This window comes from Panthera leo, chromosome A3 (genome assembly GCF_018350215.1).
Source record: "Panthera leo isolate Ple1 chromosome A3, P.leo_Ple1_pat1.1, whole genome shotgun sequence".
NCBI lineage: Eukaryota > Metazoa > Chordata > Mammalia > Carnivora > Felidae > Panthera > Panthera leo.
The window spans coordinates 131,802,255-131,870,911 of record NC_056681.1 but is presented as its reverse complement, the minus strand read 5'-3'; the positions used below and the strand labels follow the sequence as shown (position 1 = coordinate 131,870,911).

General features: G+C 52.6%; 1 protein-coding gene across 1 annotated transcript; it reads left to right on the top strand.

The window, feature by feature from the left end:
* The first annotated feature begins 32,617 nt into the window (after positions 1 to 32,617).
* KCNF1 (potassium voltage-gated channel modifier subfamily F member 1) lies at positions 32,618 to 34,473 on the top strand. The gene has a single exon (XM_042930299.1). It carries the CDS (start codon positions 32,678 to 32,680, stop codon positions 34,160 to 34,162), a length of 1,485 nt encoding a protein of 494 aa, XP_042786233.1. The 5' UTR covers positions 32,618 to 32,677; the 3' UTR covers positions 34,163 to 34,473.
* Positions 34,474 to 68,657: the final 34,184 nt, after the last annotated feature.

Sequence of the window (68,657 nt, the reverse complement as noted above, 5' to 3'; positions counted from 1 at the left end):
AGAGGCGATTTTATTAAAGCACAGGGACAGGACCCGTGGGCAGAATGAGCTGCACTGGGGTTGTGAGGGGCAACTGATTATATACTTGTAGGTTGGTGAGGGGTGGGGCTAGAGATAAAGTTTTTTATTTTATTTTTTCTAATTTTTTTTTTTTGAGAGACAGACAGAGTCTGAGCAGGGTGGGGGGTGGTTGCTGAGAGAGAGGGAGACACAGAATGCAAAGCAGGCTCCAGGCTCCAAGCTGTCAGCACAGAGCCCGACGCGGGGCTCGAACCCACGAACCGAGAGATCATGACCTGAGCTGAAGTCAGACACTTAACCGACTGAGCCACCCAGACGCCCCTGGGTAAAGTCAGTTTTTAAGGAATCTCTGTATGCTGAAAGCAGGGGCTCACAGGACCCTGAAGATTTAGCAATTGTCAAGGTTGCTCTTAGTTTTTAAGGAAGCGTAAACACGAAGGCGTCAGGGCGGCCATAAACGTCTTAGGGAACGTTCCACGCTGCAGGTCTCTGACATCTCTCAATGGGCTGCAGGCTGTAAGGGAATTTAATTTAAACTACATTTTTCTTGCCTTTGTTTCCCTCATCAAAGGGGACCATTGGGAAGCACCGAGAACACCCGCTGGCGCCTTGCCGTCCTCGGTGACCGGCCACTCCTCCCCTTTCTGCCCTCTCGTGAGACACCAGCCTCGGCATCTTGCTCTTTGAATGATCAAGCGGTTGAGCTGTCTCTAGGGTCTGCTTCTGCCCCTCTGCTTTGGAAGTCTGTCGTCCTGAGAGGAGAGCACATCGTCCAGGAGGGGCTCTGTCTGTTCCCAGTGAGGATAATCACACTGAACTCTCAAGGTTATTGAAATGAACCAAGATACCATAGGGGGAGACACCTCATTCAGTTCCTGGCAGGTGGCAATGATAAACATTCTTGTACCGTGGCTCCAGGTGGGGCTGAGTTGGGACGATATCAGTCAACAGAGATGCACTGAGCACCTACTATGTGCCAGGCACTAGGGATAGCACAGTGGGAAAGACCGGCACGACCCCCCTCTCGGGGAACGTGGAGTCTCAGGGGAGAAGGCAAACATTAACCAGATTGCGAAAGCTCCCGTCTGTGGTCTTGGGTCCATGGTCACCCGATGGGCCTCCCACTCCTGCTGCTGCACAGAAGACGTCCTCGGGAGGGGCGCCCTTGGGTTCCGCGGAGTCATCCCTTCCAGGAGAGGTTCCCAGGCAAGAGAGCACTGCGGTTCCTGCCCTAAGTCCCTGGCACCTCATCAAATGCCAGCTCACCTTCCAGCTATGCACTCCCTCCCGGCCATCTCCTGTTTTGGTGTCCTCTGGGCTGCCCCTCCGGGTGTCCATGAGTCACAGAGCCGCTCCAGAAACTCCTGGTCCCTCTCCGGGCTGAGAAGAGAATTCCGTTCACAACAAACAAATTCCGGGGAAGCGGGAGCCCCAGCGGTTGACAACGCATACAAATGATTGCAGGTGCCCTGGGTTTCATCCTCTCCTGCTCCCCTCTTGCCCTCCCAGCTGGGCCAGGGACCTGCTGGGTGACGCGGGCAGGCTCCTGCCCTCTTGCTGGTGTTGAGGGCCTCACGGTCTGCAAAACTCTTAGGTGGTTCGAGGCGGCCTGACTGGGTTTAAACATCACCCAAGGGGCGCCTGGGCGGCTCAGTCAGTTAAGTGTCCGGCTTTGGCTCAGGTCATGATCTCACGGTCCGTGAGTTCGAGCCCCGCGTCGGGCTCTGTGCTGACAGCTCAGAGCCTGGAGCCTGCTTCGGAGTCTGTGTCTCCCTCTCTCTCTGACCCTCCCTCATTCATGCTCTGTCTCTCTCTGTCTCAAAAATAAATACATGTGTTTTTGTTTTTGTTTTTGTTTTTGTTTTTAAAGAAGGAATTCTTGAGATGCCTTTGGCACAAAAAAGGTGATTTGATTAAAGCACAGGGACAGGACCCGTGGTGATTTGATTAAAGCAGGAAGAGCTGCGCTGGGTTTGTGAAGAGTGATTAGTTACATACTAGGGTGTTGGGAGAGGTAAAGGCGCAAGGGAGGCTTCCAGAAGGACTGTGATGTGCTAACGAGGACTCCCAAGATACCAGAGGCCTTGCTATGAAGCTAAGGTTGTTTTCCCTCTTATAGGGCATTATTGCGACAGTAGGGGGTTCCCGGAGAAAGGTTCTACTCTGTATTTGCCTCAAGGATGTGTCAATGGGCTGCAGGTCATAAGGAAACGTAATTTCACCTGCCATTTCCTTCTTGCCTTTGTTCCCCACATCACCATGGAGGGGAGGGTGATGTTGGGGCTCCAGGAAACGGAGGCTACAGGTTTCTGTCGGTAAGATCGCCTTTTCCTTGATGGAGACTCCTGTCCTGCGGGACTGTGATCTCTGTCAGTTACCCATTTGTTTCCTTTCCTTTCCTTTGTCCTGGGGCAGCCGGGAGTGCTGGAGAATGTCGCACGGATCCCCCCCGGGGTGGGGGGGTGTTGTTAACTCGTGCTTGGCCCTCAGCTTGCCTTATGCTCCCTCATCAAAGGCGTAGGGATGGCCAAGCGACGAGAGGGAAGAAACTTGGATCCCTAAATGACCTCACTGAGCAGAGACACCTGCCAACATTGGCCTACTGCCCACATTCAGAGTGTTATGTGAAAGAAAAACACATTTCTATTTTAAGGCACTGTATTTGGGGGCCTCTGACATAGCAGCGTAGCCTAATATATATGCGAGCTAACATAAGGCGTGGCTAGGTGCCTAATTATCTGCAATGTGGTTTTATACCGGGTTCGGTTTAGATTTATGTTATTTATTGCTACCCTTACTCTAACAGAGATTGCTAAGGCTTCTCAAGACATTGTAGTAGACCTATTTCCCCTCTTTGGCTGATAATTTTGAATTCCTTTTAATTTTAAAACCAAGTATACGTGAGGGGACACATGAAAGATAGCACTCTTGACACGCCTGGGGACTTATTCGTATCAGGCAGTGGCAGTTATATCATCTGGTGGGTTCCCTTTACGTTTTGACTTCCAGGAAAGTTAGAGCCAGTTTAGTTAAACGCTCGCTATAAACCTTTATTGCTATACGTTTCTTTTTATCGTACTTCTTCCCCTATGTATCTTTCACGTCTGTTTGTTTTATTTTTTTTTTATAAGATTTTTTAGATGGTTATTTATTTGAGAGACAGCACGCGCAGAGGAGGGGCAGAGAGAGGAGACAGAGGATTCCAAGCGGGCTCCGCGGTGACAGCAGAAAGCCCCGTGTGGGGCTCGAACCCACAAACCGTGAGGACGTGACTTGGGCCGAAGCTGGGCGTGTAACCGACTGAGCAGCCCAGGGGCCCCACATTTGTTTGTTAGGAGGTTCACTGCTCCTACTGTCACGCCCCCGGGTGCCTTGTCCATGCCCTTCCTCTGTCATCTGTGTCCTGTCCCCTCTTTCCCTGAGCTCCTGCTTTCCCAATGACTCAATGAAGTGTTTTCTCTGTGCACCGGTGGCCTTCCATACAGAGCACTCCCCTCGGACTTCTGTTGGAACTTCTAGCACACTGAATTTGCTTTCGCAGTTTGACGTCCCTGCTGGAGTGTGACCATTGTGACCCTCACTGCTGGTCGTGCCTTTCGCACGTAAGGGTGAATTTGTCCCAGACCAATTCGCTGTAAGTTAGTCTCTTGCAAACCCCCCTGGAGACAAGGTAAAGCCAAGAGCTTAAAGCAATCCATTCTGGTAGAAGCTGTCACCGTAGGACTTCAGTTCCAGCCCCTGATAATGACATAGGAGGGGCTGGTGCCCTTCAAAGCACGGAGGCTGTGATGGCAGGGCTGACTTGGAACCAGACCCACGCCAGGCCTCATGTTGGATCCTAGCTTTTATCAGGCTGGGGGAGGAGCCTGTGTCCCACTAATCATGCAGCTAAAAAGCCATAGCCCGAGGACAGGTCCGTTCCTCTCCCAGATTCTGATGTCCCCTGCTACTGCTCCATGAGTCCCCTCTGTGAACAGACTCCAGCAGGCCACGGCTGTCTGGCCGTTCATCCTGCTTCCCTGACACCCTGGGCCCCCCTTCTTCCCTTAGTCATGGAACCTCATGAGTGTTTTGGCACACGTGGCCGCCGGAGAGGGATTTTTTTTCCCGGGTACTCTTGCAGCCCATATGACAATAGGACCAAGAGTTAGCCAACGGAGTGTAGACAGAAGTGATATGTGCATTTCCAGATCACATTTTTTTAAAAGTTTTTTAATCTTTATTTATTTTTGAAAGAGAGACAGAGAGAGAGAGAGAGAGAAAGCGGGGGAGCGACAAAGAGAGAGGGAGACACAGAATCCGCAGCAGGCTCCGGGCTCTGAGAGTCAGCACAGAGCCCGACGCGGGGCTCGAACCCACGAACCGTGAGATCATGACCTGAGCCAAAGTCGGACGCTCAACCGACTGAGCCACCCAGGCGCCCCTACGTTTTTTTTTTTTTTTTTAATTAGGAAATTGTGTGCCTCCACACCACCCAGCCCCATCTCTGTTTCCTGTGGGCTGGACTGTGGAGTGACAATATGAGGAAATTTTGACCATGGCCCAAAGATAACAGACTAGGGTAGGACAAAACGATGAGCTAGGCAGGCCTTGAGTGCTGGGAATGTTCTGTACCTCCATCTGGGGGGTAGTTTCACGGATGTGTACATACGTAAGAATTGATTGAGCTACCCTCTGAATATTTCCGAACTGTATTTTACAGAAGTTATGCCACAGCAAAAAAAAAAAAAAAAAAAAAAAGAGAGAGAGAGAGAGAGGGGGGTGGGGAACCTGGTTCCCTGAATGACCTTATGGAGTAGAATTTACCTGTCGCTGGTCCCACGGCAGCGGGGCCACCCTGGCTGGAGACCAGGCCACAGGACTCTATTAGGACCATTCACGAGGCCTTACAGAATGAGCGGTAAGCCGCCAAGGAGGCCAAGGGTGGGAGCGGGGATCATTCTAGACAGCAGGAGTGAAGGCCCAGAGGGGAGAAAGCACGGACGTTTTCGCGTGGTGTAACTAAAGCCCTGGGTGTGCATGGCGTGAGGGCCACGGGGGCAAGGGCCTGTCCTGTGGTGCCTCCCTTGACAGCGAAGCCCGAAGGTGGAGGGAGGTTCAGTCATCTGTCCTCTGACATCACTGCTGACATCATTCATTCATTTGTTCTTTCACTGAGCAGGGACGAGGTTCTCTGTGGGACCTGGCGGTGGGCCCGTGGGATAGAGCACCCTCCCTGGAGGGGCACCAAGGCTGTAGGGACCCCACTCGGCCCCCTTATTCCGGATCATCTCCCTGAGGTAGCACAGATAAGTCCCGAAGATCCCCTTTTCCCAAAGAGCATTTTCCCGGAACGCTAATGTTTTGTTTTGTTTTGTTTTGTTTTGAGGAAAACAGTTCTGTGGTAAAATAAACTGAGAAAGTGGGTTTGCTTCCTCCTGCTTGGAAATTCTTGCAGGTCAGCTTCTTAAAGTCTCTGGGAAGTAAAGAATATTTAAAATTTTGTGTATGAGCTTCCCAGGCCCGCCGTCACAAAGTCCCACAGTCCAGGGGGGTGGTGAAAACAACAGAAACTTATTCTCTTATTGTTCTGGAAGCTGGAAGTCCCGAAGGAAGGTGCGGCCGGGCCGAGCTGGTGGTGAGAGCGGTTCACCTGGGGACTGAGGTGACCACACGGGAGGCGTCCTGGGGCAGAAAGGGCAGTTCTGGGTTCCTCCTTGAGGCCTGGGGGTGGGGACAGGGAAGGCCCACAGGAGCCAGCTTTTCCAGGACTGTACCACAGGAGGCTTTCAGGCCTGCACGGGGGAGAGGGGGGCCCGACGAATGCGGGGTGCAGCGGAATTTGGGTCCAGGTTACCCTCTCTACCTCACCACCCGTCAGAGCCAAGAAGCTGCGGAAACACAGCATCTGTGGGTCCCGGCTCCTGTCACACCTGGGCCTGTGCCACCTCGCAGGCTCCAGGGGCTGATGTGGGTGGCGTTTTCACATCTCCTGAGCTAGTTTATGGAAAGCGCTCAAAATAAACCCCACGTCTATAAACAAGTTTCCTTCCTGCTTATCAATTTTCCCCTCAGCTGGGCTTTGCAATTACGTACGTAACGCCCACCTCACGCCCTTCCCCACACCCCCCCCCCCCATTTGTTGCCTCCTGGGAGAAGATTAAGGAAAATTTACCATTTTCTCCATGGTAAAAAAAAGACAGGGATTCGAGTTCAGGGCTTGCCACCGACCTGCTGTGTGACCTTCAGCATAGACTCTAACTCCCATCTTTGCCTTTATAAAATGGAAGCCATGACACCACCAGCCCTGCTGACCTTCCTCATCGCCATCCTGTGCCAGGGACTATTATAGAAGCAGTGACTCTCAAAGTTCCTCGTCAGGTGCAATGCACGAAATGTACCGTGTAAGTGCGTTACATATCTTTATTTATAGCTCTTTCTATGCAAAAATATGGTACTTAGTCATGTATTAATCAGAAGAAATTAGCATAAAAGTGTTTCCTTTCTCTCTTTTAAGGATAAACTTTTAGAAGGAAAAAGTAAAAGGAAACATTCTCTGAATACGGTAATAAGAAGAATGCATCTTTTTTTTTTTTAATGTTTATTTATTTTCCAGAGAGAGAGAGAGAGAGAGAGAGAGGGACAGAGCATGAGTGGGGGAGGGGCAGAAAGAGAGGGAGACAAGAGAATCCAAAGCAGGCTCCGGGCTCTGAGCTGTCAGCACAGAGCCCGACGCCGGGCTCGAACCCACGAACCGTGAGATCGTGACCTGAGCCCAAGTCGGACGCGTAACCCACCGAGCCACGCAGGTGCCCCAGAAGAACGCGTCTTTTAGGTCAGGTTTATTGGGAATGTAAAGGACCTATCCCAAAATTGGGGCGTGCGGTTTTGGGAGATTTGCCAATTACATCCAGTCGTGCAAACATCATCCCAATCGGGACAGAGTATTTGTGTCATCCCCAAAGTGGACCGGGTCCCCTCTGAAGCCGGTCACACCTCCCCTCCCCCAGTCCCTGGCAACCTCAGGTTGGATTTCTGCCCTTAGAGTTCTCCTTTCTCTAAACGGCATATCCGTGAAATCGTACAGGAGCTCTTCCTGTTTGGCTTCTTTCTCTCCACCTGACGCTTCTAAGACTCATCCGTGTTGTTGAACGTGTCAGGAGTTCATTCCTTTCGCCTGCTGAGGCCGCGGTACGGATGCAACCACTGTTGTTTATCTGCTCACGCACTGGCAGACGTTTGGGTTGTCTCCAGTTTGGACTTATGACAAATGCAGCTTCTGGGAGCATCCATGTACGACTCCTTCTATGGCCATGCTTTCCTTTCTTTTGGATAAATACCTCGATGGGGGAATGACTGGATCATCCGGTAGGAGTATGTGTAACTTTTTGAGACACTGTCCCACTGTCGTCCACCGTGACTGCCCACCGGCATGGAGGGTTCCATAGCTTCGCGTCTTTCTGAGTCCATAATATTGTCAAGATATATATATATATATATATATATATATATATATATATATATATATATATATATATTTAACTTTAGCTGTCCCCCCAGGTGTGTGGTGATGTCCCCTCGTGGCTTTAATTTGTATTTCCATAATGACTAATGATACTGAGCATCTTTTTTTTTTTTAATATTTATTTATTCTTGAGAGAGAGAGACAGACAGACAGACAGAGCATGAGCGGGGGAGGGGCAGAGAGAGAGAGGGAGACACAGAATCCGAAGCAGGCTCCAGGCTCGGAGCTGTTAGCACAGAGCCTGACGTGGGACTTGAACCCACGAACTGAGAGATCATGACCCGCCACCAGGCGCCCCGATGATACTGAACATCTTTTCATGTACTTATTTACCATCCGTATTTCTTCTTCCCTGAAGTGTCTGCTCAGATATTTTGCCTGATCTTAAAATTGGCTCGTGGTGTTGAATTCTGAGACTTTTGAAATACTTCGGGGACGGGTTGTCTTCCATAATATGTGTGTTTTGAAAATATTTTTTCAGTCTATGATTTGTTTTTTTTTCATTTCCGTTTTCTTGAGTGTCTTTCAAAGAGCAGTTTTCTTAATTTTGATGAAGTTCGAGTTTTTCCTATTTTGATTACTACTTTTTGTGTCTTATGTAGAAAAGAAATTTAAAAAAAACCTTTGCCCAATTCCCACATCAGAAAGATTTTCTTTTATGTTTTCTTAGGGTTTTATTGTTTTAGGTTTTACATTTATGTCTATGATATATTTTGATATGATATATAATTTTTGTATATGATGTGAGGTATGGGCTGGGGTTCTTTTATTTTTCTGTGTGTAGGGATATCCAATCGTTCTCACACCATTTGCTGAAAAAATGTATCTCTCTCCACCAATGACCTTTTCATCTCAGTGAAACATCAGTGGACCCTACGTGTAGGGTTCTGTTTCTGGATTCTCTATTTTGTTCCATTGATCTAAATGGTTTTTCTTTCACCAATATCACACTGTCCTGACTACTGTGGCTTTATATTAAATTTTAAAATCAAATTATGTGATTTCTCCAACTTTGTTCTTATTTTTCAAAATTGTTAGACTCTTTTAATTTTTTTCTTTGAAGCTCCAGACACATTTTTGGTCGATTTCTACAAAAGAGCCTGTTGAGATTTGAATTTGTATCACTTAGAATCTATAGATCAACTTTAGGAGAATTGACATATTAATAAGATTGAGTCTTCTTTTTTTTTAATGTTTATTTTTGAGAGAGAGAGAGAGAGAGAGACAGAATGTGAGCGGGGGAGGAGCAGAGGGAGAGGGAGACACGGAATCTGAAGCAGGCTCCAGGCTCTGAACTGTCAGCACGGCTGACACGAGACCATGACCTGAGCCAAAGTCAGACGCTTAACCGACTGAGCCACCCAGGTGCCCCTAAAATTGAGTCTTCTGATCCAGGAACACGACATACACATTTACTTAGGTCTTCTTTGATTTCACTTAGCTTTGTATAGTTTTCAGCAAACAGAAAACTACATATTTAAAAAACTTTCTTACCAAATATTTCATGCTTTTGGTTCTATTCTAAATAAATGTATTCATTTGTATTATATATGAATATTTCTATATTCCTATTTCCAATTGCTCTTTGCTAGTATATAGAAATATAGTGGACTTTCATACCCTGATCTTGTGTCCTGTGACCTGGCTAAGCGAGTAGCTTTCGGTGTGGATTCTTTATGGTTTTCTAGGTAGACGATCCCATCCTCTGTAAATGAAGGCAATTTACTTTCTTTCCAATGTGTATCCCTCCACCTCTTCCTCCTTCTCCTCTTCCACATGTTTCCTCCTCTTGCAGTGGCTTGGCCTCCTTGAATGTGAGCAGTGACAGCAGACATTCTCACCCTGTTCCAGATCCTTGGGAGAATACATCCCATCTTTCACCATTAAGGAGGATGTCCACTGTAGGCTTTTCATGGATGCCCTTTATCAGACTGAGACATCTCTTCGTTTCCTGGTTTGCTGATCTATTTATTTGTTTTCGCAGACTTTTTTTTTAATGACTTTTAAACATTGTTACTTATTTTTAATTTTTTTTGGAAGGTCTAATCGGCTTTATTAAGTGATTCATGAATCAAGCCGCATCCCAATCTAGCAAGTAGAGGGGAGCTTGTAAGACTCTTCCTTTTTTTTTTTTTTTAATATATATGTATTTTTTTTAATGTTTATTTATTTCTGAGAGAAAGGGAGACAGAGCACGAGCAGGGAAGGGGCAGAGAGAGAGGGAGACATAGAATCAGAATCAGGCTCCAGGCTCTGAGCTGTCAGCACTGAGCCTGACACGGGGCTCGAACCCATGACCCATGAGATCGTGACCTGAGCTGAAGTCAGACGCTTAACCGACTGAGCCACCCCAATGCCCCCTAGACTTTTCTTAAAGAGCAGTTTTAGGTTTATAACTAAACTGAGAAGAAGGAGGTCACCTGGGTGGCTCAGTCAGTTAAGTGTCTGACTCCTGATTTTGGCTTAGTCACGATCTCACGGTTCATGGGTTCAAGCCCCACATTGGGCTGCACACTGACAGCGTAGAACCTGCTTGAGATTCTCTCTCTCTCTCTCTCTCTCTCTCTCTCTCTCTCTTCCTCTCTCACTGTCCCTCCCTGAGTTTGTGCACGTGCTCTCTCTCTCAAAAATAAATAAACTTAAAAAAAATACATTGAGAAGATACGGAGATTTCCCATATAATCTCTGCCCCCACGTGTGTTCAGCCTCCTCCATGATCAACACCACTCAGCAGAATAGAATTCTTTTTTCACCAAGAACCTACACTGACCTATTATAATCACCTGAAGTGTCATAGTTTATCTTAGGATTTACTCTTGGCGTTGCACATTCTATGATTTTGGACAAATGTACGGGAACCTGTATCCATCCTTATATCGTATGGAATATTTTCATATTAAAAATCCTAAAAATCCTCTATTTCCTGCTGATCCGTCTCTCCTCCCTCACCCCCGGCAACCACTGATCTTTTCATTGTCCCCGTTGTTTGTTTTTTTTCCAGAATGTCATACAGTTGGAATGATACAGGATGTAGCCTTTTCAATTTGACTTCTTTCACTTAGCAAGATGCACTTAGGGTCCCTCCGTATCTGTTCATGGCTTCATAGCTCATTTTCTTTTCAACGCGGATGAACCGCAGTCTATTTTTCCACTCACCTACTGTAGAGCATCTTGATTGCTTCCAAGCTTCGGCAATTATGAACAAAGATGCTATAAACATCCACGTGCGGGTTTTATGTGGCCACGTGCTCTCAATTCCTTTGGGTAAATACCCAGGAGCACGAGTCCCGGATCTTAGGGGAAGGATATGTTTCGTTTGTGCTGCCGAACTGTCTCCCAAAGTGGCCCCGCCATGTTGCATTCCCAGCAGTAAGAATAAAAATTCCCGTTTCTCCACATCCGTACCAGCATTTGCTACTGTTAGTGTGTTGGATTTTGATCCTTCTAATGGGTGTGGTGATATCCCATTGCGGCTTTAATTGACGATTCTTTAATAACATACGATGTTAAGAATCTTCCCTTGTGCTTATCTGCCATTTGTATAACTTCTTTGGTGAGATGTCTGTCCAGGTCTTTCGCCCACAGGTTTTCATGCACCCCAGGATTGCTTGGGGGGCATCACTGAGTGTTCTTTCACGAACAGCACACCTGATGTGAGGGTCATAGACCAGAGGAGGCCCCGGGGGGGGGCGGGCGGGGAGCGGTGAGGCAGAGGTTGTGCTGTGCGTGGCCTGCCTACAGGAGGAGCCCACGGACGCCAGGCCATGGTGCCCGAAGACAGGTGTCTACCTTCTCCTTGTTGAGCACCCGATGTGACTTGAGCAGCCCTCACACACAGACGTCCTACTAGGGAGGATAAGGGGAAAGGGAAGAATCTGAATTTGGCTAACTATCCAGAAGAATCAAAGTTTAAAATCAGAAGTGAGGGGGTGAAGTTAAATTTGAGTTTCCCCCCACTGTCATCAACAGAAAAGACTGGCGAGAGGCCCAAGACGTTGGTAGGGCCATGCTCTCTATGAAAGTGCTGGGGATGGAGGTATCCCAGGCCTGCCTCTCAGCCTCGGGTGGTCCTTGCGTTACAGATGCACGATTCCAATCCTCTGTCTTCAAAGCGTCTTCTCCTCGTGTCTCTTCACGTCGCCCTTCCTCTGTGTGTGTCTGTCTCTGTCCAAATTTCCATCTTCTATAAGGACACCTCTCCTATTGGATTAGGGACCACCCCAGTGACCTTAAGATCTGCAAAGACCTATTTCTCTCTCTCTCTTTTAAATATTTGTTTACTTACTGGGAGAGGGCACGCAGGGGAGGGGCAGAGAGAGGGGGACAGAGGATCTGAAGCAGGCTCTGCACAGACAGGCTGACGGCGGTGAGCCCGACGCGGGGTTCCAGCTCACAAACCGCAAGACCGTGACCTGAGCCGAAGTCGGATGCTCAACCCACCGAGCCACCCGGGCGCCCCAGCAAAGACCTGTTTCTACATAAGGTTACTTTCTAAGACACTGGGAGGGAGGACTTCAACATACCTTGTTTGGGGGATACAGGTGGATCCATAGCATCCACGTCCCACGGAGTTAGGGCTCTCAGGACGCTCTTTGGCCGCCCTACACGTCAGAATCTCAGGAGTCCAACCGCGTTGTCAGCGCACAGCTCGTTACCGTCGAAAGGGACAGCTGTGAAAACTGTAAGGAGCACTGGCCTTGGGAGGCCCAAGTCCCGGTTTGCCATGTAGTAACTGGGTGGCCTTGGGCAAGTCCTGTCACCTGCTGCACTTACTTTCATTACCTGTGAAACCAGAGTCACTATCTGTCCTAGTCCGCTGAGATGGCCATAACAAAATACCATAGCCTCGGGGGCTTAAACAACAGAAGTTTGTTTTCTCACAGTTGTGGAGGCTGGAAGTCCAAGGTCAAGGTGCCGCTGATTTGGTTTCTGCCAAGCGTTCTCTCCCTGGCTTGCAGACTGCCACCTTCCTGCTGTGTCCTCACGTTTCAGTGGTGGGGGGGAGAGAGAGAGAGCGAGAGAGAGAGCAAATTCTTTGATGTCTGGTCTTATAAGAACACTAATTCTTAGGAGCAGGACCCTACCTTTATGATCTCATTGAATCGTAATGACTTCCTTAGAAGCCCCATCCCCAAAGACAGCCACCACCGGGAGTTAAGACTTCACATATGAATCCGTGGTAGAGGGGACACAAACGTTCAGCCACGGCCCACCTCTTCCAGTGTCATTAAGAGGGTTAAAGTCGATGCTGAAGGTTACCGTGAGCACAAGGCCTTGAAGAAACTAATAAAAAAGCACTACCTTCCCTGGATTGTCTTCATGATAGGAGATTATTTCTCCCTTATGTGGCCGGATCTTTATAGTGGGTGAGCCCCATACCCTAAAAAATACATGGGCTTGCTGAGAAAGGAACACAGAGCCCCAGAGGCTGCAGAAGCTACTGACTTGGGAAATACCAAAAGGACCTTACTTAACAAAACCCTCATCGACGCCCACCGTGCGTCTGGGGACACGTGGCGACGACACTGGAGAGCAGGGAAGCAGAGTGCCTTGGGCAAGAGAATGACATTCCTAGGTAAGGCATGGGAGGTCTTTCCCAATCCCGTCAGGAACGGTCATATCTCCGTCTCCACTTTCCATCCCGTGGGCCGGTATTAGGCTCATGCTAATCATCTCATGGGAAGGAGAATGGGAATGAGCATTTATTGAGTACCTGCTGTGTGCTCAGAGATTTCACCCACATGATGGTTTTCAGTTCATTTACTCAACTTGGAAGTTTGCTGGTGAGACATCCAAGGCTTCAGAAGACACAGCTGGTGAGTGGCAGGGCTGGGCTTGGAACCTGGGTCTGTCTGACTTCACAATGCTTTGAAGGCAGGGGTCCGGCCACAGTTTTAAGCAGATTGCTCTTTGAGGGTTACCTAAGCTATGTCCTTATGGGTGTATATGAGGTCCTTGACGGCGGGGATCTCATCAGATTCATTTACACCTTCTCAACAGCACCCAGCACAGTACAAGGAGGTGGTGGGGGGCGGGGGGCTTGGAAATGTTCAGTGGACCCATGGTGGATGGGTAGTGCCTGGATCAATATCAATATACATATTGATATGATATATCAATATCCTCCCCATGAGAGTCCTGCCAGCAATCTTTACCCCCCAAGGGTCCCCACATCACAGGCTGGACCATGGCTCTAAGGGCTCAATCCTCTCCTCTTTTGATGTGTGAAAGGTGAAGAGGAAAGAAAATGGCGGTGGGGTGGAGAAATGGCTTTCCTGGTATCCCTTGAGTCCCAGACCTGAAGCTGTCTTGTCCCAACTTCTCAGGCCTTGAGTCTGCTCTCGACGGAGGCCGACCGTCATTGGCTTTCTTGTGCATGGGGGGAGGGGGGGGGGGGGGGAAGGGTGAGGAAAGGGCTCAGCACCCACAGTCTGAGAATTGTCGATCGACCCCTTCAGAAACCAGCATGGCTGTGTCAGAGGGGCGCGCTTCTCAGCCTTGTCCTGCTTACGCAGATTTGGGTGCTTGGCTATGTTCATTTAAAAAGTCCAGGGGCACCTGAGTGGCTCAGCCGGTTAAGCATCCGACTTCGGCTCAGGTCACGATCTCGCAGTTTGTGGGTTCGAGCCCCGCGTCGGGCCCGGAGCCTGCTTCGGATTCTGTGTCTCCCTCTGTCTCTGCCCCACTTGCACTCTGTCTCTCTCTCACAAATAAATACACATGAAAAAAAAAAATAAAATAAAGTTCTGTTTAAAAAAATAAATAAATAAAAAGTCCACATACCCCAGGAGACGGGCAACAGAGTGCTCCAGAGCTCAAACGGCTGATTTTTGCAAAAGTCAGATGCTGGGTAAATCAACAGCGCTCCCATTTAAACACCGTCAAAATCAAGGTCCATTTGTTAAGCCGCTTATTTGGCACAGAGGGCTGCCACGACTACAAATGAAATGCTTGCTCCTGCTGATGGCTTCCGGAGGCCCATCATTCTGCTCGCTGCTAAGAACCCCCCGGTTTAACCCCTCGTCCTTCCTTCACTGCTCGGTTCCCTTTGCCTTTTTTTAGTCTCGAGCGCTTCTCAGAGCTGTTGTGGGACCCAATGAGCTAGTAGGGTGACAGCTTCATTAAAGATTAAGCTATCTGTCTGAGGGATTATCGCTTCCGTGATTTAACTCTTGCTTCGCAAGGTAGCTTTTCCTCATATTTACACCCTCCCTCTCCAAGAGGACTGTCATGACTTCAGGGCAGGCATCGTCTCTAATCAGGCCCCCGCTGCCTTGCACACAGTGTTCGATTAATATTTGCAGTTAATATTTGCGGTTTGAGGGTGTGTGTGTGAGCGTGCGTGTGTGTGTGCACGCATGCGCATATGCATATATGTGTGCGTACACCTGTGCGAGGTCCCTGGCGATGGAACGATTAAGGAGCCAACCCCAGGGAGGCAGTCAGCAGCGGGTTTTAAAGCCCAGCTGCTTGGGGCGAGGGGTGGGGGGTGGGGGGGGTGGTTGATAATGGGAAAAAGTCAGCGATTATCACGTAAGGGGACTTTTTGTAATGGGGGAAGCTCTTAGAAAATCAGCCCAGATGTCATTTTTCTTCTAAACCCCAAATCAAGATTCTGGCTGTGGCTGCCCAGAGAAACAGAGGTGCCCATTTGTACGGGAGGGGGGTTGTCCCTGCAGACAGACATGTTATTCAAGGGCAGAAAAAGACAAGGCCATTGGGAACGTGACAGGCGGCCAGTGGAAGGTAGGTCCAGAGGTAGGTCCAGCATATTTCAGTTTGGGCCCTTGGGATGTTCCCTGTGGATCTTCTTGAGATTAAGAAGTTGTGGTAAACGCAGAAAACAGTGGAAAGGATGTGGAAAACGACGTGACGTACCCAGTTACCATGGCGGACAGATTAGCTACTAATAGGGGAGTTGGGGTACGAAGCTATCCCTGTCCTTTTGGTTGTCTCCATAACACTGTGTTCGGGTGCGAAGAACCTCAGGTGTTGCTGTCCAGGTAGATCCCACTGACTTCCTCAGGACCGAGGTTTCTGACGTGTGCCACCCACTCCTGGCATGCATCCTATCTTGGATTTCCCAGATAGAGGCTCGTTTTCAGATTCATGCCAGACCATATGCCCCGATTTTTTTCAAAGCGTGTGGTTGCCTGAGGATGATGCCCCAAGTCCTGTCCCCGGGGCACTGCCTCGTGCTCTGAACATGCCAGCCTCTCTATCCCTCCGTGCCCCTGTCCTTCTAGCTGAAGAGTGTTCTCTTCCACCCCCCACCCCGCCCCAGCTGCTCGTTAATTTCCCACTCAACCTTCGAGACTCGATGTCCCCTTTCTGAATTTACTTTTCTCATCTGTGAAGCTAGAATAATTACCTTCTGCCTTAGTCTGCTCGGGCTGCCCTAACAAAATACTAGGAAGCTGCAGCAGCGGAAATGTATTTCTCACGGTTCTGGAAGCCAGACATCCAAGATCAAGGTGCGGCTGATTTGGTCTCTCTGAGATCCCTCTCCCTGGCTTGCAGACGGCTGCCTTCTCCAAGGGTGCTTACGTGGCTGAGATGTGGGAAGAGGTGTCTCTCTGGTGTCTCTTCTCATAAGGACAGCAATCCTACTGATCACTCTTAAGACCTCATTTAACCTGAATTACTTCCTTGAGGCCCCATCTCCAAATACAGGCACCCGGGGGGTAAGGCATCAACGTATAAATTTTGAGGGGACACGTGTATTCAATCTATAACACTGGGATTCATAGTTGGTGTTTCAGAGCCCAGGAACACTCAAGGCCTTCACTTGATCAATGGGGAAACTGAGTCCCCAGTGAGGAGATGGTGCAGGAAATGAGAAGTATGGCCAGGGGTGCCCACCTTATCCTCCCTCGCAAGGAACGAGGCATGGGTGGAAACGGCCAATGTGTAGGGACATCGGGAAAGCTCTTGGGACGTACTCTTGTTTGCCTGTTGGTGTTCACGTGAGTCCGGGGAGAGTCAAGTCAGGGCTAGTATTGCCACCAAATGAGAATGCCACAAACCTATATGGAAAGACTTTCAAGATGGCCCGTTGAGGATTGTGCAGGGTAACAACTCGATAGCCCTGACTCTTCTGGTGGAAAGAGCATGGAAGGTAGCGGATGAGGAGGAGGAAAACTGGAGAGCCTGGGGGGGGCTCCCTCCTGTGGGCTGCCCCTCAGCACCCCCGCATGCTCCAGACACACAAGGGGAGCCTGTCTGTCCGTTGAGGGTGGGGAGCCACGGTCACGGGGAATCTCAGTGATGGTTCCCACGTGGCCAGCAAGATTCCAGCAATTTCCCACTGAGCCGAAAATTGCCGCCTCCCCCCCATGCTGAGGCGCACAGATGTTCCTCTCTGATCAAGGGTATAATTAACACCTGTCAAGGCAAGGGGCTGGGACGGGAGGGGGATTCCACTGTCGCTGCAAGCACCGTCCCTCCGGAGGTGCTCGGTGTCTAGGAAGCACATTTCCTTCCCACGTGAAGGGATTAAAAAGCCATCTCATAAAATGAAGACACAGGTGGCGTTGAGCTGGGCTAATGTCTCTGAGTTTCCGTGTTCGGTTTCCTCAGCACGGTGCCGACAGATGTCCGATGAGCTACGGAAGCTCGTTCAATGACGGGCCCTACCGGCGAGCACAAATGCCAAGTCCGGGCAGGACATTTCACCTTGCCCCTCTTGAACTGTCCATGGGTAAGAGGGGTTATTCATTAGCAGGTACTTGTATCTCCGTAGTTAGTTTGTACAAAGGAAAACGAGGGAGAGATTACCTTAGGAGCTCTGTTTATGACCGATTTTTTTCCCCTGGAAGCTCGGCCATCAGCGGAATACCTGGTGGCAAATGAATTCCTGAGAAGGTTATGGTCTCAGGGGACCCAGCTGCGCATGTCCCCAGGGTTACTGTCCCAACTTTGAGATGCCGGAGTTGGTCATACGCAGATGACGTCTGCCTCGCAGCACCTTTGGGTTTTGAGAATTCTTACCTTCGTCATCTCCCGTGTATCTCACAACGGCCTTATGATGTAGTTTCTATTCTGATACGTCCAGTTAGTACCGATCCGATTGGTTAAATGACTGGGACGGAGGAAGGGGAGGGACTGATGTCAGAAGCCGTACGCTGTCCCAGAGACGAGTCCCTTATCCTCCTGTACTGAGAGGTGGGGGTCGGACGGGCGACGTGAGCCTTACAAGGACACCAGTTCTACTGGATAAATGTACAGCATCATTCGTAGCTCACCTTAAACTGATTACACCGGCAAAGACCCTCCTTTGAAATAAGGTCACTTATATTTTTGGTCGTTGACCCATTCTTGGCATGGAGCTCCCCCAAACCTTAGAATTTCGTAAATGATGAGAGCAATACAGGTGTCCTGTTACGTGAATGGGGTGGCTTTTGGAAAACACCTAAGGATGGGGGCTGGCTGCCAGGAAAACCAACCTTGGGATTACAGGGTTGGTGCTTTTACTCCTACGAGACCAGGGGCCGGAGATGGAGTTCAGATGGCAGCAGTCAATGATTTAATCAGCCATGCCTGGGTAACGAAGCTCCATAAAAGCCCAGAAGGAGAGGGTTTGGAGTGCTTCCGGGTTGAGGCCCACGTGCGGCTTTAGGAGAGCGGTGGACCTGGAGAGGGCATGGGAGCTCCTCGCCCTTTCCCCATACCTGGCCCTGTGTGTCTCTTCCATTTGGCTGTTCCTGAGTGATATCCTTTTATAATCTGGTCATCTGGCAAGTAAAATATGTCTCTGAGTTCCGGGCGCTGCTCTAGCAAATCAGTTGAACCCAAAGAGGGGGGCGTGGGACTCTCTAATCTGTAGGCCAGAAGCACAGGTGATGCCCTTGGACTTGCGGCTAGCATCTGGAGTGGTAGGTGACCGGCCGTCTTGTGGGGCTGAGCCCCTACCCAGTGGGATCAGGTGCTCTCCCCAGGCTGATAGTGTCAGAATGGAGTTGAATTGTAGGACACCCAGCTTTAGCTCTGTCTAGGAATAGCTCTGTGTTAGCCTAGATTCTCTAGAAAAGCAGAGCCTGCGGCAAGATTTTTTGGGGAAGGAAGGAGATGGTGAAATTCCGGGGAAGCAAGGGTGAGGGGAAAGGGAGTGAGACAAGAAAGTCGGGAGGCAGGGGTGCCTGGCTGGCTCAGTCGGCAACCCAAACATAACCTGTCCCACTGAGGAGCCCTCCACAGTCAGCATTTTGGAGCAAAGAAGGCCAGGCTGGCTCGTTCAGTCTATACCAGTGAGAAATCTTAGCTGTGCGCCCAAGATCACACAGCTGCTTATGAAAGGGCCACTTGGGAACTCTGCCTGCCCGGGCTACTGCCCTCCTCTTCATTTCCCATGCTACTTTCCTGGCGATTCTCTTGCAAGAGAATGTATAGAGGAGCCTAGTGTTGTTCTTCAGTGTGGAACATCTGCCACATGCCATGTAGGAGAGTGTTCTCTTCTTTATGTACTTTCCATTTCTCCTATCTGCTAAGTCCCTCAAAATCAGAGCCTTTGGCGTCTATCCATCCATCATCCAACGATCCACCCACCCATCCATCATCCATCTAACCTACCCATCCATTCACCATCTATCCACCATCCATCCATCCACTTATCCATCCATCCATCCATCCATCCATCCATCTATCCATCCATCCCTCCATCTATCCATCATCCATTCACCATCCACCCTTCCATCCATCTATCCATCCATCCATCCATCCATCCATCTATCCATCCATCCATCCACCCATCCATCCATCTATCCATCCATCCATCCCTTCATCTATCCATCCATCCATTCACCATCCACCCTTCCATCCATCCATCCATCTATCCATCCATCCATCCATCCATCCACCCATCCATCTATCCATCCATCCATCCCTCCCTCTATCCATCCATCCATTCACCATCCACCCTTCCATCCATCTATCCATCCATCCATCCCTCTATCTATCCATCTATCCATTCCTTCACTCCTCAAACATTCTCCAGGTCTTATTCTGGGTGCTGGGGACACGAAAACAAAATGGAGGGCATCCACCCTCAAATAGCTCATTGTCTAGAGAAGGAGACAGACATACGTGTAATCAACAATCCTCCCAGGTCAAAGAGGGCCAGGGAACCTGGGAGAAGCACCATATGTCTTGGGGATTGGGCAAAGACTTATGGAGGTAAGGCTAGGGAGTGATGGTTGAAGGGGAATCAGCCAGGCATCTAGCAGAGGGGTTCAGGAAAGATATGCAGGCAAAGGCCAGGGAACCAAGAATTGCCTCCAGATTGGGAGCCAAGGCTCAGTGGGGCCTTGAGAGCAATACCAAGGGCCTTGAACTTGACTCCGGGTGCAGCAGAGAGCCATTGGAGGCTTCAAAGTAGGGGTGCCACCAAATACTTGGATTTTCAAAAAGCACTTTGGCAAGTAGAGGAGGAACCAGAATACCTGGCCTGGTGCTTGGGAGATTTGGGCCCAGGAGAGGTCTCGAGGGGACGACAATGAATTTGATTTTGGATGTGTGGAATCTGCAACAGAGAACTCCAATATGGCAGAGGACAACACCACCTGAATCTCAGCCTTGCTTTCTTCCTTAACCCCAAACACCTTCCCTTCTCAGTGCCTCTCCAAACCGTGTTTCCATGGGAGGGTGGGATGGGGGGGGGGTGGTCTAATGGCTCTAAGAAGCCTGGAGGCTTTTCATAGGTGGAAATGTTCAGTTATTTGTAGGCACATCATAAGAATATATATATGTGTGTGTATATATATGTATGATGGGGTTTTTTTTGCTTTCTCTTCATCTGCTCTGTCTGTCGTTACCCCGCATACATGACTGGAAATATTTGGTGTAATTTATAGACATGCATGAATGCTTTTGTATATTTGAGATCTGCACACTTTTTCGCTTGAAAGTGGTTTTTGTTAAGGTCCTGGCTGGGTGGGTGCCAGAGAGAGAGACGGGCAGACACAGCAGTGAGTGGGGCGAGGCTCAGAGGGAAAGGACTTTGCCCTCCTCCTCTTTGACTGCACCCCCCCTTAGCGGTCAACATCATGTTCTCTGGGCACTGAAGCCCCCAGGGTAATACGGCCTGGGACAGTGACCCTCCAGGGGTAGCAGTTCCTTTAGCCAGTCCCCTCTTTCCTCAGGCCCACATCAAAGGGACAGCTGTGTCCTCTTGCTGGGCTGTCTTTTTCCAGACCCCTCACTGGCCACACCTTCTGCCCATGCTGTCCTTCCCTTGAACTTCCAGCCACCACGTGCATGCTTTCTTCTCCCACTTGCAGCCACACCTCCTCTCTCCCAGTTAGCATTGACCTCGATGCTGGACCTTCACACCATGTTTGAGTATTCCATCCTGCTTTGGCCTTTGGGGCCCTCAGTGAATACATCCCAATGTTTAGCGTGACCAGGGAGAGCTTTGCCACAGGAAGCCTTGGACAGGATTGTAGGGCCAAGGGGTCAGGGATTATTTCCTGACCACTGGATTTTACTGTTTGAAGTCTTTCTTGTCTTTCTAGATTCCTCGAGTGGGTTTTCTCTATTTTTTGCCTGCCCAGGCTCAGACTCACGCCCGTCTAATCCTCTTCCCATCACATCACACCCAGAACAACCTGCTGCGAGATCAGCTGTGGACAATCAGGATGGCTGCCTGGCTCCAAGATGGCCCAGTGGCCGTGCCCATGACATTTACTTTGTCCGCAGCCACGTCCGGTGAGTTCAAGAAAAGAATCCAGTTGGATTCTCTTTTCTGCTATGCTTCCTGCCACCTGTTTTGGCTCCCACTAACAGCTTAGGAAGAATTTTAAAGAGAATCTGGCTTCTCCAGCTCTAAAGGCTCCAGATTCCCGGGCTTTTGGCTCTTTAGGATAGCAGTCTAATTTTGCCAAAAGGGCAGAGAAGTCCTCCTTTAGCAAAGTTGTATTTTGTCTCATGCTCTCTGCTTTCAAATGGGTCCCCCTCAGCCCTAGGCTTGTCTCCTTACAGGACCCCACAAAAAGCTTCAAGAAGCATCCAGCTCACGTCTGTCTAACAGTTCCCTTCTAAGCCCCCAGTGCTACAGTCTTGGTAAAACATGGTCTGGATCCCAACACAGATCACTGTTAAAGGCCCGTTTTGCATTTGCGAAGCAAGAATGCCAACACATCAACCCCAAATCCTGGTCTACTTGTTAGCTTCCATTCGTGTAATCTCTGATTTTAAGTTTCACGTAATGATTACATTTCCTTGTGCGAAATTTGGTAATGATGACGTTGGAATTTGCAACCCAAAGTGGTTTAAGAGCCCATTGGCTCTTTTGACTAAAACAAATCAAGGCTAGTGCTGGCTTCAGGGTCGGTTTGATCTAGTGTTTTGACAATACTAGATATTCGTGTCTGTCTCTCCATTCTGTCTTTGACCATATTCACTTCATTTGAAGGCTGGCTGTTCTCAAGGTTACAAGACGAATGCCACCTGCTTTAACAAAAACTATGCTTGCACATCCATATCCAGGGGGAGAGGGAGCTTCTCCTGCCTCATTCATCCAACAAAAGTCTTCTGCTATACTTTGATTGGAGCAACCTAGGTACTGTCCCCATGGCCAGGGAAATACTCTGAGCGGCTTGAGGCTGGACTAACTCACCTTTCCCTAGAACATTAGTGGAGGCAAGGGAGATATACATGTCAAGGGGGTGATGCTAGTGGCTCAGACTGATGGGGACCCCCCTTTAAAGCTGGGATGGGAGTCATCCTGTCCAGACTCCATGGCTTCTCCACATTGTGGGGAGGCGGAACCAAAGCTGGAGAGGTGAACACAGTGAGCCATGCTGTGTTAGTGCCCTCACAAAAGTATTAATACAAACTACAGATGTAAGCGTGTTCCCAATCCCTAACCTCTTCTGGCTTCTTTTTCTGTCTGTTAGTATGTTTTTACAGACAGGGACATTAGAGCTCACTTATATACTGGCGCTGAAAAGCAAAGAAGTTTGTTTCCGATTGTTTAGGTCTCATTTCAACCCCAATATTACAAAAAAAAAATAGTTGCAATGATAGCAACTCTTCACCTTGTAGTTCAGAATGCAGTTCCTTTACTGCTCAAAAGAACCATCTGATGCGGCTCTAGTAAGCATCATCTCTATTTTGTAGACGGCAACGGAGACTCAAAGAGGCAGAGTGACTTCTCCAAAGTCACATAGCTAGTGCATGGCAGACGTGGGACTCAGAGCTTAGTTTTCCAGCTAGAGATCCAACATGTCTAGAAAGATATGACCTTCATGGCTTCAGGGCATGGAATGATTTGCCCACCAGGAAATAGAAAAAGGCCTCTTTTCTTCCGGAGAGTTTTCATGTTGTACCACTCCTGGTTGCCTTCATGCCATGAGCTCCCCATCTCCAGAGGCATCCAAGGTGAGACTGCGTGCCTATGAGGAGGGATACAGTGGGTGAAAGGTTGACCCAAATGATGTTCTCCAGTTGAAAGGTTGACCTAAATGATGCTCCCCCAGTTCTGAGGTTCTGGGTCTCCAGGCTTTCTGGAAAACTGGCACCCCCCAGGGTCCATCTATATCCCTGGGAAGTCCTATTTGATTGTCATGACTGGACGAGGAAGGAACTTCTGCTCCCCAAAGGGCTCTGCTGTGCAACCCAGGGTGTGACTAATGCACAGGAGGCTCCCAAGGACACTTAAACCGTACACATTGATGACTGGATGCTGACTTGGAGGAAGGCACTGAGCTCATGACATCATAATTATTTGGTTCTCTTGCACTGAAACATCCCACAAATGACAGTAATTATCAAGTCCTGCCTGACATGACATTTGCTTCAAAACATGAGAAGACGTTTCTGAATTTCCTTTCTTTATTCCCATCCACCTGCCTTCCCTCTATCCGTCCCACCTCCCACTCTGCTCCTGGTTCATCCTACACCACTTTCCTCTTTCCACACCATGGCCTTTCTCTGCTCATCTGACCCATAAAGTGCCCCTGCTGTCCCCCCCATTCTCTGGCCAGGAGCAGATATGGAGCTGGGGACACCAAGAGACAAGCATCTGTCAAATGCTTCCCAGGGTGGGACCCTGAGGGGCTCTGAAAGTGTCTTATTGTCAGGGGCTGAGCCCACATGTGTGACTGGCCCTTTGCTGAATTCCATGGGGTATGAGGAGGCACTAGCTATTTCCATACCTGACATTCCCTTTCCCCTGTGCTGAGCTGTGGACTGGATGTCCTACAAGGCAGCTAATCGTCAGTGTAAACACTGGACTTGGACGTATGCACCCAGAGAGATTTGTCTGAAAACCATTACTTACTTAAAAAATTGAAGACACTTAATTTTTTTAGGGTAGTCTTAGGTTTGTATCAAAATTGATTGGAAAGCATAGCATTGTCACCTACCCCATTTTTAAATCAGGTTATTTGCTTCCTTATGGTTGAGTTTTAAAAGCGTTCTTAGTATATGTTGGATAACAGTCCTTTATCAGATGTATCTTTTGCAAATATTTTCTCTCAGTCTGTGGCTCGTCTTCTAATTCTTTTGACATGGTCTTTTTCAGAGCAGAAGATTTTATTTCCTATTTTATTTATTTCATTTTTGTAAAGCTTCTTTATTTATTTTGAGAGAGAAGGAGGGAGAAAGAGAGAGTGTGAGAGCAGGTGGGACAGAGAGAGAGGGAGAGAGAAAGAATCCCAAGCAGGCTCCACACTGTCAGCACAGAACCTGATGCGGGACTTGATCCCATGAACTGTGAGATCATGACCTGAGCCGAAATCAAGAGTCGGATGCTCAATCACCCAGGTGCCCCTCAGAGCAGAAGTTTGTAATTTCAGTTAAGTCCAGTTTATTGATTATTTCTTTCATGGATTGTGCCTTTGGTGTTATATTTTTAAAGGCACCGCCACACCCAAGGACATCTAGGTTTTCTACTATGTTATCTTCTAGGAGTTTTATAGTTTTGTGTTTTGCGGTTAGGTCTGGAATCCATTTTGAGTTAATTTTTGGGAAGGGTGTAAAGTCTATGTCTAGATTCATTTTTTCACATATGGATGTCCAGTTGTTTCAGTACCATTTGTTGAAAAGACGAATCTTTGCTTTGTAGTCCTTTGCCCTTTTGTCAAAGAACAGATGACTGTATTTGTGTGAGTCTATTGCTGGGCTATCTACTCTATTACATTGATATATATGTTGATTTTTTTTTTTTTTTTTTTTTACTGCCACACTGTCTTGATTACTGTAGATTTGTAGTAAGTCTTAAAGTCAGGTAGTATCAGTCCTCTGACTTTGTTCTTCTCCTTCAATATCGAGTTGACTATTCTATTCTGAACCTTTTGCCTCTCCATATAAACTTTAGAATGATTTTGTCAATATCCACAAAATAACTTGCTGGGATTTTGATGGAATTGCATTGAATTTATAGATCAAGTTGGGAAGAACTAACATCTTGACAAAATGAATCTTCCTATCCATGAACATGGGATAACTTTCCATATATTTAGTTTATCAGACTTTTGTAATTTTCTTCATACAGATCTTGTTTAAATGTTGTCAGATTTATACCTAAGTATTTCTTTGGAGGGGGGTGTTAATGTAAATAGTAATGTAATAGTGTGTGTTTGAGTTAATTAACAGGGAAATTCTTCTGGGTGGGCCTGGCCTAATTAGGTAAGCCTCTTAAAAGAGGGCTTTGGTCTTCACTGAGATCAGAGAGGTTCTGCTGTTGGTCTCAAAGAAGGCTAAGCATCCATGAGTCCTATAGTTGCAAGGAAATTCTGCTACATGAACGGGGAAGAGGGGCCCGAGCCTCAGACAAGACCCCAGCCCCAGCCAACACTTTGACTGCAGCCTTGTGAGACCTTGAACAGAGGATCCAGCTAAGCCTCAGCAAGACTCATGGAAACTGTAAGATAACAAATGTTTGTCATTTAAAAATGACAAATGCTGAGTTTGTGGTAATTCGTTACACAAGAGCAGGGAACTAATGCTATATGTACAACACTGACCTTTGGGGAAGAGGAATCTGGGGAATGCAAATACGGGCTTTCCCATTTAAAAAATTTTTACGGTAAGTATATGTTAATTTTGCAATTAGAGAAAAGGAAAATGCTAAAGGACTTGTTTCTAAGAGAGTTTTCTTTTATACTCCCAGTGTGCTTAAAAATTTTTTTTTAATGCTTGTTTATTTTTGAGAGAGACAGAGCGTGAGTGGGGAAGGAGCAGAGAGACAGGGAGACATAGAATCTGAAGCAGGCTCCAGGCTCTAAGTTGTCAGCACAGTCTCAGACGTGGGGCTCGAACTCACGAACTGCGAGATCATGACCTGAGCCGAAGTTGGGCACTTACCTGACTGAGCCACCCAGGCGCCCCTCCCAGTGTGCTTTAAAAGCAAGTTCAAAAGCAAATAGCATCCACCCCTCTCCTGGTGACTGCTCTGCTCCCAACTGGTGGGGCCTGCAGCGGGAGAGTCCTCCCATTGTCTGTGCTTTTTTTCCCTAGGAAAGTCAAAGCAGCGAATCTCAGGCCCAGAGTGGGTACTACCTGCCAGCCTCTAGGACAGATGTACTCGTGCAGCATCTCTGATGCCTTCATACATATCTGGGACGCGCGGTGGCCCTGTCATGTGCACCGTCCTCCCACTCACGACCTGAGCTGGATGAGTCACGGTGAATGGAGCCAGGGAGGCGGAGGTGTGTGGGCGCAAAGGCACATGCCCACAGCAGGAGTGGCATCCAACAAGTCCAAGCCTGTCCTTCCTCCCTCCCTTTGCCTTCACATTTTCAGCATCTTATACTTCATAACGCCTGTTCACACTACGATTTTACTTGTTCCCTATACATCTTATACTCGGGAAGGAAATGTTCACTAGTTCCATTTTGCAGATGAAAAAAACTGAGGCATAGAGAATAAAAAAGCAGCTCAGGAGCTGGGACACAACTGACATTTCCTGGCGATTCAGGTTTACATCATTGTCTCCTCTACCCTTGTTCTCCATCCAACACCCCTCCTGCCAGCCGGCCTCCTGCACTTGAGTCCCAGGCACAGTTTGTTCAGACAGGAGTCGGTGGGCTTCTAGTCAATCAATTCTTTGGGACTCCAGGGGCAGCTCACTGCACTGACAGGTGCATAGCAAATGATGACATGTAAATTTCCGACGGAGTACAGAAGTGAATCCTAATGAAAGGTATTATTAAATTCAGCAAAACACAAAGAAATGTTAACTGAACAGAACTGATTATTCCATAAAAAGGGAGTAGATTGCAGCTTGTATCATTTGTTGTCTAGACAAATCACTTAGATACACATGTGCTGGTTTTAATTAGTGCCGTGGAAATTGAGCATTCTGTAGCCCAAAATGTTACTGTTCAACAAATAAAAAAATACATATTTAATAAGGAAAACTATAGCTCAGACAATCACTCCCCAATGACACCTAAATAGACTGGGTTTTTTTTCCCTTCCCTATTTAAATGAAAAACCTACACGAGTCAAAATTGCTGCTGCTTCTTGCGTCTAATAGGAGGTTTTGTGTTCCCCACCCCCTATAATATCACGAAATGTACAATTCTAATAGAAGTCATATGCAGGACTGAATACACCACAGCAAGATACTCTCTATTTTTAGCCAAAAAGTCCGGGCTGTTTTTTTTTTTTTTTTCCTGGTTTGATCCCTCAGGAAGTTCTTGATGCATCTAGCTTCCTGGCTCAAGTTTCTACACATCAGTGACTCTTGATGAGAAGACAGCCAATGGATTTTTTTTTAACCTATGGTATTCCAGCATAACCCTCCACAAAATCTGGACTGGGTGTAGGGGCAGAGTGAGGAAGGGGCCTGTGTCTAGCATGGTGGAGAAGGGGGAGGTCTAGGGAAGATGCGGCAGGTGTAAGGGAGGAGGAAGCATGTCTTGGTCTGCTTGGGCTGCCGTAACAAAACCCTTCCGGCAGCCAGAAGCCCGAGATCAAGGTCCTGATATGGATTCTGGTGAGGGCTCTCTCTCGGGCTTGTAGATGACCACCTTCTTGCTGTGCCTTCACATAGTTTACCTCTGTGTGTGTGTGCAGAGAGAGAGAGAGAGATCACTAGTCTTTTCTCAAAAGGGCACTAATCTTACTAGATCAGGGCCTCACCTTTTTAATTTTAGTTATCTCCTTAAAGGCCCCATCTCCAAACATAGTCACATTGGGGGTTAAGGCTTCAACATACGAATTCGGGGGAGGACACAATTCCTCCCCCAAACAGGCCCAGGGAGAGCACCCAGTGCGGAGGAATCCACAGACCCGCCCTGCAAGCGTGACTCCCCATGTGAATCAGGTGCATGGGGAAAGCGTGGTGGGGTGAGAAGGGAGGACTTTCTGTGCTCCAGCCTGTCAGCAGACAGGGCTCTAGGCTTGTGAGGCTTTGGGAAGGAGGCTAAGAGGCTGGGGCGTGGGGCTTGCAGGTTTGGAGGGGTGAGTGGGTGCAGTCTTCTGCTCCCCTGTCTGTGGTGCTGGGGCTGCTCCCTATAGGGCAGGGTTCCTGTGCCTCACCTCTCCCCTCCTCGTAGGTTCTGGCTTCAGGAGGTTCTGGCTTCAGGACGGCCTCAGCGCCTCCAGCAGGGGTCCTCCTCCCTGCCCTCCTTTTGTTACCAGCCCTCAGACTGCAAATACCTCCCTGGCCTTGACCTGTGACTTACAGTTGTCTCTCTCTCATGCACCTGCTGTCAGTGGCGCCTGCTCAGCTGTGAGCTGCCTGGTGACATTTGCTCTGCTGTATGTTACATCTGCTTCTCCCATGTACGCTGACGTTTTCTATACCATCTCAGGAAAAAATGCTGGTTAATCATAAATTAATTGCATAATCAACCCACTGCTGAGCAGTGAGTGACCTGAGCTCTAAAAAATGGACTGTCCAGATTCCTCACAGAACCTACTAGGCTCTATGTTTCCAGCTTCGCCCATCAGTACTGACCCGCCTCCAAATGACATGTAACCCCTGCACAGGCAAACTGGGGAGGTCCTCAGACCTCAGGGCTCAACTTCCATTCAGTCTCTTCCAGACGCCCGAGTCCGCAGCGGCAAGGTACCTGGAACCCAGAGACTTTGGATCTAGAGACCATACCGAAGGGTGGCTGGAGTCGGGGGGCCCTGCCTGCCTGAGGGATCACCACCACACCCCCCAAATGCACACCTAAGCCAAGCGAATGCCCTAAGCAAACACAGCCTCTTCCTCTTCTGACTTCTTGCCACGATATCCAGGGCCGCCCCTCGGCGCCCCCTGTAGGGAAATTCAGGAAGCACCACTCCTTGGGGGCACCTCTCAGCTACCCTCTTACTGCAAACTAGGTATTAGTTACAAAAAAACATATTTTCTACTGGAGTATGAACCCAGCTCCCATAGCCAGGGTGGAGCGCGCGCGCGCGCGTGTGTATGTGTGTATGTGCGCGCGCGTGCGCGCGCCCGCGGGCGCTTTCCATTGGAGCTCAATAAATATTTGAATAAATGAATGCGTGTTTTAAAGCCCATTAAACTTACACTAAGATGCAATTTGAACGTAATTCTGTAGGTTAACTAGGGAGCAACTGAGAAGGCCAGTGATGTGAGTAGGAACCGTAACATGAATACGGGGCGTGGGTAGGGAGCAGCGTGCTGGACTACACTGGACAGAAGAATCGGCCTTTGTGCCCGGCAGGTCTCAGTTCAAATCGCACCTCCACCGTTATCAGTTGTGTGACCAGAACACGGGCGGGTGACGGCTGTGGGCTGTGACAGCAGGGGATGGCGGTTCAGATCCCCCGCTTTGCCGCCTGCCAGGTGATCTTGGTGGGTTACCTGACCTCTTATTTCCTCAGAGAGAAGCATGTGGAAATTACACGAGCCAAGTGCAAAGCAAATATTATTACTCAACCTTTCTGAATCTCAACTTCTTATTCTGCAGTAACAGGTTGTAAGGCTGATTTTAGGCGGAAAGGACAGAAATTTGTAAAAAGAAATTGCACCAAACAGTATGTATTTTGTGTGATGTATCCTAATACAATGTTTGATACTGACTCATTAAAGAAAAAAAAAAGTGCAGTCAGTGACCTGGGAAGTTGATTTCATAATCCATTAATGGATAGAAACTAAAGGTTAACAAACCCGGCTAGGGGCATCTGGCTGGCTCAGTCGGTTAAGCATCTGACTTGGGCTCAGGTCATGATCTTACAGTTTGTGAGTTTGAGCCCCGCCACGCGCTCTCTGCTCTCAGCACGAAGCCCACTTCAGATCCTCTGTCCCTCTCTCTGCCCCTCCCCTACTCGTGCACACAGGCCTTCTCTCAAAAATAAACATTTTAAGTTCTATGTAAAAAAAACACAGTCTACAGAATTGTGTGTGCATATGTGTGTGTGTGTAAAACCTTTAATTCCAGTAGAGTTAACACACAGTGTTATATTAGTTTCAGGTATACAGTATAGTCAATCAACAATTCTATACGTTACTCAGTGCTCAGCATGAGCATCAGTCCTCTTCACCGACCGCACCCTTCCCCCCTCCTCCCCTCTGGTAACCCCCAGTTTGTTTCCATAGCTAAGAGTCTGGTTTTTGGTTTGCCTCTTTTTCCCTTTGTTCATTTGTTTTGTTTCTTAAGTTGCACATACGAGTGAAATCATGCGGTGTTTGTCTTTCTCTGACATTTTGCTTAACATTTTACTCTCTAGCTCCATCCACGTGGTTGCAAATGGCAAGATTTCATTCTTTTTTATGGCTGAGTAATATTGCATAGTATATATGTATACCACATCTTTAGCCATTCATCTGTTGGCGGGCACTTGGGCTCCTTCCGTAATGTGGAAATAAGTAAATTTCCAAGTAATAAGCCTATTGTAAATATGGCTGCTATAAACATAGGGGTGCGTGTATCTCTTCAAATTTGTGTTGTCATATCCTTTGGGGAAATGCCTAGTAATATTTACTAGGTAGTACCGAGTAGCAGAACTACTGGGTGAGAGGGTAATTCTATTTTTAATTTTTTGAGGAAACGCCATACTGTTTTCCGCTGTGGCTGCACCAGTTTGCATTCCCACCAACACTGCCTGAGGCTTCCTTTTCTTCCACATCCTCGCCAACACTTGTTTCTTGTGTTTTTGATTTTAGCCGTGCTGACAGGTGTGAGGTGATATCTCGTTGTGGTTTTGATCGCCGTTTCCTTGATGATGAGTCTACGGATTACATTTCTTTTTTCTTTTCTTTTATTTTTTTTTTAACGTTTATTTATTTTTGAGACAGAGGGAGACAGAGCGTGAACGGGGGACGGTCAGAGAGAGAGGGAGACACAGAGTCCAAAGCAGGCTCCGGGCTCTGAGCCATCAGCACAGAGCCCGATGCGGGGCTCAAACCCACGGACTGTGAGATCATGACCTGAGTCGACGTCGGACGCTCAATCGACTGAGCCACCCAGGCGCCCCTACGGATCATATTTCTAACAGACTTATTTTTCAGAGCGGATTAGAGTCACGGCAAAATTGAGAAGAACATGTAGAAATTTCCTGCCTACCTCCTGCTCCACACCGCTCAGCTTCCCTATCAATATCCCCCACCAGGGTGGCACGTTTGTTACGATCGATGAGCCTGCAGTGGCACATTATCACCCAGAGTCCATAGTTTTTACACTGGCGTTCACTCTCGAGGTTGTACATCCTGTGGGTTTGACAAATAGGTAAAGACACGTATCCCCCATTATGCTACCACCCGGGATAGTTTTGCTGCCCTAAAAATCCTCTGTGCTCGCCTAAGTCACCTCTCCCTCTAGGATATTTTTTTTCACACGGTCTCTGGGTCACAGATGATGTTCAGTAATTTTCAGTATAAATCACCCTGCCAGCTATTGCGAGGGTTCAGGCATGTGAGCGGCTGAAAGACAGCTGTGGCCACCAGCCCCGAAGAGAGACACAGCGGAGGGTGTGGGAAGGGCAGTTAAGCCTCGGAGACGGAGTGGGGAATGGGGAGGCAGGAGCCCCGGGGGGTGCAAGGGCTCTGGCCGCTAGTGGTAGTGGGCAGGGGGAGGGGGCTGCGGAAAAAACAGGACGTGGTGGACAGCTAGGGCCTCCCCGCGGGGTTTCAACCTGCTAACTCTGGGTAGATCAATCGGCCAGGACTGCAGGAAGCTTCTGGATTAAGAAGTGGCCACACCGGGCTCTACTGCCTTTTCACTGTGTGACCTTGGCCAGGTCCCTTCTCTCCTCCAGGGGCTGGACTGGATGTCCTCGCTGTTCACTGTGGAGGTGCAGGCGAAAAGGTGGCGCCCACGGCCCGAGGGGCAGCGTCGGGGGTCGTAGGGAACCTTCAAGGGCCAGGGAGGCCGGGCGGGAGTCGGAGACCCGGAGGGACCGCGGACGCGCGCGGGAGCAGCCTCGGAAGGGGCTTTGTCGGCCACGCATTCCCGCCAAGCAACAGGCGGCCGCGGGGCCAGAACTTTGGGGCCTGAGCCGCCGGCCGCTTTAAAAGCCGGGGCTCCGGGCCGCTCGGTGACCGTCCCCCGGAGGGGCGGGCGGGCGCGCGCCGGGGCGGCTGGGGCGGTGTTGCCCGAGGGTGAAGCCGCTCCCCGCCGCTGCCGCGCGTGCCTTGCGGAATTTCACCAGAAGAGGGTACAGTCTGAAAGGCTCTTGACGTCAGGCTGGAATCCCTATTGTGCTTGGAACCGGCTCGGGCAAAGCGAGCCCAAGTTCGCTCTCCGCACGCCTGGGCGGACTGCGTGGGTCCGGCAGCTCCGGGACTCGTCCCGCGCGGGAGGCGCTCGCGGGGACCCGCGCGGCTCGGGGAGCAGCCCGCCGCCGCCGCCGCCGCCGGAGGAGGAGGAGGAGGAGGAGGACGGCCGCCCGCGGGGGGACCCTAGTCCTGCAGGGAGGCCGAGCCGGGGGCGGCGGGTCGCGCCGCCCGGGAGCCGGGTGAGTGCGCAGGGCGAGGCCGGCGGCCGCCAGAGCGCCCCCCCCCACCCCCTCCACCCGCGCCGGCCGCGCGCCCCGGCGCCCCGATGCCCGCCCGGAGCCCCGCCGCCGCCGGGTGCATGCCTCCCCCGCGGCGCGCCGCTGCCGCCTGCTGCCCGCTGTGACCGCCCTTCCAGGCAGCCGGGCGCCGGGCGCCGGGCGGGCTTCCCCGAGGGCGGCGCGCGGGTGGCACCTGCGGGACCGGCGGCGGCGGCGGGGCGCGGAGCCGAGGCGGAGCGGGCGCTCGCCGGGAGGATGGACGCGGCCGCGGAGCGCAGCCTCCCGGAGCCGGGCAGCCAGGGCTCCCGGGCCGGCGACGACATCGAGATCGTGGTCAACGTGGGGGGCGTGCGGCAGGTGCTGTACGGAGACCTCCTGAGCCAGTACCCCGAGACGCGGCTGGCCGAGCTCATCGGCTGCCTGGCGGGGGGCTACGACACCATCTTCTCCCTGTGCGACGACTACGACCCCGGGAAGCGCGAGTTCTACTTCGACAGGGACCCGGACGCCTTCAAGTGTGTCATCGAGGTGTACTATTTCGGGGAGGTGCACATGAAGAAGGGCATCTGCCCCATCTGCTTCAAGAACGAGATGGACTTCTGGAAGGTGGACCTCAAGTTCCTGGACGACTGCTGCAAGAGCCACCTGAGCGAGAAGCGCGAGGAGCTGGAGGAGATCGCGCGCCGCGTGCAGCTCATCCTGGACGACCTGGGCGTCGACTCGGCCGAGGGCCGCTGGGGGCGCTGCCAGAAGTGCGTCTGGAAGTTCCTGGAGAAGCCCGAGTCGTCGTGCCCGGCGCGGGTGGTGGCCGTGCTGTCCTTCCTGCTCATCCTCGTCTCGTCCGTGGTCATGTGCGTGGGCACCATCCCCGAGCTGCAGGTCCTGGACGCCGACGGCAACCGCGTGGAGCACCCGACGCTGGAGAACGTGGAGACGGCGTGCATCGGCTGGTTCACGCTGGAGTACCTGCTGCGCCTCTTCTCGTCGCCCAACAAGCTGCACTTCGCGCTGTCCTTCATGAACATCGTGGACGTGCTGGCCATCCTGCCCTTCTACGTGAGCCTCACGCTCACGCACCTGGGCGCCCGCATGATGGAGCTGACCAACGTGCAGCAGGCCGTGCAGGCGCTGCGGATCATGCGCATCGCCCGCATCTTCAAGCTGGCCCGCCACTCCTCGGGCCTGCAGACGCTCACCTACGCCCTCAAGCGGAGCTTCAAGGAGCTAGGGCTGCTGCTCATGTACCTGGCCGTGGGCATCTTTGTCTTCTCCGCCCTGGGCTACACCATGGAGCAGAGCCACCCCGAGACCCTGTTTAAGAGCATCCCCCAGTCCTTCTGGTGGGCCATCATCACCATGACCACCGTTGGCTACGGGGACATCTACCCCAAGACCACCCTGGGCAAGCTCAACGCGGCCATCAGCTTCTTGTGCGGGGTCATCGCCATCGCCCTGCCCATCCATCCCATCATCAACAACTTCGTCAGGTACTACAACAAGCAGCGGGTCCTGGAGACAGCGGCCAAGCACGAGCTCGAGCTGATGGAACTCAACTCCGGCGGCGCGGCTGAGGGCAAAGCGGGGTGCTCCCGCAGCGACCTGGACAGCCTCCTGCCGGAGCCCGCGGGGGAGGAGGGGCCGAGCTGGAGCAGCCGGCTGAAGATCTCCCACAGCGACACCTTCATCCCTCTCCTGACCGAGGAGAAGCACCACAGGACCCGGCTCCAGAGCTGCAAGTGACGAGGGTCTTCCGGGCACAGACGGACTTGGGCCAGCGGACGGAGGGGCAGGTGTGGCGGGCCCATCAGTGACTTCCTGGGAGGGGCTGTCCTTTGTCCCCTCCACGGTCTCCTGAACAGAACTCTGGAGGCCCTCTCGGGCACCCCTGGTGAGGCTGGGTAAGACCCCTTTCTGTTGTCGGCTGTCAGGAGCCGGGGGTGGGGGGGGAGGGGGAGAGCGGGGGTGTCTAGGAGTCACGGGCAGTGTGGGGTGACGGAGGGCACGGTCTGGCCGACGGCAGGAGCCCTCGCCCGGTTCTGTATCTCCTTCAATAAAGCCTCCTGCTCTGCGCACCCACCTGTGTCATAGGTTCTGTCACAGGCTGGAGGTCCCTCCACCCCTCAGACATGCCTTAGGCACACTCTGGTGCCAGGCCAGGAAGTAGGTGTGCAGCCCCCGGGGGGCGGGGGTGGGGGAGGGGCTATTTTTAGTTGAGAGCTAATTAAAGAAGGGTTCATAGGCAGGGTTCAGCACCGAGAAGCCTTGCCACATTCCAGGAGGCTCTGTGCGGGCGACTCCTTCCTTCTGTTTCCTTTCGAGGAAAAGCTTGCACCCTGGAGGGGGAGAGGTCGCAGAGCTCGCAACGCCCAGTGGCGCGGTCACCATTTATTCACCACCTGCGGGAAGCCCTATTCGTGACTTTTTCCATTCCTTCCAGCAACCCTGCTGGATAGGTATGCCCATTTTACAGACGAAGAAAACTGAGGCCCAGGACCACACAGAGCAGGGATTCAGCCCCAGGGGTGAAGATCCCAATGGCCAGGCATTCTCTTTGCTGTAAGCTGGCTTTGGGGCAGAGGCATGTGCCTGAGCCTAGAAGCGGTGGAGGGTCTGTGGACCAGAAGTGCTGAGGGTGGCTGTTCCCGTCCTCCAGCTCCTCCTGCCTTCTAGAACCAGTACCTCGGAGGCATCAGCTGAATGGACAAGCCTGAGCATGCACAGGTGGCCCACTTCCAGCCTGGTCTGAGGGCCCCAGAGCAACAGAGACAGACAGACGTGGGCTTGAAGCCCAGAGAATGAGGAGGATCGCTCTGAGATGCCTTCAAGCTCCGACACTTTTTTCTAGCGTCCCTCCCTCGCCACTTTCTTTGTAGCTGTGTGGTCTCAGGCCTGTTGATGAACCTCTCTGATCCTCATTGCGATCGTTCCTTAAAGGGAGATATCAGAATGAACTCGGAGAACCATGGTGCTTAGCACAGTACCTGGCGCACAGTAGGTACGCAGCAAAGGGCAGTCATTTCTGTCACCGTGTGCTGAGAGGGAGGTGAGCCACACAGCTGTCCACTCTGGCCTCCAGGGTCTGGGCTGGGCATGCAGGGCGGCAAGGGGTGGGGCCAGGGCACGGCCACACTGTTTACATAGTCAAAGGCAGTCCCCTTGGCACGGAGTTGGCCCCGGCAGGCCCCTCTCTCTGGCTGTCTCTCTTCCAGGAACCCCAGAGCTCTGTTCTCCCTTCCCCGGCTGAGGCAGCTGATGCCCAGGGAGGAGCCATGGTGGGGGAGGAGGGTAGGTGGTCCCCCCCGTCTTTCCCCTTCTCCGGGCCCTGGTTTTCCCACATACATACGGAGGGATGATTTCTCGGGGCTCCTTCCAGGATTTCGAAGCCTAGGGTGTGAACGTGTTGTGTTGGGGATTCCAGGGGGTGGGAGGCTGCCACGTGGGTAGGGGGACTTGGAGAGGAGGCCTTGAGAAAGAGGGGCGCAAGGCCCTGAGTCAGTGTTGTGTGCACCTCCCCCAAGTTTCACCAGGGAAACACTGGGTCAGGTGACCCAAGGAGGGCAGAGGACCGGTGGGGCTGGGGTTGGGGGACTCAGCGGGAAGGGGAGAAGTGGGGAGAAGGGGGCTTGTTGCGTGGGGTCCTGGTCTGTGTGGACCTAGCCTGGGGGGGGGGGGCTCTGATGCCTGAGTGGGGGAACAAGTTTCCCGATGGGGGGAGGCCAGGAGGACCCCGGATCGGGAGGGTCCTTCCCGTTGATTCACCTGGGGGTCAGGGGAGGGTATCTTTACGGCTACAAAAGCATCCTGGAGCCCAGCTCATCTACTGGGGGGGGAGGACACCATGTCTGGAGACGGTGATTTGTCTGAGACCCTTCATGAATTAGGCTTAGGTGGTATTCTGGTGTCAGAGGAGCTCAGAGAGCGACAGGCTTGTTGTGGAGGAGTGGCCAGGGAGCTGTGGGGACCCCCACCCCCCACCGCCCCACCACGGGGAACCTTTCCAGGGCACAGTAGAACCACCTGGGTCCAGGCTGCGCCCACACCCATTACATTAGAATCCTCGGGGGACAGCCTGGCATCAGAATCTTTTAGAAACTTGAACGTGCACACGAGTCAGCTGGAGAGCCTGCCAGAATGCAGGCTTTGAATCCATAGATCTGCCTGGGCCCCTGAAATTCTGCCTTCTCCTCAAACTCCCAGAGACGGCCGCCACCTTCCAGGAACCCCGGGGCTGATCCTTCAGCCACGCTTTCAGTTATCAAACTATGGCCCGCCCCCCCGCACATGTACAGTCCCTGGGGTAAGGACGTTTCCCACATTTGTAAATGCTTAAAAAATAGTCAAAGAAAGAATAACATTTTGTGACCCATGAAAAGTGTCTGAAATTCAAATAAAGTCTTCGTGGGACAGCCACGCCCATTTCTCAGATCCTCTCGGGCCGCTCTCAGCTACAGGGGCAGAGGTGAGGAGTTGTGGAGGAGATCACGTGGTCCTCAGAGCCTAAAATATTTCTCTGCAGTAACGGTGTGCCCCCCACCACCCCCCGCCCCCCGGGGCTGTTGGGAAATGGGAGCTCAGTCAGGCCTTGGAGAGTGAGTAGGAGCGGAAAGGGCCGTGCCAGCACCAGGGGCATCCTGAGCAAAGACAGGAGTGCGGGGCCCTCTTCAGAAGGGGGGAGACTTGTGTCCCTGGGGGTCACGGCTCCCCTCCTTTCTTTCCTTCCGAGAGTCCCCGAGTCCCGGTTTCCTGCATCAGTGTCTCTGCAGTCCCCACTCCTCTTTGCAAACCAGTCTCTCCTTCCTTTCCTGACCTCTGGTCCCGAGGCTCACCGAACCTCCCCGGTCCTGGGCCTGGGGCCTAACATCCTTTCCTTGGACTTGGGTGATTCTGAGAAACTTTTTGGGCCTCGTTAATTTCTGAGAGAGAACGAAAGAGAGGGAGATGTTTCTTCGAATCGCAGAATATCCAAGTTAAAAGGAAAATAGGCATGGTCGAGTCCACCTGTCCTCCCATTGCGCTGATGGGAAAACTGAGGTGGCAAATCGTGCAGTTGAGTGAGAGGCGGGGGGGGGGGGGGGTTAATGAAAGGCCCGAAGTTCACAGCCGGATTGGGGGTCCCCTTTGTTCTCACAACATTGGGAGCATGGAGTGCCATTTTGAAAATACAGAACTGGGAGTGCAAGACTGTGTGTGTGTGTGTGTGTGTGTGTGTGTGTGTATGAAAACAAATCACGAGGGAATTAATTATCTTCAGTTTTACAGATAAGGAAACGTGGCAGAGGTGGGAGCTGTGCCCATGGCCTGCGGGGGGCCCCCCCCTCACCCACAGCCAGGTCACGATGCTCTCCCCTCCCCCCCACCTCCCCATCTCCATGAGAACTCAGGGCCCCCCAGAGCATCTCCCCTAGCATCCGGCCCCAAGAGCTTCCCCATGGTGTGAGAAGCCATCATTCCAGATGGACCGGTTCTGGTGGTGGTGTTTTTTTTAAGGAAAGAATGAGAAGGAAAACACATTTCCTTGGGCAAACAGCCTCAGACCAGATGCTCGGGCCACGCAGAGTTCAAGAGCCCTGTTGGCATTTGTAGGAGGTGTCTGGGGCATAAAACCTGCCATCTGGGGTCTTGAGGTACCACATCAAACAGTGAGGCAAAATACCCAGAAAATGGGGGGGGGGGGGATCTATGAGAATGGCAAGACCTGAAATTACTTAACACTTCCTGAAAAATCCTGACAGAGGCAGGGTAGACTCCAGCAAGGGCCCAGGGTTACAGTAATGGGTGCACATTGCCCGATTCAAAGGGGTCCTGTGAACGGGGGCATTTGGGTGGATGATGGGCCAGGGTGGGGAATGCTTAGAAGGCAGGGGGCCTTGCCTGCCCCTGGCCCGGGCTGGGAAGGGGCTGCCTTGCTCCTCTGCAGCCCCAGCCAGACCCGGGCCTCCCCGCTGCTGCCGAGCAGGAAGATAATTAAATGTCTCCGGGAGCCTCCTGACATCTCCTGGGAAACCGGGGACAGGTGTTTCCAGAAAGACCTCCCACCTTTCCCCAGAGACAAGACAGCCCCATGCTCTGTGCTCACAGGAACGTCTTTGGCCGCAGATGTGTAAGGGGATTTCAGCTGTGCTCATAACGTAAGGGGGAGCCCCCCTCTGAAATGCCGTTCCTGGCTTGTACCAGCCTAAGACGCGGCTACAGGGATGCTGTGGGTTTCCCAAAGGGGGGAACAAAAAACAAACAGAAAACAAGAATCGGGAGGCTGTGCTCTGTCGTCTCATTGTTTCTGAGGCTGTCACTAAGCCTGGGTGCCAGCCGGAATCGTGACTTTACCTCCCCCCTCTTGACTACCGGCCGGGAAGGTGTGCCTGCCCCAGCGTCAGACGAGACTGCCGTGTAAATTGCCCGCGGTCGCACGCCTAAAGGGAGGTCGGCGTGGGACTCCAGACACCCTGCGGGGCAGCGTCCCTCCTCCTCCGGGGAACGAGCCACCGCTGGCCGGGAGGGAAAGAGAGCCCCGAACGGGGCACCTGCTGGCAGCCACATGGTTTCTTCCCCAGCACAAACGTGATGCCTGTTGACGAGGGCTCGGCTGGGAACACGAGACCTGCACTTGCCACGGCGGCAGCCCAGCTCTGGCCGAAGGGGCCGATACCCGTGCTGGGGCCAGTTGCCACTGGCACGCGTGCTGGCCCAACGGTCAGGAACCCGGGTTTGAAGCCAGCGGCCTCGTCTCTGCCATATTCGACTCGTCCGGCTCCTTTGCTGGAATGGAGGGGGCGGGTCACGCTCGGCCTTGGAGTGGAGGCCCAGCCAGGTGACAGGGGAACTGGAGCCCCCGGGAACCCGGAACCCGTGTGGCTACGGGAGGTGAGAGCCAGAGCCCCACCCCCGTGGCGCCTCCCCAGCCCCAGACTAATAGCTTGGCGCTCAAGGCCCTCCAGGGCAGGCTCCAAAGTAGGTCTCCAGCTTTATTTCACCCCTCCGCTGCACCAGACCCAGAGGCTTTTCACATCCCCAAACACTGGTGCATTGGAACTCTCCCCTCGGAGCAGAGGACTCCTATTGTCCCTATGGCCCTTCCAGCTTTTCCACCGTCAGAATTCTACTCCTGCTTCCGGACCGGGCTGAAATGCCCTCCTCCCTTCTCAGAGCCACGGCTGCCCGCCGCATGGCCCAGACAGGGCAGCAGCTGTGCTATAAAGATTCTGGAGCCAACCCCCGGGCTCTACCCCCGGGGGAAACGGACCGCAGGAGAGGTCACGTGGCTGCGGAGAGCCGCAGGGTTGGCAGCAGTCCGAACGGGACCCCTGATCCCGTCTCCACGCTCGGCTCCCTCTGTCCCCTCCCCATCCCCTCCTGGCTACAGGTTTGGGCCAAGCTTCCAGTTTTAGAAATTTGGCTGAAAGGTGGCCCCTCACAGCTGCCCCGTCGCGGACACATGCGGCGTGGCCCCGGGCACGAGGGCAGAGCCCAGGGCTTACCGTCTGAAAACGCTTTGCAGACTTTTGCTGCCACGTCTTCACCTTGTAAAGTCTTGAAGTTCACAGGCAGAATAAGGGGTCTGTATCCTTCTCTACATCTCACAGACCTGGGAGCACACGATGAAAGTGCCAGACAGCGTGTGTGTGTGTGTGTGTGTGAATAAATCTGCTTCCGCCTTCTAAATGAAAGGAAGACACTGGTAAGTCCCGAAGCCTGGGGACCGAGGCCCTACTGTCCCTGCCTCACACTGCCTTTCCTTGTGCTGCTGGTCGGACAGTGACCTGTGCCATGAGCCCCCGAGGGCAGGCTTGCCTATGCGCCACGGGTCTGTCTCCTGGCACTTAAACCAGTGCCTGGTACACAGTGGGTGATTCCAAAATGCGAGATGAATGGCCACGGTGCCACGGGTGGCCAGACTCCTGGCCAGACCTAGACCTTCTCTTCCTTGTCTTCTACGCAAGGCTGTCTTCTCTCTTGGTGGTGGGGTCTGATCATCAATCTCCAATGTAGGAGAGGGGGGTTCACCCACCTGACAGTTCTCCGTGGCACCAGCGGGCTGTCTACGATTTAACGCAATTCCGACACCGTCGGCCAGAGACAGCAGCAGGTTCCGCAGGTTAGAGGCTCGGTCCTACGAGACCGCCTGTGCCAGCTGTTGGTGGCCTGGAGGTCCCAACGACCTCCTCTAACTCAGGACGCCAGCCACCAGTTCAGGCTGTCCGTCACCTGGGCTTCTGACCCCACTGTCTGTACATCAGAAGTCATACCATCACTTCCTTGGGTTTGATTAATTCGCTAGAGAGGCTCACAGAACTCAGAACAACTCCGCTGCTCCTGGGGGAAGACCCACTTCAAAAGGGGGGCATTCACTCGGTTCAGGGAGGCCGTGGGAGGGTGGAATCCCATTTGGGGGATGAGCAGGTGACTCCCTAGGCCCTCACCCCCTCTCTGCCTCTGGTGGGTCTTGAGCTGCGGGGTCTAGAAGCCATATTCTTCCCAGATGATGTTCTGAAGTGTCGTTCAGAATACAAGGCGAACCCCTGCCATTCTCACTTCCCGAAGCCAGTACCCCCAGGGAAAACGGCGCCTCGGGGGTCTGGGGAACCTAGGAGCCCGGCAGCCAGAGGGCCTCTGCTGTATCCGCTGTAGCCTGTTGACTATAAAAACCCACTCACTTGTCCCCTGCTTCCAATCTGGGCCCTGAAATCCATTTTCTATGCAACAAAGTGATTTGTCAAGACTGCTGATTCAGTCATCACCTTGCTTAACTTCCTCCTTCTTCCTGCCCCCCAACCCGGCCCTTGAGGTGAGGCCCAAATTCCTTGTCCCTTTGAGGCCTCCAGGATGAGGCTGTGTGGCTTGCTCCTCCCCTATCCGTCTCTGTTCCACTCTTACACAGGCCAACCAGTGGGATGCTCTGGGCTACAAGTGACCAGGAAACCTGACCCACACTGACTTAAACAATAAGGTTATGCTTCAGGCTAACGGCAGGTGGGTTGCAGGTGTGGCTTGATTCAGGGGCCTGGATCCCTTTCCCTGCAGTTCTCCCAGCTCTGTCTCCCCCACATGTGGGCCCTGTCATCAGATAGCAGGATGGCTGCAGCAGGTATATGCTCACCCCTAGAGAAACATCCAGAAGGAGAAGAGGCAGAGAGAATAAAACTTTCCCAGAAGCTCCCAGGAGATGCCCCTTAGTCCCTTCTCAATGGGCTAAACTGGGTACTATGCCCATTGTTGGATCCATTCTTGTGGTCAGGGGAAGGCTGTTTGCTGATGCCTGGGTCACCGCAGTCCTCACTGACTATCGATGGAGCTGTTGTGATCAGGCTGGAATATTCAGGGTGTACGCTTGGAGATGGCCAGTCCCCAGACCGCATGGTGTGGAGGTAGACTGGAGGCTGAAACATGCATGGACCCCACCTTTGTCAGCCTGGTGTTCACACGTGCACCTGCAGTCCATTTTATTAAGCATCTAATACATGCTAGGCATTGCCCCCACCCCAGCGGAAGACGCAGTGAACTACAAAGTACCACATCCAGGTCCTGATGGCGTTATGTACGGGCACCCTCTTCAATGTCAACACGAACTCCTCTCTTATACTTGACATCCAGGTAGCTCCTTCTGGGAGCCAGGCGCCCAAAAGGCACAACTCGCCATTGAGTCCAGTCCGGGCCCAGCGGGCCTTTGTGAAATGCCTCCATGCCCTACAGGGCACCGAGCCTCATAGTTCGGTGACGTGTAGCCACAGGTAAATCATCTGCTTACCAACACACCCGAAGAACACAGTACGGGAGAGAGAGCGGGAAAACGCCAGTGAAAAGCTCTCGTTTGTGAAGAGGCCAGCTGAGCTCTCCTGGCCTATAAGACTTCTCACATGCCACTGGTCAGGCAGGGCTCCCTGGGAACCGGCCAGCGGCCTGTGCTGTGCACTTTGGGGGAAGTAGCTCGAGTCCACTGTCCCCAGTCGGCCCCTCGGGAGACCCTCCCTTGACTGCCCTCCTCCAAGGTGGCTGCGAGGGTCCCTCCTAGGCCTGCCTCCACCCAGCAGCCACGGGCGGCAGGTGCTGAGGTGGGGCCCAGGGTCCGCCTGCACGCGGAGTACCAGGCTGTTGTCAGCCGCGCTCAGGGTTTCTTTGACACCCTCCCTCTTCATCGCTTCGTGGGCTTCCAGTCAATTCCGTGACCCACAGTCAGCGACAAAGATCTTGTCGAGCCTGTCTCGTGTGGAAACCCCTCTCTCCTGGCTACCAGCCATGTCTCTGCCCTTCACCCCAGACCTTGGCCTCACGGGCTCCCCATTCCTGCCGGCCGCTGCAGGGAAAGTGAAGCTATTGCTTCACGTGGAAGAGCAGAAGTTCCTCCCAGTCCCCTGGCCGCTTGGTCACAGGTACTGGGCTTCCCTGGACACGGCCAGGAGACTCTCGTGGGGGCGGGGGGAGGGCTGTCCAGCTGGTGGTGTGCCCCTTTCTTAGCCCTCATTGGCAGCTTTCAGCTCTCCTCTGCTAGTATGAATGGCAGTCACGAATCTGTCCCTAACAAACACGCCGTGGCCTCTCACGGGCAGGAACTGGGTCACCCCTGTGGTGAGGGGATGGCCATGCCCTGGCTAGCACAGGCCTGGGTTTCTGGAACGATCCCTGGTGGAGGAGGGCTGCAGCAAGGGAAGATGGGGAAGATGCTGAGCAGAGACGGTCGTGGTGCTCGTTACCCTGGACACTGGCAGCTGCCCAGCTCACCCCTACCTTCCCCCTCACCCCTGGGCAGCCTCTATTGCACCCTCCCCTTCTGCGGGAACACATCACAACTGCCCCGCGTCTGCCTGATTACCTCCTGCTCATTCTACAACACGTAGCCTCTTGGTCACCTCCTCCAAGAAGCCCTCCCTGATAGTGCAGTGCAGGTGTGCTCTACATCTCTGAATTCCTTGGCCTCCTTTTATCAGAGCACCTGCCTTACCTTGTCACTGCTGCCATGCCTGGCCTCCCGGCTGTGGGTTCCTCCGGGACAGTTGGGTCTTCTCCCCTAGGTGGCCCCAGATAATGGAATTGATGGGAAATCTATTTTTTGTCTCCCTCTATCATGGAATTGACAGGAAATCTACTTCTTGTCTCCCTGGATGGTGGAATTGACAGGAAATCTATTTCTTGTCTCCCTGCATCATGGAATTGACAGGAAATCTACTAAGTGTTTGAGGGAGGCTGGGCTCTGTGAAACCCCAACCCAGCGCAGCCCAGCCTAGCCTGCCAGAGTGTCTGTGGAGTAAGGTAATGAGGAGGTGGGTGAACAGAGCCATGGTGGGGGGGGGGGGGGAAACCCCAGCTGTTTTGGAGCAGGGGGGGAGGGGGATGGAAGCCAGTGCCCCTCAGAGGGGGTCCCATGAGGTGTTCACCTAAGCCCAACACCTCTGAGAGACCAATGGCAAGAAAAAATGGGGCTCGTCAACAGCTGTGTATCGATGGGGGCTGGGCAGCACTGGGCAGGGGGCTGCGGTCACCCCCAATGCCACCGGAGCCAGGAAGGATTCGGGAAGCCCCCGGGTGTGTAGTTCCAGGCCCTGCCTCTGCCCTACGGGCACCCTGTCTGAGGGCGGGCACACACTGCCTGATGGGAATATGTCCGAAGAAGAGCCCACACCCGCTCTGACTAGCAGATCTCTGGTATCCCATGTCCTGCCCTGAACAAAGAAAGGCCACTTTCCTGCCAGTGTGGTAGCATCAGAAGACCCTCTGTCCATTCATTCTCCATTCTGAGGCCCAGAAGATGCATCTGAAACGCAGATCAGAGGGATCGCCCCTCCACCTAACACCTTCTATGGCTCCCCATTAGTCTGGGAGACCATCTAGGCTCCTCAGGGCTGCTCCCAGCCTCCCTTGTCTACACCACCCTCTTCTCCAGACCTGCATGTGGTCACAATCATCTGAAGCTTGAAATCAGGCTTTCTCAACCACGGCACTCTCGGCATTTTGGACCAGTTTGTTCTCCATTGCGGTGAGCTGTCCTGTGCGCTGTAGAATGTTTACCAGCAGCTCTCACCTCTACTCCTGGTACCCCCACCTCCTAATTGTGATAACTAAACCTGTCTCCCTCCAGACATTGCCACATGTCCACCCAGGCTGAGAAGTACTTCCCTAAATGCCCCGTGCTCTTTCCCTCTGTTCTCTTAACTCCAGGGGCCTCGCTAGGAGGGCTCGCCCTCCTTGCCAGCTTCTCTCCATTCAGATGCCCTCCCCCCATTCTCCAGCCGGTGCTTTGGACATCCCCTTCCTTAGGACAGCTTCCTGGCCGTCCCCTGCTCTGCTGGCTGCCCTCCGTGCTGTCCTCCTGCTGACACACACGCCAGGGCTTCGGGCCTCACGGTGCCTTGACCCTCTCGTGGTGATCTGCCCCGTGTCTGCCTGCCAGGGGTGACTTCCGAGCGGCGGGGGCCTGGTGGCTACATCAGAGCCAGCAGGACCTAGAGGTTCTGTTTTAGAATCTGTCCTAATGTCATCCTGGGCTTGGACAGGTCTGGGGGTTCATGTACTTTTGTTCTCCGTCAAACTCTCGGAAGGCCAGCTAGAGGGAGACCTTCAAGGTCAGTGTTGGCAGGTCCCTGCTCCGGAGTTTGGGAACCGTCCCGCTCTGGGTTGTCAGCAGCTTCCTCTGGCCTCTCCGTCCACGTCCAGATGCTAGCAGGTGCGGTTCTCCTTCTTGTCAATCCAAAGATGGCTCGCGGCCGGCAGTCATGTCAGGTACCCTGGGGTGAGGCTCCCCCAGACACCAGGGGAGGTGGGCCTGGGTCTCGGGCAGGGCGGTCACCCCTCTGAACGGTGGGAAAACCGACACTCAGAGACACGAGTGAATTGTCCAAGATAATTCAGCTCAGGAAGCCCCGAAGCCTGGCCTCACACTCACCCCCATCCACTTTGCCGTGGGCCCAGCTCCCTTTACTGGAGGAAGACAGTCCTCAATGGGTAAACAAAATATGGTCTCTCCAGGCGGTGGAATATTGCCTGGCCATCAAAAGGAACGAAACGCTGACACACGATACGACGTGGTGGAACCCTGGAGATGTTCTGGAAGCGAAGGAAGCCAGGCACGGCAGGCCACAGGGCATGTGATTCCATTTATATGACGTGTCCGGGATAAGCAAATCTGTAGAGACAGGTAGTAGACTAAGGGTTGTCCAAGGCAGAGCTGGAGGGGAGTGAGGGACAGGGAATAAGCATGAAGGGGAAGGGTCTATTTCAGGGGTGATGAAAATGTTCTCAAACGGACTGTGGTGATCGTTGTAGATTACCTGTGAATGTACCAAAAACCATTGGGTTGTCTACTCTTGGTGAATTATATGGTATATGAGTTAGATCCCAACGAAGCTGTTAAAACTCACACCCAATGCCAAAACTCACACTCCACACCCATGTGGAGAATGCGCATATATATATATTTTTTAAGTTTTATTTTATTTTTGAGAGACGGAGAGCATCCCAAGCAGGCTCCGTGCCATCAGCAAAGAGCCCGATGTGAGGCTCGATCACATGAACCATGAGACCGTGATCTGAGCTGAGATCAAAAGTCCAACCTTTATCCGACTGAGCCCCGAGAACGCACATATTTATCACGACATCTGTTGCATGGTGACCAGAATCTTTTTTTTTTTCAGCTATTTATTTACATGTGGTTTTTCAATGGGATTCCTTGTTTGCACCCCAGTGCCTTAAAACCATGGTTCTCAAACTTCCAGCACCCGTCAGAATCACCTAGACAGTTTGTTGAAAGACACACGGCTCCACCCCCCACCCCAAGTTCTGAGTCAGCAGATCTAGGGGCAGGCCTGAGCGTCTGCATTTCTAGCAAGTTCCCCAGGGCCACCGCCGCTGCTGGTCCAGTGCCCACTCTTCGAGGACCGGTGTCTGAACTCGCTCATGAGTTCTGAGGATGTTTCAGTTGCTTTCCTCTGATGTGTAAGTTTTAAAAATGATATCATCTGCACAGAAGGACAGTTCTGGTTTTTTTCACTTTTTGAACTCACGACCCTGAGATCAAGACCCAAGCTGAGATCAAGAGTCGGACGCTACCCAGGCGCCCCCGTTTCTTCACTTTTTAAGTTACGCCCTATTTTGTCTCATGTTTCTGTGCGGCCGGGATCTCCGCCGCGGGGTGGGTTTAGGCATCATTTTCTTGATGATGCTTCCTGTCTGTTCTGCTCGATGCCTTTCATCAAGTTCAGAAAGTGTCGTTCTTTTCCTGGCTTTTTAAACAAAATGATGGTTAAAAGTCAGGAGTAAACTTTTAAATTTCGCTAAATGCCTCTTCAGACCTACTGAAATGAAATGCTTGTATACATGTTACATTTCCTTAATGTATTCATGCAGAGATGTAATAATTGAATGGTTTCCTAATTGCATTCCTTGCATTCTTGGAGTAAAACCTATGTGATCATAAGGCACTTCTCTCTTAATTCGCGGCCTCATAGAGTGAGCTGGGGAACCTTCTGTCTTATTCAGTTCTTTGGAACAGAACATGCTGATGACTCCAATGCTCTTAGACCCAAATCCTTCCCACCGGGCTGTGTAACCTCTACCCACCTTCCTTCCAGCCTCCCCGTCCACTGCCTGCTCTCTCTTTTGCCCTATCCTCTAGGATCTTGGTTATATTTCAGGCTTTTGCTTCCTGCTGCCACAGGGCTTTTGCACATGCTGCTTTCTTCCTCTGGGAAATGTTCTCTCCTCCTCATGCTTCCTTAGCTTTTCAATGTCCTTGTAAAGTTTTCAGCCTGATTGTAGCCTCTTTCCTTGATTTCCCCCTCCAGGTCAAATGTCTGCAAGCTACAGTCTTACTGCACCAGTGTGGGTCTCTTCTTACACTCGCCACATTTGCAATTTTACCTTTATTTATATGATTTTTATTCATACAACTAACATCTATCTTCCCCCACTAGACTGCCAGGTTTTGGAGGACAGGGACTGAGTTTTTGCTTACCTTCGAACTCCCAGAATGCAGCACAGGGCCAACCCCATAGTAAGTGCTGAATACATACGTGGTGAATGAACGGAAGCATTTACTCCTCACAAGGAAATGAGACCGTTTGGCTTGTGTTAATATCACTTCCCAGCAACCCCAACCTTGGCCAGAGATTTTTTTAAATGTTTGCTTCTTCTAGAACCCTTAGTGCTTCACGTGATAAACTTCCCTTTCTCAACACATCACTTCCGGTCAGTATCTCCTGACTGGCCACGACATTGAAGTGAGATTAGGTTCTCGTGGTTCCCTCTGCCTTCCCTCCCTCTCTGGCCCCCACACCTGTAGTTTCTGCACGCCAAGCTTTAAACTGTGTACGTTGTTCTGTGACTGTATTTCTGTGCTTTGACCGTCAGCTGATTCTAAACAAATTCAGATCAATGGCCAGCATTTTCACTATCACGATGATGTGACAATTCTTGACCGCAGATATGGACAGGAGGGAGGAATCTGATGTCGACAGGTGAAGGGGGCCGTACACAATTTATTACTATTATTATTTATTATTTTTTAATGTTTATTTTTGAGAGAGAGAGAGACAGAGCACGAGTGGGGAAGGGACAGAGAGAGAGGGAGACGCAGAATCCGAAGCAGGCTCTGAGTTGTCAGCACAGAGCCCGATGCGGGGCTCGAACTCACAAACCCTAAGATCGTGACTTAAGCCAAAGTCGGCCGCTTAACCAACTGAGCCACCCAGGCGTCCCAGTGCACAAGTTTTTAAAATTTCATGCATCGATTCGCCTTCTTCTTATCACTGGGGTTGTCCGGATGTTGGCTACAGTACTTGCTGAAGAGGAATGTGCCTTCCCTGTTGCAGGAGTTCTTTCCAGAGCCTTCCAGTTTCCCGACTGAGTTTGTGCCATCTGCTCTCGAGGTGCATTACCCTATCGTCTTCCCGTGATCCTTCTTCATGCTGCATCCCTGGGTGCAGAGTACAATTTTTCGTTTCTTGGCTGCTATGTCCCCCTCTTTCTTGGATCCCTTTTGTGTCTCTTCCTGGAGACATATCCTTGGGTGTATCTTCCAGGGTGGACCTATGGATGGGGAACTTTCTAGTCCGTGTCTGTTTGGATGTGTCTTTACTTTGCCCTCACACACGGGATTGACGGTCGGGCTGGATGGCACCTGCCAGGTGGATGCGCCTGAAGACACCTGCTTTTTCTTTTACGGGTCATTTGATTTTTCACTGTCGACGATTTTAGGATTTTTCTTCATCTTTGGAATTCGGAAGTTCTTTCAGGACATGACATTTCACCTCGAGAGGATGCATCTTTTAAAGCTTTTCCCATTCAACACTTGGTAGTTGGGGGACTTGTAGTTTGGAGACGCAAGCCTTTCTTTAGCCCAGGGAAATTTACGTCCATCATTGCTTAGTTTTTGTTTTTCTCTCCTGTATTTCTGCTGGTATTAGAAATTGAGGATCAGGGCACCCGGATGGCTCAGTCAGTTATGCATCCGACTTTGGCTCAGGTCATGATCTCAACGGTTCTCGGGTTCAAGCCCCACATCAGGCCCTGTGCTGTCAGTACGGAACCCGCTTCAGATCCTCTGTCCCCCACTCTCTCTGCTCCTCCCCAACTGCGTTCTCCCTCTGTCTCTCTCAAAATGAAATTAAATAACTTTCAAAAAAAAGTGAGGATCCATCCGACACAAAGTCATGCTGACTTTGTGTGTGTGTGTGTGTGTGTGTGTGTGTGTGTGTGTGACACGGTAGTTTGTGTTTTCTTTTGCCTTTCTGCCCCATGTTTGAAGATTTTCTTGGCTTTATCGTCTATGTGATTGGCTCGGTGTTCAGCTATGCCCATCTTATCGTTCTTCTCATTGTCTGAGAATATTTTTTAGAAGTAGGACTCTTTATTTCCAGGAAACCTTTCCTTCCTGATTGCCCTTGTTCAGTACAGGCTACGGTCTTGTGTGACTGCGTTCTCTCATGAGGATGTTCAGAAGGCAGAAGTCTGCATCCTTTCTGCGGAGCCTGAGCCTGGAGGAGTGTGGTGGGTGGGAGGGGATCTTTTCTGGGTCTGAGCCGCCACCACACGGAAGAGGCAGGCCTCTGGGCGCAGAGAGATCACCGCTCACCTTCCTCATGGGGCACGGGGCCAGCGAGCAGTAGGATCTTCGTTCCCGCGGCCTCAGTCTCCCCATCTGTAAATGGGAAAGCGCTTCCTACCCGGACGAAAGGACCCATGTGGGCCAAGCTGCCGTGGGCCCCTGGATTTGCACGCTGGTTGTGAATGAGTCTTCATCAATTAATCCAGCACGAGGCCCTCCACGCTTCCCACCCCCTTTCACCAGCGTGGAAACTTGCCTCTTGTTTGTCGTCACCCCAGACCTGTCTGGCTTTTTGACTATATATGTGTATGTATGTATTTTAGTCATTTCTGGGCAGCTTCTCATGCATATTCAAATCCAAGCAGCTAGCATTGAGAATGATTCAAATGTTTGTTGCCCCGTGTAATTGATCTGAATATAGCCCCCATCACCAAAGGCTGTGGTTCTCTGCCAGCCTCCTCAACAACCCCCAGCCCGTCTGGGCCAAGGAAGATCAACAAACCCGATACACTTCCGCCCTCAGGCCTGACAGGAGACTAATTGGCGGGGCTGGGAGAGCCCTTCTCATCCCCCCACTCTCAGCCACCACCCCCCCCCCCCCCCCGCCCCGGGGCTTTTGTTTTTCTTTTACAGGATTCAGATCCTGAATCCCGGTGGTGGTGGTGGTGCATTGTGGGGGCCGTATGGCTGCCCTGGATCATGGAAAAAGGGGTGTTGTAGGTCACGTGATAGAAAGGGAGCGCCTCTGGCCATCCTTCCTGCCCCTGTTCCCAGGGTGAGAGTTGGGACAAGTCACGTACCTCCTCCTGTGGCACCATGGCCCGGGAGGGGGTTCAGTGTAAGGGGAGTGCTGGGGTCCCATGCTGGCTGACCAAGCTACCGGCGCTGTGAGCTGGGACAAATGTCCCCATCCACGTGGCTGGCTATGGGGACTCGGTGCTCTGTGGGCTCAGACCCAGAGCCGGGGCTCAACAATGTTTGCGGAATGAACCAAGCCAAACTGGAGCCTGGAGTGCAGATCCCTGCCGTGAAGGAGGCAGAGTCAGGACTGGAGACTGTTCCCTGTGGCTGCAGGGTCGGTGGTCCCACACACGCCAAAATGTCATCGTAATTAAAGCCACAAACGGGGACCCAGGTGCTGAAGGATGGCCTGTGCCTCACGGAGCGTCCCCTGGGGCTTGGAGGGGCTTGATGGAAGCTTCCATGACCTTCCACTCCTCACCGCCTCACTCCCCACCCCCTCATCCTTCCCACCTTTTCTCACTGGGGAGCCCCCAGCCCCCAACCATCACTTCCTGGACAGGGTGGCCTAGCTCCAGGGCCTGGAGGTTTGCATTTAGACTGAGACACCAGAACCCAGCAGAGACAAGTCCCTGGGGAAGATGCCTTTGCACTTGGACACCCAAAGCTCTCCTTCCAAAGCCTCCAGGAGAACAGAGGGTTAATAACACTCATTACTAAGCACTTGTCATCACTAAGCATCACCTACCCCCCATCCACTGTCTCCTCCCCACCATCAACCGGCTTCCTTATTCATCCTGCAGGGATCAGCCCAAACCCCACCTTCAGACCCCCCAGTCCCATTCCTCTGAGCACCTGGTGCCCTGGTTTTCATGCTCCACGGCACCCCCCGGGGATGAGCCTCCTCTCTGGGCATGGAGACTGCCCTCTGATCAAGTGCATAAAGGGGCAGCGTAGGTCTGCCTTCTCACACTTGAGCCTGTACCAGAATCCCCTCAGGGTGTAAAAACACACACCACCGGGCCCCCCCAGAGCCAGTGCGCTGAGGATTTGCATTTTGAAGTTTTTTAGGTGATACTGATGTTGCTGATCGGGCACCAGCTTTGAGAACCACTGGCTTAGGGCCGTGGGAGCCTGGATGGGGACAGGAGAGCAGCGCCCGGCCACTCTGGGTGTGGGACCCATTAGTCTGCAGATTTGATGCTCAGCAAGCACCCACTTAAAGAACTGAACCCAGAGACTACAGAGCAGTCACTTAGCCTTCTGGCCTCCCCTGGAGAGGACAGTGACTCCAAGGACGTTGGGGAATGTGACATCATAAGAAATATGTATTCGATCTCCGTCCCCAGTTCCTGACACAGAGCTCCTAGACCCCCTGTGATTTCCCAAGTGAGGGGAGTGATAGGAGTGTCTACACAGAGCTCCTAAATCTCTTGGAATTCCCCGGGGAATGGGAGCGTATTTTGTTCTAATGAGGCAACTCTTGGTGGCTCCTGGCAGGCCTGTGACCAGAAAGACCAACCCACGATCAGAAGCTTGGAAATTTCAGCCCCGTTCTCTGGGAATGAGAGGGGGATGGAGGTTGAGTTAACGGCTGATCACGTCCTTGTGATGATGTCCATAAAAATCCCTAAAGTACGGGGTTGGGAGAGCTTCTGGGTTGTTGGGCACATCAAGGGGCCACGAGGGTGTTGCACCCCAACTTGGCCTGCAGCCTGGAGGAGGATGGAGGTGTTTCTCACATTGAAATAATGTTCCCCCACCCTCGCCAGCACACGTGTGCACACACACGCACACACACATTCAGGCATCCACTTCATGGCCTCAGAGAGTTAGAATTTTTCAGCTGGGAAGCGTTTGGAGATACTAAGTTCAATCTTCCCCTTTTTAGAGACGGAGAGGCAAAGGCCCAGAGGAAGGTGACACAGTTTATTCTTCTATTCAGCGGACTCTAAGCGTTTGCTCTGTGGCTGGCTCAGGAGGTGATGGTGACAGAGAAGAATAAGGCACTGTTTCCATGAGGCAGTTCCATTCTGAAGACCCCAAAAGGCAACTCACAGGGGCTCTGGCTAAACCAAGGGTAGGACTTGTCGACTCTGGTGAAAAGCAAGCCTGTGTCGGGGACAGTTGGCAGTGGGGGCTCAGATTGGGAAGGGTCTGGACTATCAGGGTCTGTAGGCCACTGGGAGGGATGGGTGCTCTGGCAGCGGGGGTGGGAAGGGCCATTCTTGAGAACCCACAGCAGGCCCGCTTGCCAAGCCTCTTTGGGGCTGGAAAGTTGAGGGTTATCCCAAGGTCGAGAATCCAGTCGCGGGGAGGCCCAACCTAATAAGTCGTCTCATCTGATGCACGTGACGAATAACATGGTGGGAGCTACAGGTGACACTACGACATGACTTCTAGAAATTTACCTTCGCGGGTAGGGAGGGGAGCCGTCGGGGTGTGGGATTAGTCCGCGGGAGGAAGCCTCCATGCGCTCACGTCCCCCAGTGCTGTTCCCATCTTCCCAACACCAGCCACCCAAGTTGTACGGGGAGACATTGGCCTTATAAAGCATGTCTAGCTTCAGCCCTCTTTCCTCTTGTGGGAAAAGAGTGTTAAATTTCTTGGATCTGTAGCTCCCTTAGACACTCACGTGGAGGTGCTTCTTGGGATCCAGCCTTAATCCGCTCTCCGTGGGATCACCCATGGGTCGTGGTCATCCATGAGATTCATGCACAGCCTAGCCAACCCTGACTGGGCCCAGGGGTTGGAGATGAATAAGGCACAAGCCCTGGCCTTAGGAAGGCGGGAAAGACACATGGCAAATGTAGGGGGCCACTCCATTCCAAGGAGGGATGTCAAGACGAGAAAAAAAGACCCCAGACTCTCAAGAGGCCCAGAGCCCTAAGCCAAAGTTTGGGGCTGGTGATAAACCTCTGTGACGTATGGGTACAGGAGAGGCTCTGGAAGTCATCTGAGTGCCCAAAGAGTGGGATTTCCAAGACACCTTCATGGATTAGGAGGCAAATGAAAAGAGATCGTTTGACGTAAGGACCGTCTCAGAAATTGCTGGCCTTCTGATCTGTGTACACACGCAGTTTCCTGCTACTAAACAAAGTCAGGACATGGGGCCAAGTACTTGGTCTGTGAACCAACCGTCCCTGGACTATTGGATGAGACATGGTCTGGTGGAAAGAACAAGGCTTTGGGAGTCAGCGGACTTGGGTTCACACGCTTACTTCTTGGTTCTGTTACGTCAGAAGGGTGACTTAGTATCTCTGAGCTTGGCAGTAACAGCCCTTCCGGGAGTTGATGTGAGTTACGGGTAACAGAGCCTACTGTCCGAGTCGGAGAAGGCGGCCCCTTCCCTGACCCCTCCCCAATCCGGACTATACTACAGGCCCTCCGGAGATGTCTGTGGACCCTGCTCACCACCTGACTGATGATCACTGATGGAACTAAAGGCTGGGTTGAGAGGGAACCGGCTGGGGCAGGAAGCCAAGGGCATTGCCTGGGTCCGGGGAACAAGTACCAGCGATGAGGAAGAACAAGGCTGCGAGGGGCCTGGGCTGGGGTCTCCGGGTCCCGACCAGGCTTGGGCGGGGGGCGGGAACCAGCTTCCCAAGACCCAGGGATGGGTTTCTCTTGAGTCCCAAGTGTCACTGAAGGGAACAGCCGGAGAGAGCTCCTCCCTCAGTACGGCCTCCAGAGCTGCCGCCTGTTCGACGTTTGGAAAGGTGAGCCATTGACTTGGGATTTAAGGCTCTGCTTCAGAGGCATTGGAGGAGACGACGGGATGAGATGAAACAGACAGAGAGGCTACACAGAGGCGAGCGTCTTGCACCTGCACCCGGCCCCAGGCCGCCTTCGCCTGATGCTAACAGCTAACACTTCCGACTTCCAGGCAGGTGTTGTAAGGGACACGCCTCCCCGCCCCGATTCCTGTCTGGACCACCCTCCCGAGGCAGTATTATTTTGACAACCTTGCTTTGCGTGTGGGAACCTGGAATGCAAAGAAGTGTCCTACAGCTTATTGGAGGTGAGCAGGACTCAAACCCTGCAGGTCTGACCCCAGAGAGAGCCTCACAGGAACCACCGCACCTGCCATGCTCCCAGGTTAGGATCTGTGGGTATCTCCCCACCAGGGCTCTTGGCTGGACAGGGCCCACCCACCCCCCCCCACTGGCGGCCTTCCTCATGGCCCCAGACGCTTGGGTCCCAGCCACATGGGGGGGCAGAGAGCTCAGTCCGCTCACTGCTTTTCTTCCACCTAAGGATACCAAGGTTCCAAGGGCGAGGGGGTCCTCCCAGGTCAGTCAACAATCCAAGCAGAGTGTGCATGGCCCCAGGGCCTGGCAGGAGCCCGGGAACTGGAGACGAAGCCACACGAGGAAACAGTCAGCCTTTCTTCCATCAGGGGAGCTTTGAGGACATGGAAATATTTCCAAGCTTTTAAAAAAAAAAATTCTTAAATCCATATTTATGATTTGTAATAGCAACTAAAAAAGAATATCTACACCAACTGTCAGCAGATCAATAGGAACTGATTTAGAGGAGGAAATATGCACATATTACAAAAAGTAAGTCATCTCCAATTGGTTTGAGGATTTGACAAGAAAAGCATGTGATGTCTGTACTTCTTTGCCACAACATGGAAGGCACAGCCCTCCAGCCCTGTGTTCCATTCTTAAAACACAGAAGAGCCAAGGAGAGTGGAATGTGTTGTTGTTTTTAAAGAATTTTTTGATGTTTATTTATTTTTGAGAGAGACAGAGAGAGACAGCACAAGTAGGGGAGGGGGAGAGAGAGAGAGGGAGACACAGAATCCGAAGCAGCTCCAGGCTCTGAGCCATCAGCACAGACCCCGACGCCGGCCCGAACCCACGCGCTGGGAGATAGTGACCTGAGCGGAAGTCGGACGCGTAACCGACTGAGCCCCCCAGGCAACCCTGGAACATGTTTTAATAAAGATGGTGAAAGCTGGCTGCCTGCCGGCAGCTGGGAACCATTGTCTGCAGCAGCTGGGAACCATTGTCTGTGGCACCAACGCGTGGCCATCTTTTCCTTCCATCTCCCGAGCCGACAGCGGAGCTCGAGCCTGCCCTCCTGTCTCTCCCGAAGGATGTGATGGCCCAGGGCACCAGGGCTTCTGGGAGAGGGCTCCTGGCAGCTCTCTCAGAAAGAACTTAGCAAGCCTTTTTCTTCCATGCTAGATGCTTATTATACAGAATGAAAATAATTCATAGAGGTAGAAGGTGGAAGTGTAAATCCAACGTCACGGAGACAACGAGCCATCATTCAGATTCTTCTCCGGACACATACAGTCTTACTTGCAGGGAGCCTGGAAGCCGAGAAGGGAGGGAGGGCTGGCCACATCCACGCTGCTGTCCACAGGCAGGGGAAAGAGGCAGGTGTATTAGGCAGCGTGGGCTTCCGTAACAAAACGTCATAGACTCGGTGGCTTAAGCAACCGAAGTTTATTTTCTCACAGCTCTAGAGGCTGCATGCAAATCTGAGATGAGGCGTGAGGGGGTCGGGGTCTGGTGAGGGCTCCTTGTGGCCTGCAGGGGGCCACCTCCTTGCAGAGTGGTCACGTGGTCTTTTCCGTGGAGAGAGAGAGCAGGCTCTCTGGTGTCTCTTCTCATAAGGGCACTAATCCCATCCTGGGATCCCACCCTGATGACCTCATCTGACCCTCATTACCTCCCAAAGGCCCCACCTGCAAATACCATCACGGTGGGGATTCGAGCTTCCACGTACGAATTTTGAGGGGACGCAAACATCCGGCCCATGACACGGGAAACCCCCTACTGCGCACCTGCTGTGTGCCCAGCATGGTGGTCGACACTTTGCATCCACTGGTTTACTGGTCCTAACACACCCTGACAAGCCCGGATGACGGTCCTCATTCTACATATGAAGAAATCCGGATTCGTGTCAGAGTTGGAATTAAACAGGGATGCCCCTTTTGCCACGAGGTAAAGATTTCACGGCAAAGAAGATGCCAAAGTGGCCCCTAAGGGAGGGAGCTGCCCTGTTAGGGGTGATGGGGGGCAGCTCGGGATCCTCTCTTGTCCCCTATCACCCCTCTCTGCCCACATGGGCTGCTGCCCCCGGGGAGGAAGAGACCGAGGAGGCCCCTTGGCAGGTGCAAAGTGACTTGATGGTCCCTGGAGACACCCTGCACCGACCCCGCGCATCAGAGAAGGGGTTTCTCGGAACCCTGTGGCTTGTGACATCAAGCCTCAAAGAGGGCCGAATAAGTCCTTGAGGACGGTTTTCTCTAGCAATTATACTGGCTGTTGAGTAAACCTTATTAGTAATTAGTTTGCCTAAGATAGCAGCCCCTCAGGGAGCAGAAGAAATGGTAATTACTACAGCCAGCCCGTCCAGCTATATCCTGCAAAAATCAACATTTCTGCATGTTTCTCTGGACCATTTTAAACCCCGGGGCCCCAGGCCCAGGGCTCTGCTGCTCACCAAGTACGTCAGCATCTTTGACACTCGGTCTCCTCGTCCATTCAGCAGCGATCACAGCTTCACATCCGACCCTGCAGACTTGTGTCCTTGCCAACTAGCTGGGGTGGGGACGGTATCCCGGTGTGTTTCACTGACCCAGGGACGGGCGCTCGAGAGGAGCAGCTAGGACCCTGTAAGCAGGGGAACGGGGAGTCCTGGGGAGCACATGCGAGGGAGGAGTCTGAGGCCTGGCTGTACCCGAGACGACCGTGTCGTGCAGGACCTGGTATGAGCTCCATCCTGAAGCCGTGGGGAGAGACTGGGGAGCCTAGAGCAGGAAACAGACAGGATCAGATTATTGGTTAAAAGGAACACTTTCAAGATAGGGCAGCAAGGGTCTGGAACATGGCAGAAATGGAGGAAGGGAGACTGGTGAGGAGGCCACGGCGGTGATTAAGGGGGGCCATCAGAGATCTGCCAGGGGGAGTGATGAATGGCAGACCTCTGCTGACCTTACCGTGGAATTCACCAGAGCCCGGATAACGGGGAGTTGCGTGGAGTTTTGTGTCCGTGTGATTTGGGATAATCTGGGACCTCTGTCTCCCGCCCCCATAACTGTCCACCATGGGGTGACCGAGGATGGTTACCGCGGCCCCAGCAGTGCGTGGCCTTCCCAGAGAGGGAGGGCGGACTGGGCAGAGGGGTTCCTGGACACGGTTGCATTTAGGGGCTCGTGTCGGGGGCACAGCTCAGGAGACCAGGAGGAGTCTCAGGGCCGGGTGAGCAGGACCAGGAGAGCACGAGGTCACGGGAGGGTGTCAGGTGCAGAAGGGGCACCAGAGACACGAAGCCTTTGAGAACTGGGAGTGCCCGTGGAAAGGGTGCTGGGGACCTTCGCCAGAGCTCGAGGTGGACACGGGACGCGGCTGAGGAGGGAGCGGGGGTGAAAAAGTGAAGGCGGGAACCCAGCCTCTCTCCCGAGTGCAGGCAGAGGCTCTGAGCAGGGATGTGGCTGCAGGGAAGAGGCCGCGGTCCTGCACACGGTGGGAGGGGGCGCGGGGGAGCCTGTCCTGGAAGTGATGGGGACCCGTCTCAGGTGAACCTGGACGAGAGGCCCAGTGGAGGTTGAGGCGTGTGGGGCTGGCGGGTGTCGACTCCGTCTATTCTCAGGCCTGACGTCAACTCCCTGTTGGACTTTGGGTCCTTCCAGCTCCTCTCTGGGCTCCGGCTTCCAGAGCTGGCTCAGTGGCTCCACGGTCCACAGCCCGCCTGAGGTGGCGTGGTTCCCGGGCACGGAAGGGCCAGGATTGAGGGGTCTGCTGGGCAGGCTCTGTCTTAGTCCGTGTGCATTTCCTCTAGCGAGCTTAACCGCCTACAGTTTACAAGTGAGCAACCCAGGACTCGGGCACAAGGTGCCCGGGCCTACCCCGTGGTAAGTGGCTGTGCCCAACTTCATCCCAGGCCCGCCCGGCCCAGCCTGTGCTGTCCCCCCCGGCGCGTGAGCATCACGGGAACAGGTGCAGCAAAGGCAGAGGCAGCCGGCTGGTGGCTGGTGGCCGGTGGCCGATGGCCGGTTGGATGGATGGACAGATGGCTGGGTGGGTGTACGGGTACATGGGTGGATGGAGAAAGCCTAATTTGCCAATAAACGCACCTCATCTCTTCTGGCCTGCTTTCTGCAGGGTGGCTTCTTCTCTTTTGGGTAAAGGCTCAGACTTGCGGGCTTCCTCCCGCTCTAGCCTGCTCTTCCTCTGAGATGTGGGTGCAACTGTGTGTGTGTGAGTGCGTGTGTCTGAGAGTGTGTGAATATGTGAGTGTGTGTGCCTGCGTGTGCACCTGGGAGGGTATGTGGATGTGTGTGCCTGTGTGTGTGTGTGCCTGAATATATGCCTCTGTGTGTGTGTGTGTGTGTGTGTGTGTGAGAGAGAGAGAGAGAGAGAGAGAGAGAGTGTGAATGTGAGTGTGGTCCCATGTGGCCGCATGGAGATGTGATGGGTCCCTTGCTCTCTCTGCTGCCAGATTGGTCTGGCTGGGCCACTGGCTTTGCGTCTGGCCACTTGACCTTCTAGGGTCTGCGAGGCCAAACATTGGATTCTGGCCCCAGTCTTGCCCCAGGAGCTTCTCCATTCTGTCCCCCAGGCCTCGTCCGGTCCCCCCCCCCGGCCTCCTTGGCACCTGGGCGTCCCCTCCCCAGGGAGCCTGGGAACTTGTAGATCGTCTGCAGTGCCCACAGGTGTCTGTTCCATTGTCATAGCCAGGACACCTCCCTCCCCAGGGCCACACGCTGGCTCCCGCACACCAGGAGGAAGGTGGATCCCCTGCCACAGCAGAGGTGTGGGCGAGGGGACTCTGCTGGGCACAGGCTTCCCCACACCTTCCTGGATGTCTGTGTACCCGTCCCAGCCCGGGGCCAGGCGTGGGGAGGGGAGGGTGGGGCACAACTCATCACCCCTCCCCCTCCTCTCTCCTCCCCGCTCCACCCCACAGGGGTCCAGGCCAGAGGGGCAGGTGCCCGTTGCCAGGACCCCAGCATGGCAAATCCTACGTGACCACTTGTCTCCCCGGGTCACTGGCTGGGTTTAGTTCTGGATGCGTTAGTAAGATTCAGAAAGTATTTCTTTCTGGACAAAACCTAGTTTTCAGGGAGACTTTGCTGCGGACGAAAAATCCCACTCTGGATGTCAAAGCTGGATGTCGCCTTCCTCTCTCTCTCTCTCTCTGTGTTTCTGTCTCAATAACCCAAATCCTCCCGGAGGAAAACCCGGGATCCCACCGTTGCACGTGCAAAGTGGAAAGACAAAAGCCACTGTGTTGAAAAGTCCATCTCACCGTTATGCTGGCTCAGGGTTTTGGAGGCTGAAATGCCTGATTCAGACCTCGAAGGTTAGGAGGGAAAAGGGTAGAGGGAATCGGGCGCTTAATAAACACCCTGCGTGGCCAAGTGTGTTCCCTCCACCTCACTAAATCTTCCCAGCCCCCGTGAGGCTGGGATTTCACACACAGGAAACAAGGCTCGGAGACAGAAGGCAGTGTAGCCAAGATCACACAACCAGAGTGAGTGAAAGAGGCAGGACTCAGGGCGCCTGGGGGGCTCAGTTGGTTCAGCTTCTGTCTCTTGATTTGGGCTCAGGTCATGATCTCATGGTTGGTGGGATCGAGCCCCACGTAGGGCTCCACGCTGACAGCGAAGAGACTGCTTGGGACCCTCTTTCTCTCTCTCTGCCCCCACTGCTCTCTTTCTCTTAAAATAAATAATCTTAAAAAAAAAAAAAAAAGGAAGGAGGTAGGACTTGAATCCAGAACTCCTGATCCCAAGCCTGGGTTCCTTACAGCTGCCACGGCACCGTTCTTCCCGGCTGTGCACAGCTGCCTGGGGCTTGCAGTCCCGCACGTTGAGCATCCAGTGACTGCACTGGGCACTGACCTCACACCCCAACCCGCCCAACTTCTGTGCTGTTTGCGAGGGAGGTAAGGACACAGTCTCCAGTCCCCACGTTCCAAAGCGCAGCATCTGGTTTAGAGCAGCATGTAACATACAAGGGCGAGAACCAGGAGGTGAGAGAGGGGAGGAAGGGGGACAGCTTCGGCGATGACGTCCGCCTCCAGGAAGCGGGGGTAGGACGAGCTCAGGTGAGGGGACACCTGCAGCTGCCAGAGCGGTCACCTCTGCCAGGAGCTGGGGGTCACTAGGATGGCTGCAGCAAGGGCACGGATGAACAGGACCCGGGAGTTTTCCCCAACCAGCTTGGGTAGCTCCCAGCCAGGAGGTCAAGGACCAGCTGAGAAAGGGATAGGAGCCAGTGGCTGTCAGCCCCGGGCCAGCAGCCGCCGGGTTTTAGACTTTTCTCTCTCCACAGTGGCACCGATGGCTGAAAAAGGTTTGCACAGCAGACCAGTCTGTATTTTCATGGGCAATCAGGAAATGTTCATCTAGTGCATGTGATTATGTGGGTATTGTGGGTATAAATCCAGATGGTCGCTGACTATTGTTCATTTACTTAGATGCTCCTCGAGGCATGATATAGACGGGACAAACCATATTGCCGGAGGGTTGTAGGGACCCTCTTATCAACCCCCTCCTTTCCTGGGGCCTTGGCAAGGGAAGTCACATGAGCACCCTGGATGCAGGGCTCTGCCCCCAGCCTGGCCCTCTCCCCTCTGCCCTGTGCCGCCCCCGTGTGCTATCTGGCAAACTACCCAGAAGATGTTCTTTAAAAAATATTTTCTTCTGGGGTCTGAAGTCGGTTGGGCGTCCGACTTCGGCTCAGGTCATGGTCTCGCGGTTGGTGAGGTCAAGTCCCTTGTCGGGCTCTGGGCTGGCGGCTCAGAGCCTGGAGCCTGCTTCCGATTCTGTGTCTCCCCCTCTCTCTGCCCCTCCCATGCTCATGCTCTGTCTCTCTCAACAAGAAATAAACGTTAAAAAAATACTTTTCTGATAATAAACGTGATTTGCATTTAATAAAAAATGCAGAAAGCATAAGCATAGAGAAGAAAGTAGAATTAGATGATGGCTATTCACGTATTGTCAGCTTAGCCATATCTACGTCATATCCTTGTACCTATTTTTACATAAACACCCAATACGTGCGTTATATCCCCATATGCATAAAATACACTCATAATTGGTCGCATACTGTAACATCACTTCGGATTCTGTATATTTTTGGGTCCCGAAAAATTCCTCAGAAACACAACTTTTAGTGACGGCCCGACAACATCCATCACATAAATATTTATTAATTTTGGGGAGAGCGCAAGCGGGGGAGGGGCAACGACAGGAGGGCAGAGGATCCGAAGCAGGCTCCCTGCACTGACAGCAGAGAGCCTGATGTGGTTCTCGAACTCACGAACCGTGAGCTCATGACCTGAGCCAAACTCGGACACTCAACTGAGCCACGCAGGTGCCCCAATAGTCCATCATATAAAAGCACCATCCCGCACGTCGGGGCGCGCTGTGTTTCTCTACCAGAAATACTTCAGGGATGCACAGTGCTGTCCCTCCGGGGACTGAGGGCCTGGCCTCCGCAGATGCCTGAAGAATGCGCTACTAACGAAACCAGAGGTGGGGGGCAGGATGCCGGAAGGCCTGGGCACCCGGCTGAACCCTTTCCCCCTCCCCAGACCTGCCACAGGAGACCCGTTTTCCACGCCGTAACCCATCTTGAGCATGAAAAAACACAGCTGATGCAAAAGACAAAAATGGTCTGTCTTTTTATTGTCTGAAAGCTCTCTAAACGCTAAACCCCTTTAAATGCTAAAGCCGTCTCCCTGCTTACAAGCCCTTCACTGATTTCCTGGGACTAAGCAATCTGGCAGCTGGGCTCCCAGCAGCCTCTCACAGCTGGCCTGTGGGTACCGGGCCAGGCGGGAGGGACCGTGGCAGTGACGCCCGCTCTGGCTCTGCTTCCTACAAGGCTGCAGTTGCAAGGTACTGAGGCAGGAAGTGATCCGGGCAGAGCCCCGGCACATCCCCAGGGAGCCTGCGGCCGAGAGCTCAGGCCCCCACCGTAGGCCTTCCCTTCTGCCTGGTGGAGACTGCTGACTTCACATCAGGGACCACCGGTGGCCTTTTGCTTGGCCCGGAGGGCCAGGACCTATTATGGAACCAACCTCCAAACCACAGCATGCCGGAGTTTGAGGATTCTGAGACAGAGGCCCAGAGAGGGAAAGTAACTTTGCAGAGGTCACAGAGCAGGGCACCAGCCCAGGTCTTTGTCTTTTCTCCAGCTCCTCTCTAGCTCTGGTCACTGACATTCTCACCATCACCCACCTCATTGCCAGTGTGATTTCTCACCCGTTCTCTCAGCTCTGCCTACTTCGCAGGATCCTTTTGAGAATAAAACCTAACAATGAGCATGGGGCATTCTGAAAAGATCCACAGAGCCTGATGTGGGGCTCGATCGCACAAACGGTGAGATCGTGACCTGAACTGAAATCAGGAGTCAGACGCTTAACCCACTGAGCCCCTTCCCCCCGCCAGGCGCCCTTCCCATTTAACTCTCGCAACAACCCTAAGGACGTTTATCGGTTCCTGCTTACCGGGAAGGAAGCGAGTTCAGAAGTTACTCCAACACTCACGGCCACAATTTACGTGACGCTCTCAGACCACCCAGGAAACCTGAGGCTTAGTTGCTGTCAGAGAGCTGCTCCAATGCCTTCTGGGGCCTGCCCCACAAGGAAGGTTCTAGAAAGCAAGCCGGCAGTCCTTCCAGTGCCCACTATGAACGGCCGTTCGGAGCTGGTCAGGACTCCACGACTCACAGCCTTCCTGGGTTTGAAATATCGGTGACACTTCTAGGCTGCGCTGTCACAAACCCCGAACTGAGGGGTCAGAGCACGGGAGAGAAGGAGAAGGTGTGGGAGGCATTTGCTAAACATTCACAAAATTCCCGCCGAATGCCCAGCACTTGGCTGTCAGATGCCACGGGAGGGGAGAGGGCGGAGCCAGGAGGCGAAGTGATGATCCTCGTCCCACAGGGGTCTCCTGTGGAGGAAGACAAGACGTGTGTGCGCGTGTAACCGCGCGATGCCCGGGACCCCACGTACAACGGCCGCGGCCTCGCAACCACCATGCAAACCGCATTGCTTCCATCTCACAGATGAGGAAACCGAGGCTCTGCGTGAACGAGTAACTTGCCTAAGACAAAAAAGGGGTGGAGCCAGGATTCGTCCCTTACCTGGAAGCCCAGACGCCCTCTCCCGCTCCTTGATGTCTGCTTTTTAATTAAAATAACAAGATCCCGCCCCCTCCCTCCAAATGCTACGGAAAGCACTATGCAAACTCGAAGGCAGGGGGATTTCTCTGCCCCGTGGGGTGCATTTGCACTCCCGGGAAGGCTGCAGCCCCGTCGCCGAGCCCCCCGTAGATGGGGAAGAAGCCGAGCCCTCTGCTTGCGGGTGTGCACGCGCTCCAGCTCCCTCGCCCTCGATGGACGTCTCTGCCGCCTGCAGGCCTTCTCAGGGGCTTTAGGGTCCAGTTACCCGCTGCCCCTCTGGTGTTCCCTTCTCCTCCCAAACTCCTTGCGTTTTAGTTCTGTTTCAGGGTCCTCTGCTGGAAAAGCCCAGATGAAGACAGAGGCCTTGAACCCCTAGTGACTCGTATCTGAGCGCAAATAAGGGAGCCCCAGAAGGTTCTTTTTTTTTTTTTTTAAATTTTTTTTTTAATGTTTATTTTTGAGAGAGACAGAGACAGAAGGCGAGTGGGTTAGGGGCAGAGAGAGAGGGAGACACAGAAGCAGAAGCAGGCTCCAGGCTCCGAGCCGTCAGCACCGAGCCCGACGCGGGGCCTGAACTCACGAGCTGTGAGATCGAGACCCGAGCCGAAGTCCGACGCTCAACCACCGGAGCCACCCACCCAGGCGCCCCATTTTGGGGAGTCACTGAAGGTTCTTGAGCAGCAGGAGTGACGTGGCCGAAACCGCACTTCTGGAGCCGCAGTGGCGAGACCCAGCGCTCAGCAGAGGAACCCGGGACCCCCAGGCTCTTTGAGGTCACGGAGCCAGCGGTGAAAGAACGGGAACCTGTCCCCACACTCAGAGCAGGAAGGCTGGGGGATGGGCGGGGGGGGAGATGGGGAGATGGGGAGATGGGGGCTGCTCCCCACCCTCCCCGTCTCCGGGGCCCTGCTCTCCCAGTGCCAGCCGGAGCTCTGCTTGTTGTCCGGCCCCAGGAGCAGCCTCCCAGGGGCGGACCTCAGAGCCCCCAGGAGGAGGTGGCCGTGTCTGCCTTCCTCTGTCCTTCCGCCTCCAGTTCCCCAAAGCAATTCCCGCTGAATGAGTTCTTCCTCCCAAATCCAGCCTCGAGACTTCTCGGCCTCTCCCATCTGCCCTCCCATCTGCCTTGCAAGAGAGCTCCAGTCCTGCACATGCCCCCCCCCCCCCAGTACCCCTGTCCTCAGCGTCTCTGGACAAACACACCTGCAGGAAAAAAATACCCCGGACCCGGATCTGGACCGCTGGCCCTGGGCGGGGCCTTCTCTTAGCCCCCACAGCCCCAACCAGCCCCGCTTGGCCACGAACCTGTTACTTGCTGGGCCTCAGTTTCCCCAGAGCGAGGCCCTATCTGTCACCTCAGCTGCACAGCCATGGCCGGTGGGATGGCAGATAGGCTCCCGGGACCAAGCGCTGCCTCTCGCCAGCCAGCTGCCCTCACGCCCTGGTCCTTGGCTCGCGGCCCGCTCCCCTGCTTGCCACGCTGTCTCTCTCGCCCTGGATCTGCGCACACACTGCTTTTCCGGTGAGGACGGCTGTTCACACCCCTCTCGCACCGGGGACATTCCCATTCCTGACTTGACGCTTTGGCTCACGTCTTGGCTAAACGTCTCTGAGAGGTCGGTTCTCGGCCCGTGACTCCGGCCCCAGCTCTGATCAGTCCCCCCGCTTCTGCTGTCCCCGGTTGTGCTTCACACACTCCTCCAGGGGGGCCCCGGACAGGAGCGCTTCTGTCTCCTCGATCAGGCCACCAAGTTCCCAAGGCCGCAGCCCGAATCTGTGTTTATTCCTGGTGGGAAGTTCATGCGCGTGTGGAACCAACAACGTCTGAATGCACGACTTGGTGAATGTAGGGGGCTCTGGGAGGGGACTCTCGGTCTCTCTCTCCCTGTATATATAATCTTTCTAAATGTATAGGAAAAAGAACTTTAAAAGACTGCTCAGCACCCTTGTATGAGCAGAGCTTCGGGGAACAGGGAAGAGGGGCTGTCCTCACACAGAGGAAGCAGGGAGGGGGGACATGAGGGGTGCAGGGGTTGGGCTGAGGAGCAGGGTGGCCAGAGTCGCCAGCAGAGAGACACGCAGAGCCCCCTGGGGGTCCGTGGAAGGACCAAGGAAGGCTACCTGCTGCTCTGGAGTGGAGGCTTGAGCTGCCTTAGCGGGATACTAAGGAGAGAGGTGGCCAAGCTACAGTCTCCAGGGTTACGAGCTGGGACCCCTCAATGTCCCCGTGCCCCCCTCCTCTCCCTCGGGAGCACACCAGATGTGCCGTTCCCTAATCCGGCATTCTGACACCCCCGCCCAGAGGCCTCCCGAGCCCTTTCTGCACTCCAGGTGCTCTCCAAAGGCCCCCCCGGGGACGGACAAGCCTCGCCCCTGCTGCTCCCTCTCTGGGACTCACGCTCCAGCCCCACGGATCCAGGTGCCCTTCCCAGGGCTCACTCTCCCCTGCTGGCCTCCTCGCTCCTGCGTGCAGGCTCTCTCTGCCATAGCCGCCCTCCTCCTCTTCTGGGCTTTTGCTCAGTGGGGCCCAATGCACATTTATTGAGGGGCTGCTGTGGGGCACCAGCGGCTCTCACGCTGACCTTTCAGGGCGTTTATGTTCCTGGGGCACCTCCCCTGTGCCGAACCCCTCTGCTCCCCCTCCCCAGTCCAAGGCGACCCCTTCGGGGGTCTCACTCCACCTCCGGGACTTGCAAAGGCCACACTCGCCGTTCCCGGGGACACGTGGACACTTCCCATCAGGAGTGTGTCCTTGGCTCCATTCGCCAAGAAGATCGCGAGGTAGATGTAGAAACTTTCCGACTCCAGGGGAGGAATAGATACAAAATCACCAAACAGATGGCCTCCCCCATCCTTTCTCACTTCCCCACCGGAATCCCATTTCTGTCACCTTGCAACGATACAGAATTTATCTTCCTTTCCTGAAAGGGAAAATCAAGTCTGAGACACAGACTGGGTCCTTAATATGAGATTTCTCTCTCCCAAGGGTCCCCTCTGTGCCCTGGGGAGCACTCGGTCCACGTCAGTTTCTCGGGCCAGGCAGGGGTCTGCACAGGAGGTGGAGAATTCGCAGGTTCCCCCTCCCTCCGAGGGCCCTGCACTGGGACTGCGAGGTCACGGGTCTCGGGGTTGGGCAGGGGTGGGGAGCGGGGGTTCCAGATGGAGAACCAGAGCTGAATTTCAGTTCTGCCCTTGGCGCGAAGGGACGCGGTGGTGACTTATGAGATCTTGCTCACCTCTAGTGTCTTCTCCTCATAAAATGAAACAGTAATACTTTCAGGGTTGTTTGAGGATTGAAGCCCCACATTACTCAAAGTATAGGTCTAACCCACAGATAGTATGTGATAAACTCAAGCCCCACCTTGAGGTATAGCTCCTAATAGGTGGCTCACATCAGGGCTGGGACCAGGGTGGTTGAGGATCAGAAGAATCAGCTGCATGAACCACCATTGATTTTCAAACAGCAGCAAAAAACCAGATATGCAACCAGAGCAGAAAAATATGAGACAGCTGAGGCAGGGAGGCGTGGTGGGGGGGTGGGGTGGGGAGACGGAGAGATGAAGGGAAGACGTATAACTCAAAATACGCCATTTTCATTTCAAGTAAGTGGTAAAACAAAAGAAACAAAAGAAACTCATACCAGAGACCCAAATAAATTTGAAGTAGATTAAACATCAAGATTACACGTTAAGATTAAACATCTATAAAAGTCCCAGGAGAAACTATTGTTTCATAACTACACATCCTCGAGGTGACGAGACCTTCAAAACATGATGCCAAAGGTAGAAACCGTCAAAGAGAAAATCGATCGATTTGATCATTTGAAAAGAAGAGCTCGGGGCACCTGCGCGGCTCAGTCGGTTAGCGTCTGACTTGGTTTAAGATGAGGGCGTGATCTCTAGTTTGTGAGTTCGAGCCCCCTATCGGGCTCCATGCTGACAGGGCAGAGCCTGCTTGGGATTCTCTCTCTGTCCCTACCCGGCTCACATGCTCTCTCTCTCTCTCTCTCAAAACAAATAAATAAAAACTTGAAAAAAAATTAAAAAAAAAAAAAAAAAAAGCTCTTTCCAAACCAACCACAAATATAACCAAAGGCAATCTACAACCTTGGAAAATATATTTATAATATACTTGGTAGTAAGACGTCCAACAACCACAATGTACAAGTAGCTGTTAAAAATCAATCGAAAAGAAATACTCCAATAAGAAATGACAAAAGAGCGTGGAAAGATATCACAAAGAGGAAATACAATTGGTCAGTATATGAGTCAATGTTCCACTGTGCGTCACTCCAATAAATGCTAAATGAAGTATTGTTTTGCCCTATTCTTTAGCTGGCAGTAATTAGTGAGCAAAGCCACAGAAAAATCGGCATTCTCCTACATTACCCTTGAGTACATAAGCGGATGCAACGTTGAGAGAGGCATTTTGGTGATACATTTTTAAAATCTTACTTTTTTTCATGCCCTTTGACCCAGTAACTTCATCTTCAGGAATTTATCCCAAGGAAATAATCATGATTATATAGAGAGACTAAGCTACAAGCATACTCAGAGCAACCTTGCTCACCAAAGCAAAGATGTGCCTAAAATAGAGGATTGATTTAAACTATCGTTAATATTATGTGATCGTTAAAATAATATAGTGGAAAGATACAGGAAAATATCTGTGTGTATATATTACTCATATACATCTTACCATTTCCACGTACATGAGCACTTGCGTATAAATAATATGGAGGTGGATAGTCAGTGCCACACATGGAAGTTATTATATATTGTCAGCTGGGATGTAAAGCAGGTTACAAACTCGTAAGGTGTTCGTTATAAGCCCCGATGCATTTTTTTGCGTACACGTGTGCAGAGACAGTAATACTGTATATTCGTTGACAGCAGTGATCTCGGGGGAATAATTTGTATTTCCTCCTATTTGGTTCTCAGCATTTTCTATTTTTCTCTGCAATGAATATTTATTACTCTGCAACAAGACAAAATTTTTATTTTAAGAAATTTTTATTTAAAGAAAAGAACGCTCCACTTTGACTACTCCTGACGGTATTGTCCTAAGTTGAATTCTGAAATACAAGTTCGTAAAGGTGATCGATGCAGTGTGAACGCCACTTCATGGGTGAAAGTGCCTCCTGCAGAAGGTGGTAAAACAGAACATCTGGCCGCAAAATCTCCACTCGGGGAAACGTGAGTGGATCGCTTCTCAGCCTTTTGGCTAAGATCAACTGTGGAAACGTGAGTGGAACAGAAACATATTTTAAAGTAGAGGGGCCATAGTCAAGGCATTTAAATTGAGAACCAAG

Excerpts from the sequence above, each read along its gene's own strand:
- KCNF1 (XM_042930299.1), top strand. The coding sequence starts at position 32,678 with ATGGACGCGGCCGCGGAGCGCAGCCTCCCGGAGCCGGGCAGCCAGGGC.